This window comes from Elephas maximus, chromosome 11, assembly GCF_024166365.1.
Source record: "Elephas maximus indicus isolate mEleMax1 chromosome 11, mEleMax1 primary haplotype, whole genome shotgun sequence".
NCBI classification, from domain to species: Eukaryota; Metazoa; Chordata; class Mammalia; order Proboscidea; family Elephantidae; genus Elephas; species Elephas maximus.
Genome location: NC_064829.1, coordinates 103,638,747 through 103,696,366, shown reverse-complemented (window position 1 = coordinate 103,696,366; position 57,620 = coordinate 103,638,747). Strand labels below are relative to the sequence as shown.

The window sequence follows — 57,620 nt, the reverse complement described above, 5'->3', positions numbered from 1 at the left end:
CAGGTCCCCAAAATGGGGGGGTTAGCAGATGGCCTGGGGTGGGTGGGGTGGCTGCCCATCTGTCCCCTCCCCCCTCATTGTTCCCAGAGCTAAGGGGGATGGGAGGGGGTTGTGGTCCACTGCAGCCTGGATCCTCCCCCTCCATCTTCCTGGAGGGAGCTGAGGAGCTGGTTGCCATGGAGACAGGAAAGAGGCAAGAGGGATGCAGGGAGACACTGGGGTCAGGCCGAGAGCGGACACCTTAGACCCTCTGAATCACATACAGTGGCAGCACACAGGTACATACCCTGACATCCATGGAGTTGGGCGCCAAGTCCCCTCCCCAACATATACAGTCACAAAGGCCCCGCTGCAGACACACCTATGCCCAGACTCACAGGTGCTCAAACTCACATAGTTACTCCCAGGCACACTCTGATGTTCAAAGGCTCAGAGGGGATAGACTCATAGACTTATCCATAATATACATCCAGTCATGTGGACCCAAAGCCACACCACAGGTTCTCCTCACAAATGGATAGGTACACACCTCCTATTCAGGTAGTCACATCTAATATCCAGGTATGTCCCAGGTGTGCGTACTCAGAGCCACAACAACTCCGCGCTTGGCCACACACACCCAGAAAAGTTAGAAACACATGAGCATAACCGCAGGCATACATGGCCTATGTCAATATAAAACACACATGTAAGGGACATGTGATGTACAGATTCAATATGCCTTGCACATAGACTCAATCATGCCTTGCACACAAATAATGTTATCATACACATTTAGATACACAGCCACGCATAGTCTTACATGCACAATGCACTGGAACCTCAGAGGCCAATCACAGTGACATACACCACGCACATGGGGGGCCGTGTACTGCTCAGCCCCCACCCCTGAGTCATGCCTGTGGCCCCAGCTCCACCCCACCCAAGCCCTCCCATTTGGACACACACCACACAACAGCATGGTTGGTCATGCACTCACACTCACACACAAACACAAACCTCCTCCTAGATATTTTTAAACCCAGGCTAGTTCTGCTGCCATGGCAACCGCCCCAAACCCATCGCCATGGCAACCTAACGTCAGCTTTCCAAGCGCCAAATCCTGGGGGATTGCAAGGCCCCAATCAGAGGCCGGTGGAGGGGGCTGCCGCACCCTCTGCCTTCATCCGTGCCACCCCAGTGCCCCCACCCCAGAACTTCCAGGGGGAGGGGCTGCACTCGACTGAGCAAGGGCCGGAGCCAGGGTCACTAGAGACCCAGACTAAGGTGGGATAAACAGAGTTCCAAACCTGTTCTTCCCTCCCACCCATCATTGCTTTATGGAGGGGTTCATTGGGCCAAGGCTGGAATCTTGGCTCTGCCGTTTCCATGCTGTGTGACATGGGCATGTTCTTTCCGCCTCTGAGCTCCACTCTCCTTATTTGGACAATGTTGTAGTGGCTACTACTGATACTAGTACCCCAAAGGACTGTGGTGACTTAGAGGGTAAAAGCCCAGTCAGACCTGCATCAAATTCTGACTCCCTCTTTCCAGCTGTGTGAGTTCTGGCAAGGGCTTTACCCTCTCTGTGCCAAAGTTGGGGGGCAAATAATAGCAGAAATTCATAAGGCTATTGGAACGATTCCCCACTCAAGGGGTGTGGCCACTGTTCTAAGCATTTGCATGTATTCTAACTTAAGTCTTTTTTTTATTGTACTTTAGATGAAGGTTTACAGAACAAACTAGTTTCTCATTAAACAGTACACATATTGTTTTATGACATTGGTTTACAACACCACAACACGCCAACACTCTCCCTTCTCGACCTTGGGTTCCCTATTATCAGCTTTCCTGTCCCCTCCTGCCTTCCTGTCCTTGCCCCTGGGCTGGTGCACCCCTTTAGTCTCATTTTGTTTTATGGGACTGCGTAATCTTCGGCTAAAGGGTGAATCTCAGGAGTGACTTCATTACTGGGCTAAAAAGGGTGTTAGGGGCCATACTCTCCAGGTTTCTCCAGTCTCTGTCAGGCCAATAAGTCTGGTCTTTTTTGAGAGTTAGAATTTTGTTCTACATTTTTCTCCAGCTCCGTCCCAGCTAATTTATTTAAGTCTTAAAAACAACCTTATGGGCAGGTACTACTTTTTTTTTTTTAATGCGTTTTATTTGTTGTTGCTGTTGTTGAGAATATACACAGTAGAGTATACAGCAATTCAACAATTTCTGTATGTATAATTCAGTGACGTTGGTTATATTCTTCAAGTAGTACAACCATCCTCATCCTCCTTTTCCAAATAGTTCTTCCTGGTAAGTACTACATTTATTCATATTTTGCAGGAAAGGAAATTGAGGTCCAGAATAATTGCCTGTGGTCACAGAGCTACAAAGGTTGGAAGCATGGTGTTATGGATTGAATTGTGTCCCTCAAAAAGAGATGGTGAAGTCCTAACCCTTGGTACCTGTGCATGTGACCTTGTTGGGAAAGAAGGTCTTTGAAGATGTTATCAGTTACATTAATATGAGGTCATGCTGGAGTAGGGTGAGTCCTAATTCAATATGAGTGGTGTCCTTATAAAAAGAGAAGAGACACAGTGATGATAGCCACGTGATGATGGAGGCAGAGATTACAGTGATGTGTCTACAAGTCAAGGAATGCCAAGGATGGCCAGGAGCCATCAGAAGCTAGGGAGAGACAAAGTACCTTCCCCTAGAACCTTCAGAGGGAGGGTGGCCCTGCTGACACCTCGAATTCAGACTCTTAGCCTCCAGATGTGTGAGGCAATAAATTTCTGTCGTTTTTAAGCCCCCTGGTTTGTGGTTCTTTGGTACAGCAGGTGTAGGAAATTAATACACGTGGAATTTGAACCCAGTCAGTCAAGGGTGTCCTTAGCCATTTCTCTCTCCTGCCTCTCAAAGAGGGGAGTTTGGAGAAGGATGCTAGAACCACGGATTCTTGGGAATGCTGTCTACCTTTTGTTTTCTGAGGTGAAAGGCCTCAGTTTTCTAGCCTGCACAATGGGGGTTGAAAAAGTATTGCCAACTGGAGTACTGGGAGGATCTGTGAGGCAGCTTGCACCCTCGGGGCTCTGAGCACAGCTGGTCCACCTGAGTGCTCTGTGTATGTGGGGAGCAGATTGGGTGGGGCAAGGACGGTGGGCAGGCAGGCAGGTGTTGTGTGCTCAGGCTGAGGAGACAAGCTGGCTGGAGTGGAAGCCCTGCTCCTTCCCTCTACAGCCTGGTGACCTCAGGAATGGGCTTTCTGCAGTCTGAGCCTCAGTCCTGCCACCTGTCAAACGGGAATCACAACAGTGCTTAAAGTGTAGCAAAAAGTCCATAAACCAAAGCAGGTAAAACCATTTGGCACCGACCCCAGCAAAGAGAGAAATCTGATGTTAATATCGTCCATCCAGCCAGTACTTGAGATTTGGGAAAGGGAGGGTTACGCCATGCAGGGTTTTGCAATTTTTTTTAACCACAGTAAGGAATACACTTACATCATGACTCAATAGGTATAAAACTGAAACAAAAGCTTCATGAAACAATACTTCATCTACATCTTATTTATGAAACTCCATAACCAAACTCTTTGCTGTCGAGTCGATTCCAACTCACAGCAACCCCATGTGTTATAGAGTAGAGCTTCTCCCCAGGGTTCTCTTGGCTGTAATCTTAATGGAAGCAGATCACCACCCTTCTCTTCTGCGGTATCATTGGTGGGTTCAAACCACCAAACTTTAGGTTAGTAGTCGAGTGCTTACGCCACCCAGGGACCCTTACCTTAGTTTCTACTTGGCTGCTAACCAAAATGTTGGAGGCTCAAGTCCACCCCGAGGCACCTTGGAAGAAAGGCCTGGTGATCTACTTCTGAAAAATCAGCTGTTGAAAACCCTATGGAGCACAGTTCTACTGAGCTGGACTTGACTCAACAGCGACTGGTAAAATGCTATGTCTGTACTACGTGCACAGACTCTGATCTATCAAATAAGCCGGGTTGATTTCACAGCCCACAAATGGGCTGTGATCCACAGCTTGAAAAACCCTGGTGTGGAGGTCATGAGCTGGAGTCCTGCCGTCCTTGGAGGATTTCAAGCAAGAGAGTGACATGGGTATCAGAGGGGTGATAGAGTGGAAGGGGCCTAACTGGGGGCTGGGATGGAGGCTAGAGCAGACTCTAGGGAGGAGAGGTTTTTGCCTGGACCCTAGCAGGGGCAGGGAAGATGGAGAGATGTGGTCAGAAGCCAACACATAAAGCAGTTGTTCTTAGTTGGTGTCAAGTCAGTTCCAACTCATGGTGACCCCATGTACAACAGAACAGAACATAGCCCCGTGATGTGCCAGCTTCATGATCGTTGGCATGCTTGAGTCCATTATTGCAGCTACTGAGTACCTTCCAACCTAGAGGGCTCCTCTTCCAGCAGTCTATCAGATCAATGTTCTGTTGTGATCCATAGGGTTTTCATTGGCTAATTTTTGGAAGATCACGAAGCCTTTCTTCCTACTCTGTCTTAGTCTGGAAGCTCAACTGGAACCTGTCCACCATGGGTGACCCTGCTGGTATTTGAAATACTGGTGGCAGAGCTTCCAGTATTAATGCAACACGAAGATAACCACAGTATGACTAGCTGACAGACGGGTGGTAGATAAAGTAGTTTGCGCAGTGTACCACCCACAAAACATATAGCGGTTAAGAGCATCAACCCTGGAGGCAGCTAGTCACTTCTCCATTCAACAAGTATTTATTGAGCACTTACTGTGTGCTGAGCCCTGTTCTAGGCACTGGGGATATAGCAGTGAATGAAAGAGACACAAATTCCTGACTCCATGAGTTCACGTTCTAGAGAAACAGACAAGGAACAGGAAAAAGAAGTAAAACATGTGGCCTGTTAGACGATAAGTTTCCAGCAGAAAACATATGAAAAGGGAATGAGGAGTCGAGGTGCTGGTGGTGGCTGTAGTTTTAAATAGGGTGGTCAGGGAAGGCCTCACTGAGGTTGTGGTAAGTGCAAAGGTCCTGAGGCAGGAACACCCCTGGTACATTGGAGGAACAGCAAGGAGCCCAGGGAAGCTGGTGAAGAGTGGTGGAGGGAGCGAGTGAGAGGGATAAGGACAGAGAATTAGGCAGGGAACAAATTGTGTGAGGCCTTGTGGACCACTGCAAAGACTTGGCTTTGACTCTGAGCAAGATGGGAGCCATGGGAGGCTTTTGAGCAGAGGAGGAATGTGATCTGACTTAGGTTTCATCATGAGCTTCACCTGGCTATGTGTGAAGAACATGCTGTCAGGGGCAAGGGTAGAAGCAGGGAGACCAACGAGGAGGTGACTGCCATCCTTCAGGTGAGAGTGGCTGGGCCAGGGTGACTGCAGTGAAGGATGCGAGAAGTCCTGGGAATCCTGGTTCTCCCACGTGTTTTCTGGGTGACTCTGGCTGTGCATGGGGAGTGCTCCATCATTTCACCTCCCCAGAGCCTTGGTTGCATCATTTATAGATGTTTGCTGTTGGCTTGCTTTATTATCACCCTCTTCTCGGCACTGTGGTGTGGATTCGGCACGATCACGCCTGGACACCCCTCGGCATACAATGTGTGCTCCAAAAATATTACCTATCATTGTCACCAATGTTATCCTCCAGGCTCCAAGACCAGGGCAATTCTATTTCCTGTCCAGTGGCCCAAGGATGGGCTTTGGGGAGGAGGATGCGGAGAGAAGGGTAGGATTTTGCATAATGGTTGCGTGTTTGTCTGATCCTGGAAATATGTGAGCCAGAGAATCTTGGAACAAAAATATCTCAGCCATAAAAGGGTCTTTGGGAGTCCCTGGGTGGTACAAACAGTTAAACGCTCAACTACTAACTCAACGGTTGATGGTTCAAATCCACCTAGAGGTGCCTTGGAAGAAAGGCCTGGTGATCTACTTCCAAAAGGTCAGAGTCATTGAAAACCCTATGGAGCACAGTTCTACTCTACAACACATTGATTTGCCATGAGTTGGAATCGACTTGGCAACCGTTGGTTTGGTTTTGGTTTAAGAGTCTGGTAAGCTACCTCACGCCATACGCAAAAACTGACTCAAAATGCACCAAAGACCTAAATGTTAAAGCTCAAACTAAAAAGTTCCTGGAAGATAACATGGGGTTAAAACTAGGGGACCTTATCTTTGGCATAAACAGTCTACCAAACAAAACTAAAAACGCACAGAAGATAAATTAGATAACTGGGACCTCCTAAAAATTAAATACTTATGCTCGTCAAAAGACTTTACCAAGGGAGCAAAAAGAGAACCTACAGACTGGGAAAAATCTTGGGCAACGACACATCTGATAAAGCTGGGGCTGAGGGCTGGGGACCATAGTCTTGGGGGACATCTAGGTTGATTGGCATAACATAGTTCACAAAGAATATTCTGCATCCTACTTTGGAGAGTAGCTTCTGGGGTCTTAAAAGCTTGCTAGCAGCCATCTAAGATACAACTATTGGTCCCAACCCATTCAGAGCAAAGGGGAATGAAGAAAACCAAAGACACAAGGAAAATATTAGCCCAAAGGACTAAAGGACCACATGAACCATAGCCTCCACCAGCCTGAGCCCTGAAGAACCAGATGGTGCCTGGGTACTCCCACTGACTGCTCTGACAGGGATCACAATAGAGGATTCCGGACAGAGTGGGAGAAAAGTGTAGAACAAAATTCAAATTCACAAAAAAAAGACCAGACTTACTGATCTGACAGACAGTGGAGGAACCCCTGAGACTATGGTCCCTGGACACCCTGCTAACTCAGAATGGAACCCATTTCTGAAGTCCATCTTTCAGCCAAAGATTGTATTGTAGTTTTGTGCCATCAAGTTGATTCCGACTCATAGCGACCCTATTGGACAGAGTAGAACTGCCCCACAGCATTTCCAAGGAGCCGCTGGTAGACTTTTGGTTAGTAGCTGAGCTCTTAACCACTACGCCACCAGGGCTCAGCCAAAGATTTGACAGGCCTATAAAGCGAATAGTAACGCACGTGAAGAACGTGCTTCTTAGGTCAACCAAGTGTATGAGACCAAATGGGTGACATCTGCCCAAAAGCAAAGATGAGAAGGCAGGAAGGGACAGGAAAACTGGATGAATGGACACAGAGAACCCAGGGTGGAAAGGGGGAGAGTGCTGACATATTGCAGGGATTGAAACCAATGTCACAAAACAATATGTGTATAATTTTTTTTAAGCTACCATCTTTTTTTTAAAATTTTTGTTGTGCTTTAAGTGAAAGTTTACAAATCAAGTCAGCCTCTCATACAACCTGTGTATAAATGTTTGAATGAGAAACTAATCTGTGCTGTAAACTTTCACCTAAAGCACAATGAAAAAAACAAAAAGTCTCATAAGGAGCCTGGGTGGTAGAAGTGGTTTGAAATCAGCTGCTAACCTAAAATTTGGTGGTTCAACCCACCCAGCAGCTGTACGGAAGAAAGGCCTGGCAATCTGCTTCCGTGAAGATTACAGCCAAGAAAACCCTAAGAAGCAGTTCTACTCAGTAACACAGGGCGTCTCCATGAGTCAGAATTGACTCTATGGCAAAGTTCTTTTTTTTTTTTTCCAGGAGTCTTGTATTCCTAAACTACTAGCCTCTTTAGGATGGGGAGGTTGAGATCCAGAGGGGGGTTTTCTCTTGCCCAGGAGCCCACCGTGAGTTAGGGGCTGAGCCGGGGCTGGAATCCAGCCCAGTCTCCTGTCTCAGCCTGTGCTCCTGGTCCTGGCTGCCTACTTGGTGGCTATGACATCTGACTGCATCCTCACCAACCCCGCCCCTCACCTCAACATCTTCCTATGACTCTACTGGGATGAATTCCAAACTCTCCCAGTGGCTCAGGCCAAAAACCTTGGAGTTGCCCTTGACACTCACACCCAGATCCAATCCATCAGCAAACCGTTTCTGCTGCGCCTTGAAACTGGATTCCAAATCTGAGCCCACCTCACCACCTCCATCACCCCCACCCAGGCCTCCATCAATGGTCTTTTGCAGAAGCCTCCTCCCTGGGCTCTCTGCTTCTACCCTTGCCCACCCTTTCCAACCAGCAGCCTGAGCCATCCTTTTAAACGGGAAGTCAGATCATATCCTGTGTGATATCCAAAAAAGAAGTAAAAAGGGAATTTCTCACAGAACATCAAAAAGCAAGCTAGGTTGCTTCCCTTAGGTTTCCTGGAGGAGAAGGGAAATTTCTGTGCATCTTTTCACAGGGTTGTTGTGGTCGTGAAAGCAACTCATGGGGACCCCATGCATGACAGGATCAGATGGTTATGATCCATAGGGTTTTCATCGGCTGATTTTTTTGGAAGTACGTCTCCAGCCTTTCTTCCTAGTTCATCCTAATCTGGAAGATTCACCGAATAACATCATGTTGTTGTGTGACCTCAAGTCTGTTCCACTCATAGTGAGGCCATGTGTGACAGAGTAGAACTGCCCCATAGGATTTCCTAGGCTATAATCTTCAGGGTGGTGCAGTGGTTAAGAGCTATGGCTGCTAATCAAATGGTTCAATTTGAACCTACCAGCCACTACTTGGAAACCTTATGGGGCAGCTCTACTGAGTCCTATAGGGTTGTTATGAGTTGAAATCAACTCAATGGCACTGGCTTTTATTTCTTTCTTTCTTTTTTTTAACCTTCAGGGGAGCAGATCACCAGGTCTTTTCTTCTGCAAAGCAGTTGGTTGGGTTCGAACCAGCCACGTTTCGATTAGCCACTGAGCACTTAACCATCACACCACCAAGGCTCCTTGAAAAGCATCATAGCAACACGCAAGCCTCCACTGACAGATGGGTAGTGGCTGTGTGTGAGATGCATTGGCCTGGAATTGAACCTGGGTCTCCTGTATGGAAGTTGAGAATTCTGCCACTGACCCACCACTGGCCCTCCTTCACGGGGCGTGATTTACAAATATTATGGATGGGAAAACCAGACACAAGGAAGTTAAGTCCCTTGTCAACAAGTGGAACCATAGCAGAGCTGGGATTTGAGCCCAGGTGGCCTGGCTGCAGGGGCTACCCTCTTCATCACTTCACCACACTGCCTCTCTCAATCACCCGTGTCTTCTCTGCCAAGTTTCTCCAAGGCCCTTCCCTTTTCCCCTCAGCAAGGCCTCCTTCATGGGGCTCTTGATGTTTCCCTGGCTTAGAACAGCAAGTACGTAGAGTTGAATCAATTCCATGCTACTGTCTTTGGCTGAATTTAATTTTAGCCATTACCCCCCTTCATCTGCCCCACCTCCAGGCACCTACACTAGTGTGCTTAATTTTTGCCCTTCCAATCTGATTAATTTTTTTCTTTTTTATTGAACTTTAGATGAAGGTTTACAGAACTAGTTTCTCATCAAACAGTTAGTACACACATTGTTGTATGACATTGGTTAACAACCCCACAACATGTCAACACTCTCCCTTCTCAACTCTGGGTTCCCTATTACCAGCTTTCCTGCTCCCTCCTGCCTTCCAGTCCCTGCCCCAGGGCCGATGCACTCCTTTAGTCTTGTTTTGTTCCATGGGTCTGTTCAATCTTTGGCTGAACGGTGAACCTCAGGAGTGACCTCATTACTGAGCTGAAAGGGTGTCTGGGGGCCATACTCACAGGGTTTCTGCAGTCTCTGTCAGGCCAGCAAGTCTGGTCTTTCTTTTTGACTTAGAATTTTGTTCTACATTTTTCTTCAGCTCTGTCTGGGATCCTGTATTGTGATCCCTGTCAGAGCAGTCAGTACTGGTAGCCAGGCACGATCTAGCTGTCCTGGACTCAGTCTGGTGGAGGCTGTGGGAGATGTGGTCCATTAGTCCTCTGGACCAATCTTTCCCTCCTTAGCTTTCTTCATTCTTCCTTGCTCCTGAAGGGGTGAGACCAGTGGAGTATCCTAGATGACCACTCACAGGCTTTTAAGACCCTAGATGCTACTCGCCAAAGTAAAATGTAGAATACTTTCTTTATAAACTACGTGGTGATTAATTTTATGTGTCAGCTTGGTCAGACTATAGTTCCCAGTTATTCAGTCAAACACTTATCTAGGTGTTGTAAAGAAGGTATTTTGTAGATGTGGTTGACAGGTAAAAATCAGTTGGCTTTAAGTAAAGGAGATTACACTTGATGATGTGGGTGAGGCTTATCCATCAGTTGAAGGCTTTAGGAGCAAAAACCGAGGTTTCCCTGAGAAAAAGAAATTTGGCCTTAAGACTGCAGCACCAACTTCTGCGTTTCCAGCCTTTTGGCCTGCCCTGTGGATTTCAGGCTTGTCAGCTTCCACAGTCATGTGGACCAATTCCTTACAATGAATCTCTTACACACACACACACACACACACACGCACACATAAACCTGCTGCTGTTGAGTTGATGCCGACTCATGGTGACCTCATGTGTTTCAGAGTAGAACTGCTCCATAGGGTTTTTAACAGCTGTAGTCTTATGGAGTCCCTGGGTAGTGCTACTTTTGGTTAAGCTGTCAGCTACTAAACAAAAGGTTGGCGGTTTGAATCCACCCAGGGGCACATTGGAAGAAAGGCCTGGCGATCTGCTTCGAAAAGATCATAGCCATTGAAAACCTTACGGAGTACAGTTTTACTCTGAACCACATGGGGTCGCCATGAGTAGAAATCGACTTGATGGCAACAGGTTTTCTCTTACTGTTATGGATTGGACTGTGTCCCCCCAAAATATGTGCTGTAAATTCTAACTTCTATGTGTTTATGAACCCATTTGGGAATGGATTGTCTTTGTTATGTTAATGAGGCAGGATTAGTGAGAGTGTATTTTGAGTTAATCTCTTGAGATATAAGAGATTAAATGAGCATGCAAAAAGTAGAGATGGGGTAAGACAGATGCCAAGACACAGGGCGTTCTCCAAGCTACCAGGAAGCAGAAGCTGAAGAAACAAGGATGTTCCTCCAGAGTAGACAGAGAAATAAAGCCTTTCCCTTACTCTGAATTCGGACACCTGGGCTCCTCAACTGTAAGAAAATAAAGCCACCTACTTGTGGTATTTTTGTTTTAGCAGCACTCGATAACTAAGACAGAATTTGGTATTGGAAGAGTGGGGTGCTGCTCCAACAGATACTTAAAATGTAGAAGCAGGTTTGGAATTGGGTAATAGGTACTGGGTAGAGGCTGGAAGAGTTTTAAGGTACCTAAAAAAAAAAAAAAAGATTACCTTGAAGGAAAGGTAAGTAGAATTATAAACACTAAAGGTAATTCTGGTGAGGGCTCAGAAGGAAGTGAGGAGAGCCATAGAGAAAGTCTCTATCACCTTAGAGAATACATATGGCACCAGGAATAGAATATTGCTAGAAATGTGAATGTTAAACATGCTTCTGGTGAGGCTTTAAAAGAAAATGATGAACGTGTGATTGGGCAATGGAGGAAGGGCGATGCTTTTTATGCAACGCCAAAGAACTTGCCTGAATTATGTTCAAATGTCTGGTGGAAGGTAGAACTTATAAGTAATGAACTTGGATATCTGACTGAAGAGATTTCAAAGCAAGATCTCAAAGAGGCTGCATGGTTTCTCCTTGCTGCGTATAGTAAAATACGAGAGGAAAGAGATGGGGCTTAAAAATGAACTGTGGGAAATGAAAACAGAACTTAAAGATTTGAAAAATCTGTGTCTTAGAATGTTCACCAAGGATGTGGCTACACAACCTTTTGTTAAAGCGATTAAGTCTGTAACTGATGGATCTAACCAACTACCACAGCAGAAATACCATAGTTAGACTGAAGGGGACAGAGAAAGAATGAAAGAAAAGAACACCGTCTGCCTCTTGGAATTCTTCAGGCAGGAAACAGGCCAAAGGAGCTACATCTGTTGTCCTCCAAGAAAAGAACCATCCCTAGAGTATCTCAGGGATCAGTAGAACTGTTGGAACAAGGAAGGGAAGCAAGGTCTTCTCGGTTCCAAAATGTGGGGCAAAGGTGTCCTGGATCTCAAAGGGTGGGCCCACAGCCTCCTAGGTTTCAAAGAGTTGGATCTTCACCAACTAGGTTCTGGAGTGTGGGATTGCCACTCAGATAGACTAGGAGAATAGGGCCACCCAAAGCCAAAGAAGCAGAGTTGCTTTCCCAGCAGGCATGGAAGGTTGAGCTGAAGCCTGAGGCCAAGGGGCCTCCTCACAGAATGCAGAGGGCATGGCCAACATGCAGAGTTTGGAGGCCAAGGCCATTGCCTAGATGGTCTCAGAGAAGAGAGGATTATTTTGAAGCCTTGAGAGCTCATGTAAATTGTTCTGCTGGGTTTTGGACTTGCTTGGTACCTGTTATTCCTTCTTTTCCTCTAATTTCTCCAATTTGTAATGGAAATGTCTACCTTGTACCTGTTCCACCATCATACTTCGGAAACAGAAAACTTGTAGTTTAGATTTCACAAGTTCACAGATGAAGAGGAATTTTGCTCCAGGGTGGAGTATGCTTAAAGCCTCACCCATATTTGATTTGGATGATTCAGAAGATGAGATTTGGGACTTGGAGTGGATTTAAAACTTTTAGGGTGATGTGATGGGTGAATGTGTTTTGCATGTGGCAAGGACATGAATTTTGGAGGGCCAAAGGGTGGAATGTTAGTTAGAAAACTAAGACACATATATATGTTCACGTGTGTGTGTGTATATATCCATCCTATTGGTTCCGTTTCTCTGGAGAACCTAATACATACCCTTCTTCTATTCTTTTATTAATATACATGTGTGTCCTTAAAGTTAGTTTTACTGTGTGTCTTTTAAATTTGCAAAAAGTGTCATTTAGCTATAAACCTCATTATCTTTCTTTTTTGTGCTCTTTGAGAGCTCTGTATGTTGCTGTGTTTATTTCTAGCTCATGGTGAGTGAGTGCATAAACTCTGGAGCAAGCTGCCTGGGTTCAAGTCCCAGCCCTGCTGCTTACTAACTGAATGATCTTGGGCAGGTTACTTAACCTCTCTGATCTCAGTTTCTCTGTTTGTAAAATGGAGGGGAGTGTTAAATAATAGTACCTTTCTCACAGGATGATTGCAAGTTAGCATATGAAACCATTTAGCAGTGGCATTTAGCAAGTGCTATGTTGACATTATATATACTATTATGTTGACATTAGAAGGAGCCCTGGTGGCACAGTGGTAAAGCACTGTGCTGCTAGCTGAAAGGTCAGTGGTGTGAACCCACTAGCTGCTCCACAGGAGAAAGATATGGCACTCTGTTTTCATAAAGATTACAGCCTTGGAAGCCCTATGGGGCAGTTCTGCTCTGTCCTATAGGGACGCTATGAGTTGGAATCAACTTGATGGTATCAGGTTTCTGTTTTTTTTTTATGTTGACATTAGCTTTTCCCTCTTTTATATTTCTGTGTAAAAAAAAAAAATCAGTAGCCAAGAGCTTAACCACTGCACTACCAGGGCTCCTTATACTGCTGTGTAGTATTCCACATTGTAACCACCGCACTACCAGGGCCCCTTATACCGCTGTGTAGTATTCCACATTGTAACCACCGCACTACCAGGGCCCCTTATACCGCTGTGTACTATTCCACATTGTAACCACCGCACTACCAGGGCCCCTTATACCGCTGTGTACTATTCCACATTGTAACCACCGCGCTACCAGGGCCCCTTATACCGCTGTGTACTATTCCACATTGTAACCACCGCGCTACCAGGGCCCCTTATACCGCTGTGTACTATTCCACATTGTAACCACCGCGCTACCAGGGCCCCTTATACCGCTGTGTACTATTCCACATTGTAACCACCGCGCTACCAGGGCTCCTTATACCGCTGTGTAGTATTCCACATTGGAACCACCGCACTACCAGGGCCCCTTATACCGCTGTGTAGTATTCCACATTGTACTTCTTGAGTCCTAGGATGGGCATCTAGTTCCTTCCCGCTCTTTGCTACCTCAAACTGTACTTTAATGTGTATCCTCATATATATCCCATTAATGGGCTTGTTGGGAAACTCTGGTGGCATAGTAGTTAAGTGCTACAGCTGTGAGCCAAACGGTCAGCCGTTCAAATCCACCAGGCTGTCCTTGGAAACGCTATGGGGCAGTTCTACTCTGTCCTACAGGGTCGCTATGAGTTGGAATCGACTCGACGGCACTGGGTTTGGTTTTTGGTATGGGCTTGTTGAAGAGTGGGATAATTAGGTCGTTAGGTATCCTCATATTTAATTTAATTACTCAAAGTATTGCGCTTCAGAAAAGACGTGCCTATTTACACACCCACCATCAGTGCCAAGTGACCTATTCTTCCATATACTGCTCCAGAACTTGGTGTTATTGCTGTTGTTTTGCCAACCTGGTGGATGTGAAAGTATTGCTTTATGTATTTTCTTGTGTAGATCGGTTTAGCGTCTCTGAGTGTCTTTAGTCCTCAACTCCACCCAGAATTACCACAAGCTAACAGATGTCTGGAATCCCTGGGTGATGCAAATGGTTAATGTGCTTGGCTGCTAACTGAAAGGTTGGTGGTTCGAGTCCATCCGGAGGTGCCTCGGAAGAAAAGGTTGGTGACCTACTGCTGAAAATCAGACAAGGAAAACCCTATAGAGCTCAATGGTCCGATCCACAATCAATTACGGGGATGGCGCAGGACCAGGCAGTGTTTTGTTCCCTTGTGCATGGGATCACCATGAGTCGGGGGCCAACTCCATGGCCGCTAACAACAATGTGGTATTTGACATTCTTTCATCTAGCAAGTTCCTTAACTTCTCCTTGGTTTATTTTGTCATGCGCTCTTCCTTGGTTTATTTTGTCCCCTTGGATTTCAGGACATTCCACTCTCATCATTATCCTACCATGATTTCTAGGAGCTGCTTCTTGTCAGTCTCCTCTACTGTCTCTTCCTCACTTTTGGGGTCTCTAAATGCTGGAGGGTCTTAGGGACCAGACTTTGATCCTCTCTCCTTTCTCTCTTCACTCACTCCTTTGGTTATGGGCTCCCAATTTATACCTGTTGTCTGGACCCCATCCCTGAATCCAGATTTGTATATTCAACTGACTACTGAATATTTCCGTTTTCCATTTGGATGCCCATTGTTGTTGTTGGTGTTAGTTGCTATTGAGTTGGCTCTGACTCACAGTGGCCATAACAAAACTTTGCCCAGTCCTGCACCATCTCATGATCATTGGAATATATAAGCCCATTCTTGGGGCTATTGCTAAGGATTGAATTGTGTTCCCCAAAGATGTGTGTCAACTTGTCTGGGCCATGATTCTCAGTATTGTATATTGTCCACCATTTTGTCATCTGATGTGATTTTCCCGTGTGTTGTAAATCCTGCCTCTACGATGTTAATGAGGTAGGATTAGTGGCAGTTATGTTAATGAGGCAGGACTCAATCTACAAGATTAGGTTGTGTCTTAAGTCAATCTCTTTTGAGATATAAAAGAGAGAATTGAGCAGAGAGACATGGAGACTTCATACCACCAAGAAACAAGAGCTAGGAGAATAGGGTGTCCTTTGGACCCAGGGTCTCTGTGCGGAGAAACTCCTCAACCTGGGAAGACTGATGACACGGACCTTCCCCCAGTGCTGACAGAGACAGAAAGCCTTCCCCTGGAGTTGGCACCCAGTATTTGGATTTCTAGCCTCCTAAACTGTGAGAGAATAAATTGCTGTTTGTTAAAGCCATCCACTTGTGGTATTTTTTTTTTTATCATAACAGCACTAAATGACTAAGACATGTGTCAACCCATCTCATTGACAGTTCCCCTCAGTTTGTTTTTTTTTTTTGGTCCTCTACCTTACCAAGTAGCCCTGGTGGCACAGTGGTTACAAGCCAGCTGCTTACCAAAAGGCTAGCAATCTGAATCCACCAGCTGCTCCTTGGAAACCCCAAGGGACAGTTGTATTCTGTCCTATAGGGCCGCTAGGAGTCAGAATCCACTTGATGGCAACAGGTTTGGATTGGTTTACTTTACCAAACACGATGTCTTTTTCTAGTGATTGGCCTTTCCTGATGATGTGTCCAAAGTCTTGCCATTCTCACTTTTAGGGAGCATTCTGGTTATCCATTAGGCACTTCCAACTCTGTATGTCCAAAACCAAACCCCCAATTCCTGCTTCCCCCACCCCACACCTGCTAATCAACTAATCTCAGCAAATGGAAACTCCATCTTGGCAGCTTCTCAGATCAAAAGCTTCGGAGTCATTTTTGACTCTTCTCTCTCTCTCCCTCCCAACACTCAATCCATCAGCAAATTCTGTCAGCTCTACCTTCAGAGGGTATGCAGATGTAACCACTTCTCACCACCTCCACTGCCACCGCCCTCGCAAAAGCCCCAATCAATCTCTCACCTGAATTATTTTTTAAAAATCTTTTCTTTATTAAAAAACTTATTTTTAAAAAATTGAGGTGGCATTTACATAGCATACCATTGACCATTTAGTACATTCATGAGGTACAACCACCACTTCTATCCAAAACATCTCATCACTCCAGTATTCAAGGACCTTAGAGTGGCTGTAGCAATGTGTTCCTATAGACTGATGTTTTCACAAAATTTGGAAAAGGGAGATATTTAAAATGCAATTGGTTAAGGCTACTGTTTTTTTGCAGTCCTATTCCCCTCCCCCCCACCCCTCATGCTTCTATTTGCCTTAAGTGTTGTTGGAGTGACCCCAGCATCTCGCTGGGGGGCAGATGAGTTGAGGATAACTTGAGTGAGTTTAGTGGTATATATTTTGTGGTTCACAGATATGCCCATGTATACACAAATTACCTAACTAGTTGTCTTCGAAGGAGCCCTGGTGACACAGTGGTTAAGTGCTTGGTTGCTAACTAAGAGGTTGGTGGTTCAAACCCACCAGCTGCTCCACAGGAGAAAGATATGGCATTCTGCTTCTATAAAGATTACAGTCTTGGAAACCCTATGGGGGGCAGCTCTACTCTGTCCTACAGGTTGCTATGAGTTGGAACCAGCTGGACTGGCAACAGGTGCTTGTCCTGGTGTAGGAAATTAAGAATGGCTTCCAGGAATGCTCCCCCTGTCCACGGTGCTGAACGTATCTTCTAGTGGCGGACTCCACAGGCACGTGGGTTATGGATGTGAGACTAGAATTGAAAGGTACAGAGCCAGAAGCTAGTCTGTAGAAACATTCCTCAAAATGTATAGCTAACATATGAATGAAACGTCATGGAAGTTTCCTCTAATTCCCTAAAAATTTAGATGACATTATTAATACTGGGCTTGTGGGACGGAAACTTTTTCTACGTTATAATGAGTAAAAACATTTGAAATAATTGACTTTTTTATCACCTTTGTGGACAAGGATATGACAAGTCTATGTAGCCAAAAAAAGTAAACATATCACAGAGGTTTGTCTAGCAGTAAATTAATTAAAACATTTCGTTATCTCTTGGGATTTTGCAATATTAGTGGTATTTGTCAGCGTTTTTAAATATGTGATTTGTTATTCACATTTTAAGTAAATTTTCATGGTCGCATTTAATTTTGCGTTTGTGATTTTTGTATTCTTTTTCTTAAAGAGGACCCCCCCACATTCTATAAGTTTCCAGACCCACAAAACCTGTAACTGCTGCTGTTGACTCATTGCTTCAAAATAGGGATCACTCTCAAGCTGTGTGATCCCGAGCCAGCGGCTGTGTCTCTCCGAGCCTCTTTCCTTAGCAGCAAAATGGGGATCATAATAGTGCCTACTTTGCAGGGTTGTTGTAAACCTCAAATAAAAGCCAAGGTTTGCGAAGTGCTTAATACATACCTGGCATACACTGAGGGACGATAAATCTCAACTTGTCATTAAAAAAAATTACGCTAAGAAAATTTCCGTTGCTTTCGGACCGCCAGCTAAGACCTCCTTTTGCGCATGCGCGCCATCCCGTCTCCTTCGGCCCCCTTCACGTGGGCGCGGCCTACCACGCTGCGGGGGTGGTGGGCGGGGTCAAGAGCTACTTCCGGGTTTCTCCACACCGCCCCCCCAGGAACAACCCTCCCTGTGTGACTGGCAGAGTTATTAGCCAGTAATCATTGGAATCATTGGAGTGGGGACAGACAATAGGGTGCCTCCTTCAAACCATTTGGGAACGCCTCTTCTGAGTTAGCCAATTGCAAGTTTTGAAAGGCGGGTTCTGCTCTGCTTTGACTAATGGGAGCTTGGCTGCTGGTAAGCCAGGACCAATGAGAAGCGAGAAGGCCGGATCCTGGGGCGGGAGCTGGGGCTTCGGCAGTTGGACAGCTCGGGAGGAGGGGTGTCCGTGGAGAAGGTGAGAGGCGGCGACAGCGGCGGGTGCGCGGGCTGGGACGGCGATCTCGGGGGGAGGAGTTGCTCCGGGGAGAGTGGGCTGCAGTGGGCAGCTGACCAGGCAGTGTGGGAATGGGGAGGCGTGCCCTTTAATACGTGTAGGCGCTTTAACGAGGGACTGTGAGACGGAGGGCTGTATGGGAGTCTGGGGGGTGCTCTATATTTCGTAGGAGGGTCTTTAAAGGAAAAGTGTGTAAATCAGGGGTCATATAGAGATGTCCTTGTAATATAGGGATGCGATTTAGTGGGAGGTCTTAAGGCAGAGGGTTATTATAGCTCAGTATAGAGGGGCGGGAGTCCCTGCGATGATTTATAAGCCTTGGTTTGGGAGCGAGTATTGGGTGGAGGGCACGCGAAGAGGCAACTTGCTGATGGACTGGACTGTATGTGGGGTGAGGAGAACTCCAGGGATGTGGAGGTGAAGGCGTGTGCCAGGCTCCCAGCAAGCTTACTGGTGGCTAAGAGCGTTGGCCCTGGTAAAGAGGGTTGGCTCTGCCACTGGTCTTGCCAGTGAACAGCATGGTGGCTTTGGGCGAGTTGTTTAGCCCTCTGGGTCTCTGTTTCATCATCAGTAGAATGACCTCATCTCTTCTCTGTCTGTATTACTCCCCGGGTGGCTTCACCCAGTCCTGGGCTTCAAATGCTCTTTTTAGAATCTCCCAGATGTCTCACTCCAGCCTGGATCTCTCCCCGGAACCCCACTCTCATGTATTCAATGGTTGGCTCTCTATTCTCCAGTCCAGCTGACGTCCAGACTTAAACGTGTTCCAAACCAAACTTGAGGTTTCCATCCTTCAGCCTCCAAACCCAGTCCTCCTGGCAGTTCCATCCTTCCAGGTACTCAGGACAGAAATCTTGGAGTTGACCTTATTACTCCTCTCTCTTCTCTTAGCCCACATACAGTCCAGCTCATCAGCAAATCGCAGTGGCTCTGACTTCAAAGCACATCCTGACCCCAACCACGTCTCACCACCTCCCTTGCTACCACTCTGGGCTGAGCCATCACCTCCTCTTGCCTGGTCTGTTGCAGGGTCTCCTTGTTGCTCTCCTTGCCTCCCGCAGCCAGGGGGATCCTGTTAAAACAAAAGTCAGATTGTGCCGTTCCTCTGCTTGAGCTGTCTCCTGGCTCCCACCTCACTCAGTAAAAAGCCCTCACCTAGCCCACAAGGCCCCCACAGTCCAGCTTCCCCCTCCTCCCTGCCCTCAACTGACATTCCCTGTGGCTCACACATTGCTTCAGCCACACTGGCCTCCTCACTCTGCCTAGAACATAGCAAATACATTCCTACCTCAGGGCCTTTGTATCCACTGTTCTCTTTGGATCACAGTCCCCCTAGATGGATGTCTGTATGGCTTTTCCCTTCACCACCTTCAGGTCTCTGTTCAAATGTCAACTCCCAGTACAGGCCCTTGCTACTCAGGAAAGTCTTTCTGTCACTCCCTGACTCCTCACCTGGCTTTATTTTTTTTCATAACAATGACCAGTACTTGACATATGTTATTGTTTGTTTATATCCACTGAGCTTCTCAGCCCCCCACTATAGGGTGGGCTCCATGTGAATATAGAACTCAGCACCCAGAAGAGTTCCTCGCACATAGGTGCTTAAAAAGTGTTGCTCCTACTCTTACCACCCTTCCTGCCATTCTCAGGGGGTTCCTTGTGGCAAGGGGCAGGATGTTGAGCTGGGAGGATCTTGTGGTGGGTGGTGGGGTCAGTTTGGAAGGAATAAACTGGGCGGACCACAGTGCTCAAGAACAGAGGGTCTCAACTCTAGTTAGCATCAGGGGGAACTTTTTGAAAATGCAGATTCCTGGCCTCAGCCCCAGAGGTTCTGATTTGGTAACTTTGGGACCAGGCCCAGAAGCTTGCCTTTTCATCAGGTGCCCTTAGCCATACCCTGTACCCACCCATTGCCACTGAGTTGGTTCTGAGTCATAGTGAACGTACAGGATAGAGTAGAACTGCCCCCATAGGGTTTCCAAGGCTGTAATCTTCACGGAAGCAGACTGCCACGTCTTTCCCCCATGGAGTGGCTGGTGGGTTCCAACTGCTGACCTTTCTATTAGCAGCTGAGCGCTTAACCACTGTACAACCAGGTGCCCCTAGTGGTAATGATGTGTGTGGCTCTCACCTTGAGAAGCATTGTTAAGCGGGTTCAGAGCTTGGGCTGGAGGGAAATGGCTCTTTCATCCCCCAGCTCCTCCTCTGTGCCCCGCGCTCTGCTGGGCAATGCTGGGGACACCGGTGGTGACGTAGATAGCCCCTGATCCAGCCTGGGGGTCGGGGAGGGCTTCCTGCCAAGGGGACTTTGGAGCTGTGACCTGGAGGATAACGAGGATTCAGCTGAGGGGAGGACCTTGGCTGTATCCCCAGTGCCTGGGGCCCCATTTCCTGGCATCTCCCGTTAATTCATCAGCAACCCCTGATCTGTGCCAGGCCCAAGGCGCTGAAGATAGAAGAATGATTGAAATAGCTTGTCCTCAGGGCTCCCAGGCTGGTGGAGGAGGGAGACACTTGTCAGCCAATCTCACAGATGGTAGCAGCCAATGACCGAATGCCACTGTTTGAAGCCCTTATGTGTATTAACTAATTTAATCCCCACATTAGTCCCGAGGTGTGAACCCTCATTCCCCACTTTGCTGGTGGGGAAAAAGCCAGGAGAGGGTTAAGTACGTTGCCCCAGGTCACACCGGAGGTAATCGGTGGGTCTGAACCCAGGAGTCCCCAGCCTGCTGGATGTGCCATGCTGAGGCCGTGTTTGGATTAGTGCCAGGAGGGAAAGGAGCAGGGAGTTCTGGGACAAAACAGGGAGGGGGGTGGTCAGGGAAGGGCAGCTGGATAATGAGTAAGAGGGCAGACATTTCAGGCCCTTATTGTGGGATCCTAGACTAGACTCTATTTCATTCTGTATTCAAAGAGAGTCCCTGGGTGGTGCAAATGATAAGCATTTACTGCTGGTGGTTTGAGTCCAACCAGAGACGCCTTGGAAGAAAAAGACCTGGTGATCTACTTCTGAAAATCAGCCATTTTAACACTATGGAGCACGGTTCTACTCTGACACACATGGGGTCACTGTGAGTGGGAATGGATACTACAGCAACGGGTTTATAATACCTACCAGAGAGCAGAATGAAGGGGGAGGGATTCCTGGGATGATAGGCTTGCATGGGGATATCTAAGGAGGAAGCATTGGGGGGGGGCAGTGGGAAGGTCTGGACACCCCAGGAGGGGGTGGAGAGGGAGCTGCGGTGTGGGCCAAGGAAACCTGGATTGTAGGATGCCCTGAAGGACTTTTGTGTCCATACATTCCAGGGGGACCATATGGGACACTTTGGTCTATTCTGGGGGGGGGGGGGTGCAGGGATGAAAGGGTCCTCTCTAGCTCAAATACACGCACATGGTAGGGTGGTGAGCTCAGAGGTGAGCCATGGTGGGGAAGGAAGAAGAGGGGCGAGGAGGAGCGTGTGGCATTGGGGTTCCCAGCTAGGGCATGGTTGGGATGGAATATATGAGGGGGGCCGCCAAGGGTGGGAAAACAGCCGTGGGGTGCGGGGTGCCAGGGACGGTTGTTTAGGGATGTCTGATGTGGGACGTGGTGGTGTGGATTTGTCTTTGGGGAGCTGGGCCCTGGGCTGAGGACTGTGAAACCTGTAAAATATCCGGCGGAACGCAGTTTGGGAGGAGGAGCGAGGGGCGGTGATGTAACACTGGGAATGGGGGCTGGAAAATCTGTGTGTGTGTTTAGGTTCCTGATGCCATGAGGCTCGAGAACTGGGGTCAGGTGTGGGGGCCAGAATGGGGAGTTGGGGTGTCTGCACAGCACGCGCCCGGCTGAAGTGATGACGTCACGGCTTGGCGGGGCGGGGCCGTGGAGGCAGTGTTGGGATCGGGGGCAGGAGGCTGAGGCGGAGAGGAGGAGCTAGGAGACACTGGGGACTAGGACTAAACCAGCGACCAGGTTGGGCTACTGGTCACTGAGGGAGGACAGAGGATGCAGGTAAAGCGACGCGGCCGGCGGAGGGGGGCTGTGCAGGGCTTGGAGAATCCCAGAAATGTGTGTTTGTCGGGGGGCTTTCAGGGAGGGCTCATCGCAGGAAAGAGGGGGGGAAATGTATGTGGGAGTTTTCACAGAATTTGGGAGGGAAGCAGAATCCAGGTGAAATATGGGGGTGACAGTTACAGGCTGAAAGTAGGGGTGTGTGTGGAATAAAACCCTGAGCAGATACACGGACAGAATCCAGGTTGAATAATGTGGGGGCAGAATCCAGGTAGAATATGGTCCCGCACGAACATGGGTGACTGGTCTAAGAAGGGGACTGCGGTGCCGCCTCCTCCTCCTTCCCCCCCATCTGGGAGAGCGGATGGAAAGAAGGGACTTCAGCCGGGAGGCGGGGGGGGGGGGGTGGTGTGTGAAAGGCTCAAGGGGGCAGGGCTGAATAGGTAGGTAGGAAGGTTCTACGGAGGGGAGGGGAGGGAGAGCCCAGAACCCTGTGGCAGTCTGAGGAATGCGTGATGGGGAGCCTAGGTTGGGGAGGGAGGGTCGAGCTGGCGGGGGTGTGGGATTTTTTTCCATCAGTAATTGGTGAGCGCTTTTACGACATGCTCAGGAGAAGGGACCGGTGGGGGAGGGGAGCGGGCGAAGTTAGTGGAGGTGAGGGAGGGGCCTGAGGTGGCGGGGTGGGGGCTGATGACTTCAGGGCTAGGGTCTGCAGAAAGTCACTGTGATCTAGGGCGGGCTTGCTTTTACCTGGTGTGGAAAAGGGGCAAAAGAGAAGGGCGGGGCCGGGTTGGCGGCGGGGCGGGGCTCTTTCCACTGGCCCCCTTTTTTTCGAGTTGGGTACCAAGAGTGGGGGCAATGATGCCGTGCGCTCGGCAGGTGTTGCGGGGCGGCTCTGACGCCTTGGTAACCAGGACGGCGCGGCCGCCGATTGGCTGGTGGCGTCCGAAGGGCGGGGCCTCGAGCGAGGGGACTTCCCCGAGCGGGGCGGAGCCAGCGCAGCCTGGCACCGCAGTGGGAGTCGCGGGGCGAGGGATATGTTGAAATGTGCGACGATTCATTTCCATTTCGGTCAGCGGTTATTAATCCCGGCTCCTGAGCCCCCTGAAAATGAAAACATAATTGCGAGGGAGTGTGAATTTTCCGGGGGAAAGAGTCCCTAGATTTCTTCAGCCCTTCCAAAGCAACAGAGACCAAATAAAGTTAAGAGCGCTGGTCTAGAGACAGGTGTCTGTCAGGACGTCGGGGATGATGGGCCTTGGAGAGAGGTGGTCGGTAGATGGGCCTGGGGAATAATCTTTTTTTTTAATTTTTAATTATACTTTAGATGAAGGTTTATAGAGCAAACTAGTTTCTCATTAAATAATGCACATATTGTTTTGTGAGATTGGTTGCCAACCCCTTGGGTTCCTCATTACCACCTTTCCTGTCCCCTTCTGCCTACTCATCCGTGCTCTTAGGCTGGTGTGCTCATTTAGTCTCGTTTTGTTTTAGGGTCACTCTGAGCCAGAATAGACTTGTCGGCAATGGGTTAACGGGTAATCTTGGGCTGAAGTGTGAACCTCAGGAGTGATTTCATTACTGAGCTGTAAGGGTGTCCAGGGCCATACTCTCAGGGTTTCCCCGGTCTCTGTTAGACCCTTAAGTCTGGTCTTTTTGTGTGTCTATATGTGTGTGAGTTAGAATTTTGTTCTGTATTTTTCTCTAGCTCTGTCCAGGAACCTCTATTGTGATCCCTGTCAGGGCAGTCAGTGGTGATAGCCCGGCACCATCTAGTTGTGGTGGACTCAGTCTGGTGGAGGCTGTGGTAGTTGTGGTCCATTAGTCCTTTGGACTAATCTTTCAGCCTGGGGGGGTATTCTGAGGGCTCCTGAGGTTACAGCGAAATGTTGTGGGCCTATTCATAAATCTGGGAGGGTTCAGAGATTTTATTAGATTCTCAAAGGCTCAAGGACATCAATAAGGTTAAAAATTACTGGTGTAGAGTTTTAGAGCTCATCTCCCTCACAATATTCTATTTCCCCAAGTTAGACTCTTAGAAGGACTTACAAGGAAAAGTATGGTGACTAGAGGAGGTGATCATAGAGAAGGAGAGGGTCTCCATGATCTGGGATGAGGGCAGCCCTGGGTGACTCTGTCTTTGGAGCAGCTGTTGGACCTTGGTCAGGGTCCTTTTCCTCGCTGAGCCTCAGTTTCCCCATCTGTACACTGGAGAGAGGATGAGCCTACCTTATGTCTCTGGTCTCCTTCAAGCTCAAACAACAAAGTTGTAATAATAATGATGATACCAACATGTGTTGCGTGCTTCCTGTATGTGTCAGGCATTGCTCAATTTCTCCGAGGGCTTCAACAGGAATAACTTGTTTAATCCTTATAACAGTCCAAGGAGGTGGGTACTGTTAGCCTTCTGTGGGCTTACAAAGCCCTGCACAAACATCATCTGGCCACTGTTACACCTTCAGTCTCATCGCTTAGCCCTCTCTCCCATGCTCATTCTCTTCTAGCCACAGTTCCTTACTGTTCTTAGAACAAACCAGAAACATCCCATCTTCGAGCCTTTGCTTGGTTCTTCCCTCTGCCTGCATACCCTTCCCCCAGATAGTCACACGTCTCCCTCTCTCCCTCCCTCCCAGCCTCTGCTGAAATGCCCCCGCTCCGTGAGGCCATCCCTGGCCGTTTGAGTTGAAAGAACAACCTTTCCCCCGGCCCCCTTTTCCCCAGAACCTATCTCCACTTGACATTTTTATACATCTTTCTGTTCCCCCCTCCTGAGCAAAGGGCCATTATCTGGTTTCTCATTGAATACCCAGTCCCCAGGACAGCACACACTTTTCAGATGAGGACTCTGGCCCATAACTTGCCCGTCTACACACAGCAGAACCTGGACTTGAACCGAGACAGCCCAGAGCACCCATTCTGAACCACTCGCTGTAGACTCCAGCCTGCGGGCGGAGGGCTGACCCTCTTGACTAGCTGCTGGTGAACAGTAGCAGTGTTGGCTAAGAGAGTGTTCTTGTGCTTCCAAAACCAAACTCGCTGCCGTCGAGCCGACTCCAACTCGTTGTGACCCTATAGGATGGAGGAGAACTGCATTATACAGCTTCCAAGACTGCAGTCCTCACAGAAACAGACTGCCAACCTTTCGGTTAGCAACCAAGCGCTTTAACCAGGGCTCCTTGTCCTTATGCTTACAACAGATGAATTAATAAAATCAGTTATTAATTCACTGTAAATGATTTCAGTATATCATAGATAATATATAGCGCTGGCTGTTCTCTCGACTTAGAGCACCTTCCCCAGATAGCCACTTGGCTCACTCCCTCACCTCCTCCAGGTCTCTGTTCAAATATCACCTCCTCACTGAGGCCCCACTGTGGCCTCCCTATTTAAAATCTCTGCCCTGCCCCACCCCACCCCAATACGTCTGTCCCGCTTTCCAGCTTTATTTTTCTCCACAAATGTTCGCTGAGTGGAAGAAAAAATAGTAATGAATATATAATGCGGACAGATAGGTGGAGTGAGTACCTGGGTGGCCCAGATAGTTAAGCACTTGACTACTAGCTGGAAGGTTGGCACCCAGAGGTACCTTGGAAGACAGGCCTGGAGCTCTGCTTCCAAAAGGTCACAGCCTTGAAAGCCCTCTGGAGCAATTCTACTCTGCACATATGGGGCCACTGTGAGTTGGATATACAACGACAGCAGATAGATAGATAGACCCATAGCTGCTGTTGCGTTGACTTCGACGCACAGCGACCTTATGCACAACAGAACTAAAGAAAGGTTGCCTGGTGGGTCCTGTGCCACCCTCACGAATGCTGACATGTTTGAATACCGTGTTGCGGCTCTTGTGCCAGTCCATCTCACCGAGGGTTTCCCTTCCCCTTGCTGACCTTCTACTTCATCAAATATGATGTCCTCCAGCAGTTGATCCCTTCTGATGATGTGTCCAAAGCAAGCAAGTCAGACGTTCTGTTGTGACTCATGAGGTTGTCTGTGGCTGATTTTCGGCAGTAGATGGTCAAGGCTTTCTTCCTAGTTTGTTTTAGTCTGGAAACTCTGCTGAAACCTGTCCACCATGGGCAACCCTGCTGCTATTTGAAATACCGGTGGCATAGCTTCCAGCATCACAGCACACACGAGTCACCACAGTATGACAAACTGACAGACAGATGGTGGATAATAAGGATTAATAATACATTAATAATCAGTAGTATTAATTGTTCTCTTGTTGGTAATCACATATTCTATTAGCTACCATGTGTTGAATATGGTGGGTCCGTGGGAGAAAGACCTGGCAATCTGTTCCCATAAAGATTACAGCGAAGAAAACCCTGTGGGGCAGTTCTACTCTGTCACATTAGGTCACTGTGAGTTGGAATCGACTTGATAGCACCCAGTAACAGCACTGAGAATAGTAATATGCAGGACATAATTCTAAGTGCTTTTATGTGTATTATCCAATGTAATCCTCATGACAATGAGGTAGGTTCCATTATTATACTCATTTTCCAGATGAGGAAACTGAGGCACAGAGAGGCGAAGTCACTTTCTTAAGATGCCATGGCTGGTATATGGTGGAGCCAGAATATGAATCCTGAGAGCCTGGGCTCTCAGCCCCTCTGGGTCTCTGTCTCGTTTCCTTCTCCAGCGACCCTGGCCATGGACCAGCCGGCCAGCCTGCAGGTGGACTGTATCTTCCGGGGTGTGGAGCATGCTGTGCGGGTGGTGGTTTCCGGGCAGGTGCTGGAGCTGGAGGTGGAGGACCGGATGACTGCCGACCAGTGGCGAGGCGAGTTTGACGCCAGCTGTGAGTATGCCCACCTAGTGGGGGCTTCCCTCTCCTCCCCAGAAGATGAGGCCAGCCAGCTCTCCGGCCCACTGGCCTCTTCTACCCAACCAGCTGTCCAAGGCGGGGCGGGGTGGGGGGGGGGTCGGGCTCCTCCCTCAGGCCAGAGGCACGGGGCCAGGGAGAGTTGGAGAGCTTGAACGTGAGGCCCTGGGGCTGGGTGAGTGGTCAGATAACAGGAGAGACTTTTCTCCTCATGCAGTCATTGAAGATTTGACTCACAAGACAGGGAACTTCAAACAGTTCAACATCTTCTGTAACATGCTGCAGTCGGCCCTCACCCAGGTAGGGACTGGTGCTGGGCATTCAGGTGGGGGCGGGGAAGGAGATTCTGCCCCCTGGGTCCCGGGGGGAGGTGTCCATCTGATGTGTGTGTGACCCTGTGCACTCTTCCATTCCTGGGTCATGGCTGGGTATCTTTTTTTTTCCCTTCTTTCCCAGATGTAAACGGCTTTAGTGTTTTATTCTGCTTCTGATGAGAGTTATCCTCACGTAGAAAATTCAGGTCACAGAGAAGTGTAAAGAAGAAAGTAAAAACCATTCTACCTCCTATGACTCAACACTTGTTAACATTTTGGTTCAAATCATTCTAGGCATTTCTTTATTGGTTTGTGAGTGTGTGTGAGTGTGTGTGTATTTGTAGATCTGTGATTACATATGTATGTTAGGAGTCCCGGTGGTTAGTGCTCAGCTGCTAACTGAAAGGTTGGTGGTTTGAATCTACTCAGTGGCTCCATGGGAAAAAGACAAGTGGTCTGCTCCCAGAAAGATTAAACCAAAAACCAAACCCTTTGCTGTCAAGTCGACTCTGACTGAAGGTAACCCTACAGGACAGAGTAGAACTGCCCCACAGGATTTCCAAGGAAGGGCTGGTGGGTTCGAACTGCCGACCTTTTGGCTAGCAGCCAAGCTCTTAACCACTGCGCCACCAGGGCTCCGTAAAGATGACAGCCTGGAAAGCCCTGGGGGCAGTCTGCTCTGTCACATGGGGTTGCTGTGAGTCGAAGCTGAATCGACGACACCTAACAACAGCAGCATAGTTATATGCAGCTGATATGTTTTCCAAGGTATTCTGCAACCCGCTCTAAAAAAATACAGTAACATTTTATAAACATTTGATTGCATCAGTGAACGTCTCCACTCATTCCTTTCAGTTATTCATTTGAGATTTGATCCGTGTTTACTAATCATCTACTCGGTGCCAGACACTGTTGTAGGCACTGAGGATACAGCTGGGCACAAAAGAGACAAAAACAAAAAACAAAAAAACCTGCCCTCATGGAGCTCACATTCTAGTGGGGGAAACAGACACACACACAAAAAAGTGTAACATCAGGTTTAAAAGTATTAATCAAATAAAAAAAGCAAGGTTAGAATTTAGAGTAACAAGGATGCTATTTAGATAACTACATGTCGTCTTTGAACTTTTTTGTATGTGCGTGAAAACACTAGGTCTTTTTTTTTTTTTGTAATTATTTTGTTTGTCATCGTTGCTGAGACTGTACACAGCAGAACATATCCCGGCCCAGCGAGTTCTCCATGCACAGTTGAGTGATGCTGATGACATCCTTCACATTAGGCAGCCATTCTCGCCCTCCTTTTCTGAATCGTTCCTCCCCCATTAGTAAACTCACTGCCGTCTAAGTTTTCTAATCTTTTGTGTTGCTCTTGTCAGCTTGATCCCATAGAGATAGTTCTTTAATCTTTAAACTTTTGACGAGCTGTATTATTTTGCTGCTTACGGATAAAATTTTATATGTGCATATAAAATTGTGAAAATATTAATGTGTGACTTAGAACACAATGACTACTAGTTCCATTTGGTACCATTGGCCTGATTCTTGCCATGGCACCGGCACTTTGACCCACCATTACTTTTGCAGCATTAATGCAAATGTCAGCACAGTGAGAAAGGAAAATGATGTCTAAAATTATTAGGAAAATAATTTTTGACCTCATGGACTCCCTGAAAGGGCCTTGGGGACCCCCAGGGGCCTGGATCTGCAGACAGCACTTAGAGAGCTGCAGCTCTAAGCTACCTGCCATGGTTGAGCATGTAGGCTCTTTCCAGTTTCCCCCTCTGACCAGGTCCTTGTGGGAGGCCCTGCAGCGGGGCCATGTTTATACCCTCCAGCCGTAACGTAGGAAAGCCCACCCAGCCTGGAGATGGGACAGGGCATGGTCCGGGTGTGTGGGTTGTATGCTCAGAGTGTGTTTATGTTGGGTCCTGTGGCAGCTCCTCTTCTCTACCGACAGAGCAGTGAGTCGGTCACCCTCGACCTGCTGACCTACACGGACCTGGAGTCCCTGCGGAATCGCAAGATGGGGGGCCGCCAGGGCCCCCTGGCCCCGAGATCGGCCCAACTCAACTCCAAGCGCTACCTGATTCTCATCTACTCCGTGGAGTTTGACAGGTGGGGACAATGAGTTGGCTCTAGGCCCAGGCTAGTGGGCTGGGTGGGAGAGGACGCATTAGACCTCAGGAATCCCTGATACCCAGGGCAAGATGGGAGTGGATATGGGTTAAGCATTGCCTTTGGAATCTTGGGTGTTGAAGTTTGTATCATTTAGTATTATGTTTGACTACAAGTAGCAAAAGAGCCAATTACCAGTGCCTTCAACCTATAATGGAAACCCAGGTGGTGTCGTGATTAAGTGCTACAGCTGCTAACCAAAGGGTCGGCAGTTCGAATCTGCCAGGTGTTCCTTGGAAACTCTACGGGGCAGTACTACTCTGTCCTATAGGGTTGCTATTGGGTCGGAATTGACTCGATGACAACAGGTTTGGTTTTTTTTTTTTGGTTTCAATCTATAATAGTTTATCCTTCTCATGTAACAAGATGTGTAGGGTAGGTGGCTGCTACTCAGCAATTCCATTAGAGACACAGGCTCTTTTTTTTCTCCCTCTACCATCCTTAGCATGCTGGCATTTTTGCCTCATCTTATCTCCTTATGGTCACAAAATGGCTGCTGTGCCTCCAGGCATTGCATCGGTGTCAAGGCAGGAAAGGGGAGAGGACTGTACACATTCATTGTATTTGCCCTTTTTATCAGGAAAACAAAAGCTTTCCCAAAACCCTCCCATCAGATTTTCAGTAGTGTTTGATTGGCTAGAAGCCTTCCCTAGATGCAAGGGATGCTGGGAAAATGAATGTTTTTCTTTCTAGCCTTAGTAGTGTGAGGCATCAAGGGAGAAGGGAGCTGGGGATGGGTGTTGGATAGCCAGGGAACAGTGTTTGCCCATAGCTCCTGAACTTTCTAGTGGAAGTTATCAATCCTTTATGAATATGATCTGGTGGAACAGTTAATCAAGGTGCTCTACCTTTCCCTGGCCAAGGGGTGAGTCAGGTCAGGCCAACTAGAATCTCCCACTGTAGAATCTGAATTAGGAGTGTGCTTGGCTGCAAGTAACATGATGCCAATGCTCACTCCTACTAGCAGTGCGTGAGAGGGAAGTTTCTTCAGACTGCACCAGGAGCTTCAATCCTGATGGCTCCAGATCTGCTACATAAGAGGGCCTAAGGGGTGGCAGACTGGCAGAAGGGGCATGAGGGCAGGGAAGGGGGTTGAAGGTGCGTTTAGAATGTGGCTTCTCGGAACATGAGGCCTGGGGAACTGTGTTTTCATACTCTGAGGCTCTCAGAGTCCACTACTTACCCTCGGGTAGACTCTTGGTCTCTGAGATTCCGCGGTTCTGATCCCTTCCCTCAGGATTCACTACCCGCTGCCCCTCCCGTACCAGGGCAAGCCAGACCCTGTGGTCCTCCAGGGCATCATCCGCTCACTGAAGGAGGAGCTGGGCCGCCTTCGAGGGCTGGGTGGCCAGGAGGCTCGGGACACCCGGGAGGCTGAGATCTGGCACCTGCGGGAGCAGTGAGTCTGGGAGGGGCAGATGGCTGGAGGCGGGGGTGGAAGGGGAGACAAATCCCAGCATGCACTGTGGGGCCCCATGCTCAGCACTGTTGGGAGAGCGGTTATCTCTTATTCACCAAATACTTGCTCTGAATCTCTTCTCTGTGCCCAATCTTGTGGTGAGTGGTGCTGGGGACACAGTGGGGACTTAGATAGCCTTGTCCCTGTCTTCACGGGCTCACAGACCAGTGGGGTAGACAGACCTGGCCCCAGAGAGTGATGGTCCAGAGTAGACAGGGCTGAGAGAGCCCCGAGTGGGGGACCTGATCCTGCCTGGAGGGGAGGGGTGTTGAAGGCAGAGGGAACTGCGTAGGCAAAGACAGGGTGGGAGGTAGAGCTCTATTCAGTTGAGTTCACCTTCACTGAACACCTCTTTTGTGCTGGGCCCTCCCTGCCCTCATATAGCACCCAGCCCAGGAGCCACCCAAGTATGTCGCTGCAAATTGGAGAGGGGTCAGGCAGGAAAGGGGGGGCTGTAAGGGAAAACTGATGGGATCTTGTGGTGGCTCAGGCAATGGGGGTGGGGAAGAGTGTTCTGGGCAGAGGGGACAGCATGTGCAAAGGGCTTGTGGTGGCAGGAACATTGGTGAGAACAAGAGGACTGACAGTGAAGAAAGTGAAGGCAGTAGACTCTTGGTCTTTTGACACATTTATGGGGTGCTTGCTGTGTGTTGTACCCCACGCCACTGCCACTGAGTTGATTCTGACTCACAGCGACTCTATAGGACAGAGTAGAACTGCCCCTCATAGGGTTTTCTAGGCTGTAATCTTTATGGAAGCAGATAGCCAGGCCTTTCTTCTGCAGAGCCGCTTGGTGGGTTCGAACTGCCAGCCTTTGGTTAGTAGCCTAGTGCTTAAATGTTTGTGGAACCAGGGCTCCATCATCATCATCATCATAATATACTATAATAATATAGTAATAGGATAACAACAACTTTTATTGAGCGTTTAGCTGTGTATCAGGCACTCTGTTCATTGTTTTATGATTTAATTGACTTAACCCTCACAACCACCATATGAAGGTTAGCACTGTTATCAATTACATTTTATAGAGGAAATTGAGGCCCAGAGAGACTAAGGAATTTGTCCCAGGTTATGCAGTGAGTAATATGGCCAGACAGGCCTTGAATCCAGGCAGCCTGCTTGGCTGCTGTGTGCAGTTGGCATCTGCCAGTACAAGGCTGAATGCTAAGTGCTGACAGAAGACCAGCCCTCCGTCCAGGGCCTGGGGAGCCATGTGGGTCCTTGCTCTATACTGCAAGGCTAACGGGCAGGAAAGCAGCATTGGGAGGCAAGGGTGGGAGGCTTGACAAGTTCATCATCAAGGTTCACCTTCAGGCCTAGAGGGGTAGAAGTGGAGAAGAGAGCATGTTGTTCCGAGGGTGGCCACAAGGTGGCGTCATCTGTCTTTTGTAACTTACCAGGGAAACTAGAGAGGTTGACTTGAGATGGTACAGCTGGTCAGCTCTCACCTTCTTCCTCCCAACCTGGAGTTAGGGAGTTTGGGGAGACTCCAAGATTCATTCATTCATTAATCTGCCATTTATGGAGTTCATACTATATGCCAGGCACACTGTCTGGCACTGGGTCCCACTTACTGAGTGCTTACTATGTGTCAGGAAACCCTGGTGGCGTAGTGGTTAAGTGCTACAGCTGCTAACCGAAAGGTCAGCAGCTCTAATCCGCCAGGTGCTCCTTGGAAACCCTGTGGGGCAGTTCTGCTCTGTCCTGTAGGGTCACTATGAGTCAGAATTGACTCAATAGCAGTGGGTTGGTTTTGGTTGGCTGGTACTGTGTGCCATGGTCTAAGCACTCTTCAGAGACTCCCATATAACCTTATCAGGTATGTATTTTCATCATCCCTATTCACAGATGAGAAAACTGAGGTCCGGAGCTGTTAAGCTTAATTGCCCAAGGTCACACAGCTTGTAATAAATGCAGTAGAGTTGAATGCAGGCCACCTGGCTTCAGAGCCCAGGCTTTTGCACGGTGAGCCAGACAGATGGAGACTCCATCCTCAGGGTGTGAGGTGGGGAGCTAGATAGAAAATGATAATCTCACTGATAAATGCCAGCTCTACAGTGGTTGGTGCCAGGAAGGAAAGGTACTGGGAGCCAAGAGAGATGGAACAGAGGGACATGATCCAGGCTGGCTCAGGGTAGGAGGGCTTTCCCGTTTGAAGGATGAGTGAAGTCCCTCCCGCTAGGACAGGAGGGATCTTCCAGGAGGAGAACTGAATTTGAAAAGAGCTGGAGCCTCCTGGTAGAAGAAGGGGGAGAAGGTGAAGGGGGAAGTCAGCTGGGTAGGGGCCGAATGGGAAGCTCCTTGGAGAATGTGGGGGAACTAGGGATTTTTTAAAATAATATTTTATTGTGTTTTAGGTGAAAGTTTACATAGCAAATTAGGTTCCCCTCTAACAATTTTGTACCAACTGTTCTGTGCCATTGGTTATAATTTTTGACAATTTGTCCTCATTCTCATTATTCCATTCTGTTCTGTTTCCATTGGCTAGGGACTTTTAAAAAGGTTTTATTAAGGAAAATTCCAAGAACACATAAATGTAGGTAATGGTAAAAAATCATAGGGGAAGTGTCTGATCTCTAATTTCACAAGGGGGAAGGAGACTCAAGATCAACAGCCCAAGGCTGATTCCTATGGGGCGGAGGTCAGACATGCCTCCTCTGTCTGCCATCTTTATCAATTCTGACACCAGCCGTCCCTCCCATGACATTCTCTACTTCTCTGCTGAGTTCGATGATTTGTTGCAATGGCCACACAGGACTCACAGACCATACTCACAGTTATGAGGTTTATTAGGGAAGAACAGGTTACAGTTCAGGCTCAGGAACACTCAGGATACAGTTCTTCCATCAGGACAGCCTCTTCCTGACCATGCTGCAGGCATGCCTCTGTCTGGCCCCTTGGCCTCTGCCCTGCCCAGGCAAGTGTTACAAAGCTGTTTTAGCTCTGTAACTGATAAGTGCCCAGAGGCACCCCACTCCACCAGTAAGCCTCGGCCTGAAGGCACTCAGCTTTCTCCCTCTGTGGGCTGGAAAGCCCACTGCGCCTCCTGACACCATTTCTCTGCCACTGCTTCTCGCCGTCTTCAGTGTTACAGCTCTCCCTCTCTCTCTATCTCTCTTGGTCTCCTGGTTCTAGGAGCTTCTCAGCCCAGGGATCCTGGGTCCAAAGGACACACTCTGCTCTTGGCTCTCCTTTTTTAGTGGTGGTGGGATCTTCCCTCTGCTCTGGAATTGGCTCCCCTTCAAGCTCAGCAGGATGGCAAAACCGACCAGTCCCCTTGGTGGGCCACAGTTACCTTATTTGCACAGCCCCACCCAATCATTGTGTTTGATTCACAAAGACTGTGGCTAGAAGGGCCACATTAAGTAATTCATTGCACCGCAGTAATAGTGTAAAGCAGATGTCCCTGCCCCAACTTTAATGGTTGTCAACATTTTGTCCATGTTGTTTATCTACTCCCCTCCCCTGTCTGTAGACAGTCATTTCTATCTCATCAGCAAACACTTCAGTGTATATCTGTAACATAAAACCTGTCGCTTCGAGTTGATTCTGACTCATAGAGTAGAACTGCCCCGTAGGGTTTCCAAGGAGCTGCTGGTGGATTCAAACTGCCGACCTTTAGGTTAGTAGCCAAGCTCTTAACTGCTATGCCACCAGGGCTCCTTAATATATAAGGATATTTAAAAAAGAAAAAACCCAAAAAACCTCAGTACCATCATTACATACTGTAGATTACCCAAAGCCCCATAACATCACCTGATACCCAGTGTGTATGTGTTTACACAGCTCTGATTATCTCACAGGTGTCTTTTTTAATTGTTTTGACTTAATATCCAGACGTGGCCACACATTTCGATTTGTTGATGTGTCTCTTAGCTTCTTTTTAGTCTTTTTTTCTCATGCTGAAAAGCTTTACTTTCTTGAGATAGTAATATAATCACTTATTTGCTTTATCCCAGCAATACTAATATAAGTACTAATAACAAGAGTATTAAATGAAGTTTAAGATTTCTTTGTCCTTAGGGTATATCCCAATTGCTAAAATAATATGTTTTAGTCTCTTGACATAATTCTTCTCCATTATGCCACCAACTGCGATATCCAGGTAGGTCTCTTTGAGCCAGTTCCTTGAAAATTTTTAGGAATTGCTTTTGTTAAAATTTAATTTTGTTTTTTATTTATATTAAATATTTTCATAGTTCCAAAATCAAAACTAAAAAGAGTACATTTGGAAAAGTCTAGTTTCCATCTCTTTTCCTTCACCTGTGGGTCACCCATTTTTATTAAGTTTTTGATTTATCCATTATATATTTTTTGAAAATGAACATATATCTAATTTGCTTGGTAAAGTAGAAGATCATCGAAAAAGAGGAAGACCCTCAACGAGATGGATTGACACAGTAGCTGCAATAATGGGCTCAAGCATAGCGATGACTGTGAGGATGGCACAGGACCAGGCAGTGTTTTGTTCTGTTGTGCATAGGGTCACTATGAGGCGGAACCAACTGCACGGCACCTAACAACAACATATCTAACTTATAATTCCCCCCCCTTTTTTTTTCAAATAAAAAGGGACGTAGTAAATATACTCTTCTGCAGTATTAAGTATAAGCTTAATATATCATGGCAGTCACTAGGTGACAGGACACAGCGACTTTCTCCTTCCTTTTTAGTTGTGTGGTCTGCCACTGAGTGGCTGTATGAGATTCAGCCAGTTCTTGAGTGGTGCACGTTGTGGTTACTGCCAGTCTTTTGCTGTTACAAACAGTGCTGCAAAGAAGAGCTTCGCGCGTATGTCATTTTGTTCAGGAAAGGTTTGGAGCAATGAAATGACCTAGTCAGATTTGGATTTTAGAGAGTCCTCTGGAATGGGAGAAGATGAGACAAGGGTGGGAGACCAGGGGGAGGCCCGGGCCAGGACTTCAGGGCTGGGCTCACCAGTGTAGACTGATCAAGTATTTTGGAATTAGAACCCAGACGACCGTGCCCCCTGCCCTGCCCCATGGGGGAGATGGGTGTGTGGCGGGATGGTCTTCTCCCCTTGCGACGCCTGGGGAGGTGATGGGGCCATGTGCCCCCTTTGTGGGGGAGGTGGAGGAGAGAAAATGATGGGTCGTGCCTACCCCTGTGAAAGCTTTGAGGAGAATGATGGGACTTGGCCCCAATCCGTGGGGGTGGCCGGGAGTGGAGGTGGTGGAATGCAAGGGTGATGAGGTCGTACCTGTCCTCCTCCCCATCTCACTTCTTCCCCTTCCCCAGGGTGTCGCGCCTGTCCTCCGAGAAGCGCGAGCTGGAGGTGCAGCTGGGTCGCTCGCGCGAGGAGGCGCTGGCCGGACGGGCGGCGCGCCAGGAGGCCGAGGCGCTGCGCGGGCTCGTGCGCGGCCTGGAGCTGGAGCTGCGGCAGGAGCGCGGCCTCGGGCCCTCCGCGGGCCGCCGGAGCCAGGACTGTCGCCGCCTAGCCAAGGAGGTGAGGGGCGGGGCAGCCGTGGGGGTGGCCTGCGCGGCCCAGACCCGGCCTCATTTGGACTTCTGCGCCCCTTTCCCCTCCTGGCAGCTCGAGGAGGTGAGGGCGTCGGAGCGGAGCCTGCGCGCTCGGCTGAGAGCGCTGAACAGCGAGCTGGCCGTGTACAGGAGAGGGTGAGGGCGCGGCCGAGTAGGCGGGCCTCGGAGCGCTCCAGACCCGCAGGTGGGCTTGGGGCCGGGTGGGCGGGGCCTGGGGGCTCCGACCTGCAGGTAGGCCTTGGACCAAGTGGGCGGGGCCTGCGGTTGGGCGAAGCCTGGGAGGTGTTCTGGAACCTGTGCGTGGGCTTAGGAGGGTGGGCAGAGTCTGAGGGGGCGGGGCGGGGCGGGGCCTGGGCTCAGGTAGGCTAGAGAGGGAGGGTGAAGTCTGAAGCTGGGGGTGCTGCAAGGGTGAACGGTGCCTAATTCCCTGATGGGGTTCAGGGAAGGACTCTGAAGGGTTGGGGCAGTGGGCGGGGCCTGTGGAAAGATGGGCAGAGCTTGGGGAGGCGGGGCCTGGAGAAGGGACTTGAAAGAGGCGTGGCCCGAGAATGTAGTCTTGCTAAAGTGCGCGTCCAAGCAGGTGGGCATCAGGGTGATTGCCGCTGGCATTTATTGAGGTGGGTGGCGGAAAATTGGGAAGGGTTTCTGGGGGTCTGCGGGAGGGGCCTGGGGAAGGGCACCTGGGATGGTCACGGGCGAGGGCGTGAGCGTCTAGCAGTAACAGGTAGAAGATGGCCTGGAGGGTTCCGGAGAAGGTGCCGTTGGAGACGAGGCTTAGGGCAAGGGTTGCCCAGGCCGGCGGGAATGTGACGGTGGGTCCTGTGCCCCTAGGAGGCGGACTCCGCCGGTGGTGCCGCCCGCGGCCAGGGAGGACCGCGCCTCGTCGTCCCGGGAGCGCTCCACCTCACGTGGCCGCGGCGCCGCCCGCTCCTCATCGCGGGAGAGCGGCCGCGGGGGCCGGGGTCGCGGCCGCCCCGCCCGCCCCTCTCCCTCGCCCACAGGTCTGTGCTACCCTGCCCTGCCGGAGGAGAGGCTGGACCCGCTGGAGCTGTGGAGCCGCGATCCTGTGACTTCAGCCTTCTCTGTCTTAGGTGGTCGCGCGACCCGTTTCGACCCCACGGCCTTTGTGAAAGCCAAGGAAAAGAAGCAGAGAGAGCTCAAGATGAAGTTAGTGGTCATTAGGGCCCCTTCCCAGGGCCTCCGGATCCCTGCCTCTTTACCTGGCTCCCTCACTGGCGACCTCCCCACCTGTCACCGCCCCTTGTTTATCCTACTCCCTCGCCGTCACCTGCTCCTCATTGCCCCTCCACCCTTTTTTAACCCACCTCCTCACCTTTCCTCAGCCTCCACCTGCCTTGCTCAGTTGTCCCTCCCAACCCCCCCCACCTTGCCTGTGTTCCCGCATGCTCTTCGGGCCTAGAGACCTCAGGTGGGTTACAGACTTCCCCTGGGACTCCGGTCATGGCTGTGACCCCAGGGGTCTTTCCCCGAATTAGCAGAGCGCACAGGCGGAGTCTCCTTTTCCGCTCCCCAGGCAGCAACAGCGGAACCGATTGGGCAGCGGAGGCAGCGGGGACGGTCTGACAATCTCATGGTCTCGCCAGGCCCGGCCCCCCGCCGCCGTGACGGGCCGAGGGGACGCGGCTAACCGCTCCCGAAACCGCAGTTCCTCCGGTAACTGGGCTGGAGCCCTGGGCGGGCAGGCCTGACAGGCCTGGCGGGTGCGGGGAGCCTCACGCCCTCCTCCTCCCTCTAGTGGACAGTTTCCGCAGTCGCTGCTCGTCCGCCAGCTCCTGTAGCGAGTTCGAGGATTTCTCCGAGTCGCTCTCCAGAGGGTAAAACTTGGGCTAGGGGAAAGGACCATCTGGGATCGGGCCTCTGGGTAGCCTGGAAACAGCCTTTGCGGGGAGATAGGTGGTGGAGGGCAGGGAGGTCTTGAAGCTGCGGAGGGCGTGGTGTGCGGTGCCAAAGGCTCCTCCCCATTGGTCCTGAGTTGCTCCCTCCTCTCAGCGTTCGCCGCCGCAGGAAACCTACCAGCCCCACAACTTGGAATAGATCCCAGACGGTGAGTGTCTGTCCTCAGGCCTTGGAGGGGATAGGGGCAGCCACCAGAAGCCGGCTGGCCTCATTGCCCACGATTCCACCCTGGGGGATCAGGTCTTAGAGGCAGCTTCTGTAGACGGTATTTCTAGATCCAGTGGGTGGAGGCGGCATGGGATACAGGATGCTGCTTATGAGCGCGCCCTCCGGTCCCAAATGACCGGTCTTAAAGGCTGGTTTTCCCTTCTACCACCTGTGTTACTTAAAGCAGTTACTTAGCTTCTCAGTTTTTCATCTGTTACATAAAAAAACCCTTTGCCATCCATTCGATTCCGACTCATAGCCGACCCTATAGGACAGAGTAGAATTGCCGCATAGGGTTTCCAAGGGGCGGCTGGTGAATTGGAACCGCCGACCTTTTGGTTAGCATGCGAACGCTTTAACCACTGCACCACCAGGCTCCATCTATTCAATGGGAATGGTAATAATATCCACCTCAGGGAGTAGTTGTGAAGATACAAGGAGGTTATTTTGCGCATAGTAAGTGCCCAGTTTCTGTCAGCCCCTTTTTTCTGAGGTAGTGGGTTTTGAGGTTTGACCTTCCAGTGGAATTGGGGGCGAGGGGCAGGAGTGGGGGAGGAAGCCTGACCCCCTTTACTGCCTCCCCCAGCAGCAGCAGAAGTCCACCCCCCTGGAGCGCGGCCACCATAGACGCCTGGGCAACTCGGGGGGCTGGGTCCCCATCAAAGGTGAGCCTGGGACTCTCCTTCTCGCCTCCCCCGTTAGCCCCGGAGCCCGCTGGGATGGTCCGGAGGGCAGCGTGTCGGGCCCCTCAGAGCCCCCCACCTGCATGCCCGCCCCCACAGACTACAGCTCAGACCACCAGGCGGCCGACATGGCGGAAATAGACGCCCGCCTGAAGGCCTTGCAGGAATACATGAACCGGCTGGACACGCGGTCGTGACCGCACAGGGGATGTTCCCCCTCCACCCGCTCCACTCCCACTGGGGTACAGCGTGGGGGCAGGGCCGGAGAGCCTCCCAGCCCCGCCAGGCCCCACCCCTCCTGGTGCTGCGGTCTCCAGGTGTAAGGCCCCGCCCCTTCTGGTGCTGGGGGAGTCTCCAGGTGAGGCTCCGCCTCTCCTGGTTCTGGGGGGGTGGTGTCTCCAGGTGTGAGGCCCCGCCCCGTCCCCGTCCCTCCTCCGCAATGCATGCTGGGTGGGAGGGTGTGTGCTATTTGTAAATAAACATATTTGCCTTTGGGACCCCCTGAGGTTATGACTGAAGGGTGGGGGTGGAGTGGGGAGAAATGAAGAGGATTTGGGGCTGGGGTGTACGTAGGGCCTGTGTGTATTTCTGGATGTGTCTGGGAGGCAGACAAGCGTTCAGGCTCAGGAAGAAGCTCTGCACTCTCTAAAGCAATGAAAGGGGTGGCCTGACACGTGGTAGTGAGCAGCCCGCTCCCAAAGGGGTCCAAGCAGAGATTCTGCGCCAGGACCAGTGTGGCTGCGCGGTAGGGGAGAGGGCCTTGCAGCCTGGTGCTCCGCCCCGAGGACCCCGAGCTGCCGTCCCCGATGCCGGGCTGACTCGGTGCCGATTCCTGGGCTCTGACCTGAGACCTCTGGGTTCTGAGCTGTGATGTCGCTTCTGAGCTGGGATCTCCGGGGTCTTGGTTCAGGGTCGGGGCCTGTGGGTTCCGAGAGCACCGTGGTGGACCATGCTGGGGCAGGGGCAGGGCTGTGGTCTTGTGGGCAGGAGAGAGGGAGGGGAGGCATGTGGCGGTACCAGGAAGAACACAGTTTGAGCTGCACCTTTATTGGAGGACACAATGGGTGGGGTTTCCCGTAGTGCTGGGAGAAGAGCGGTGGAGGGGGGAGCCGGCAGGCAGGGCCTCACTCGCTGTAGTGTGGCCAAGTCTGGATGATATTGTAGAGCTGGTCGCCCGGGGAGGTCGTCGAAATCACGTCCCGGTGTCCTTTGACCTCGTATCGGGGGCTCAGGGCGCCCCGTGCCACGCCACAGGCCAGCAGATTCTGGGCTGCCCTGAGGGCCCGAGCCGGGGGCACCCGCTCTGGGGAGGCAAAGGCAGGGGTGAGGCCGGGGCTTCTGTGGAGGGTGGAGGCCTTGTGTGTGTGTGTGTGATTCCAAACAGGACCCAGATAGGGGCTCTGCCAGTCGATAACAGCGACTTAACATCTCTGTGCCTCAGTTTCCTCATCCGCACCTGGCACAGAGTAAGCCACCACCCAGCAAATATAATGGATATTGCTCATTCTCCCTCCTCTGCCCTAGACCTCTGGGTCCCACCCAAAGTAATAGCTGACATTTCACAAGCACTTCTTAGGTGCCATCACCTGGACTAATAGCTTCTCTGTACACCCCAACCCTTGGCTGGAAATGACACCCACTATCAAAAGGAGGAAAGGAGGCTCAGGAAAAGGTCACAGAGCTTGTAGGTGGCAGAGCCTCTCCACCACCACCCCCTGCTGCTGCCACCCTCCAGGCCCCATGGCAGCCCCCTGCCCTGCCACAGTCACTCACGCATGTAATTGCCCATGAAGCTGATGGCAATGGATTTGGAGTTCCAGGTGGGCCCTGAGTGGGCACCCTTGGTGTTCCAGCCCCGGCCTTCATACACCAGACCATCCTCACCAATCAGGAAGCTGTGGGGGTGGGGAGGGAACAATTAAGGCGTCAGGGAGGGGTTCCTTGGGGAGGTCTCCATCCCCTTCATCCAGCCTCCTGTTCATGCCACTCATAAAATTTCCCCAGCACCCCCCTTCTCATCCCCTAATCTTCGACCCTACTAATAATGGCAGTGGCCATTTGAGTCCCTGCACGTGCCAAGTACAGCTCTACATGCACCTTATTTCATCCCCACAGTCACTACGGCTCCCATTTATAGACAGAATCAGAGAGCTGAAGCCACCTGCCCAAGGTCACACAGCCAGGTAGGGGCAGAACCAGGACTTGACTCCCACCCACGTGGTCTTATTTCTTGCTTTTTCCTGCCTCCGAGAGGATTTGTTGAGCTCTGGTTTTGCTGAATCTTCACGCAGCTGCCCGCTAAGGTAGGTACTGTTATTATCCTCATTTTAAGCTGAGGAAGCAGAGACTCAAAGTGAGGTGACTTGCCCAAGGTCAAATCGCCCAGAATTCTCCACTGAGAAGCTCTGCACCCGCCGCAGCCTGCTTCCTGGCCTCTGGGTCCACCTGGGCGATGGGATCAGGGGCTCACAGGTTAGGGTCACAATCAGACACAGACCCTGGAGCCCCAACACCTGCCTCCTTGAAGTTTCCAGTCCTGGCCCCCAACCCTTGAGAGTTCCTCATTCCCCACATCTTTACTGAGTGAGCCTGACTGGGCACTTTGGAATTAACTAGGCCGCCAGCATCTTGGAGCTGCAGGACCTGTGGCTCCGCCCTCTGACTCGTAGGGTCACTGGGGATGCACAGAATGTTGGAACTCCTGAATCTCGGGTCCTGAATCCGCCACTTAGGAGGCTAGGTTCCCAAAATCTGGCTCAAAGGAGCCTAAAAACACCAGAGTGATGCCGGCCGCCAGGGCTGGGCTGGGAATGTCTGGTATGGGTGCTTCTAATTTAAACCTGAACCACGGCTGCCACCAGGTGGGTGCAGCCAGGAGCTCCATTTTACAGGTGAAGAAACTGAGGCTCAGAGAATGTGACATGACCAGGAAGGAAGATCCAGAACGTTAGAGTCAGACTCTGAATCCTGAAATCTAAGAAACACACCTCAGTCTGCTTTTCTGTAAAGTGATTTAGACCTGAGGCTGCGGAGCCAGGCTCTGTCCTCATTACATGATGCAAACACTTAGAATCTGACTCTTGGAAACAAAACCCTGAAACTGGAGTCTTTGCAGGATAAAATCTTGAGTGGAAAGAGCCTTGGAGGAGTCCGGACTTCTCTGAGACGGGTCTTCAGATTCCTGGGCCCAGCGTTAGCCCTGCTGTGGCAGTGTCTAGAGGTGGAGCTTGGGAACCTGCATTTCCAGTAAGCGCTCCCTGTGACCCTGATGTTCAACAACGTCTCGTACCCCGTGGTGTTCCAGCTTCCCCTCCCACTGTGCAAACCCTTGTGCAGGACCCCAGCCTATTGCATCAAAAGGGAAGTTGGTGGCCCTGGGTGCCAGAGGCAGATGTAACCACCCTCGCTCTTTTGGGCTCTCCCTTTTCCCTACAGTGTTCTCCCCACATGACCGCTAGAGGGCACGTGTGGAAACCTGTCACCCCACGCCTGTTTGCTCAAAGCTCTCTGTGGCTTCTGTTGAGTTAAAGCCAAAGTCATTGTAGCCCACCAGGTCCTGCACCATTTGGTCCCTACCGTCCTCTTCCATCTGTTTTCACACCCCCTACCACCATTCCTATAGGGTCGCTATGAGTGGAAATCAACTCAACGGCAACGGGTTTCACAGCTATTGCTATCAGCCAAAATCGATTCTTTGGCACATAACAACAACCTCCATCTGCCTCCAGCCACACCGACCTCTGCCCCTCAGAGGTGACCAGCCCACTAAGTCTCATGGCCTTTGCACCTGCTGCACCTCCGGCTTGTGACACTCTTCTCTCAGCTAGCCCATCCCAGAGCGAACTCAAAGCCACGTTCTCAGGGAGGCCTTCCCTCACCCCATTCTTCCAGAGGAGCCTGTGTGGGTCCTGTTCTAGCTCCCAAGGTCACTCTCACATCACCTTGTTCCTTTTTTCCCTCACGTCTATCACCATCTGAGTCCATCCTGTTGCCTTTGCTTATTTCTCACCTGTTTCTCCCTGCTGGTCTCTTATTGGACTAGGGCTGGATTCACACTGTTCAAGGCTGTGTCCCCACCCCAGTGTCCGGCATGTGGCCAGGTACACAGCAGGTGCCTAGTAGCAATAAGTCATGTATTTTGGGGGCTCCTACTATATGCCAGAGTGCCTGGGTGGTGCAAACTGCTAAGCACTCACCTGCTAACCAAAAAGTTAGAGGTTCAAGTCTACCTGGAGGTGCCTTGGAAGAAAGGCCTGGCGATCTGCCAAAATCAGCCATTGAAAACCCTATGGAGCACAGTTCTACTCTGACAGGATGGGTCCTCTGTCAGCTGAAGCTCACTGGATGCAGACTGACTGTCGTACTGTATGCCAGGCAGTGTCTAAGTGCTTTGCATGAACTGGCTCATTTAATGATCAGGTGGACCACCATCCTGGGAACTTTGCAGGGGAGGGAGCTGAAACTGAGAAAGGTGAGTGGGTGACCTGCCAGGACTCAGCCAGCAATTAGCTGAGGTGGGGCTGGAGCCCAGCCTACACTTAATCCACCTGATTTTCTGCCTCCTGACAAAGGCACCAGGAGACACCTTTGACCCTCTTAGGCAAAACCTGCTCCTTCCTCTGGGTGCAGAGCTGGGACTTCAGCCCCTTCCCCCTCCTCAGGTGTCTTTGTGCTGCCCACATATTCCCAGTCCTTTGTGGCCACCCTGGGGAGCAACCAAGCCCCCTGGAGGTTGAGTGAATTGCCCAGGGTGCCAGCCTGGAACCGGACCTAGAACCGGGTTCTGCTGCTCCCGGGCCTGCACACCTTCCCCCTTGCCAGCCCCCTCCCAGCCTGGGGTCGTTGCCCTGGCCAAATGGCCTCCGCACTCACTTGTAGCCCACGTCGCACCACCCTTTCTCCCGCATGTGGTAGTACTGCACGTTCCGGGCCTGCTGCTCGCACAAGGCAGGGGAGGCACAGGTGCTGCCCTCCGTGTGCGCCACTATCACGTAGCGCACGGGGAGGTTTAGGCGCTCTCTGCACTCCGACGCCATGGCCTTCCATTCTTTCCGGGGCACGATGGAGCTGCAGGAGGCCCGCTCCTGAGCTCGAGCCGCCCCCAGGGCGAGCAGGGCAAGGAGGGCGCAAGTAAGCATCGCACAGCTGCGGGACATGAGAGGCAGGGCACACGGCTGGCCTGGACGCTTTTATGGGTCCCGCGGAGGTGGGGGTAAGCTTGCTTCACACCCCAGGGTGTTACGCAGGACCCCAAACTCCGCTTCCCCCTTTAGTAGGGCAGGAGCAAGATGCAGTGCGGTCAGGTCTGGGCGTAGGGCGTAAGGGGGGGGGGGCATGAAAATGCCAGGGGGCCACTCACCCAGAGCAAAAGTAGGGTGGGGTGGGGCCTGTGAGCCTTGCCCTGTGATTTCTGGAAGACCAGGAACCTGGATTCCCGCCCTGTGTTGTCTCTCCTCTCAGTGGGGCATTGTACAATTACCAGAAACTTACTTCAGAGAGAGGCCCAGGGCCTTGGGACATCCCCTTCTCTTTCCTGCAGGGACTGAGTGACAAAGGGCTCCTTTTTAAAACACTTCTGCCAGGTCCAAGCCCGATGTCATTTAACCCTTGGAGCAAACTGGAAAGGTGAGGATTGGGAAGCCCATTTCACAGCTGAATAAACTGAGGTTGGGAGAGGAGAAGTGCTGAGATGGGGAGGCAGTAGAGTCTTGTGGTCCACAGCCAGGACTCAGAGCCAGGCTGCCTGTGTTTGAATCTGGCCAGTTTCTGCTGTATAAGCTCCCCCAAGTGAGTTAAATCTTTCTATGCCTAGGTTTCCCCATCTCCATAATAGTGGAGTACCCAACTCATAGGATTGATGTGGGATCTGAATGGGTTGACAAGGGTAGAGTCCTTAGAGGATGTCTGACTCATGGCACCACATCAGCACCAGTGGGACTAAAACTCAGGTGTGTACTTGGTATAAGCAACATGCTTTACCTGGGTGCCACTAGCAGTTCCATTCTTCAGGAAGGGAAACAGGTCTGGAGAGGGACAGCCCCTCCCTCAGGGCCACCAAGTGGGTTGGATCACCTGTTGGGGCACAGGGCTTTCCTGGGGCTTCTGCCCTGCCCAGGCCCCCTTTCCCAGTCCTTCCTGCAGCGAGCGCCACGATGAATACAGACCCTGAGTCCCAGCTCAGGGAGTACTGATTGGTTCTTCTTTCCTTTCTACATTAGTGGATTAAAGAAAATGACAAAAGTAACACATGCTAGCTGTAACAAGTGGGATTGATACAAATGTTCATCACCTGTGTCCCACCCCTCTAGCCCCGCCCACCTGAGGTAACCAATGAGAACAGTGCGGTGTCTTTGCTTCTATGGTATTTTCCATGATGCCGTAGATCATGCTCATACTCGTGTTACCATGGAATGGTGCACCAGGCATCTCTAAGCACTTTGTATAAAACTCTCATCACATGCGCTCAACAAGCTTGTGAGGTAGAGGTTATTGCACTGCAGGAAACCGAGGCCAAGAGGGGCTGTCACACCTGGGGAAGAGATGGAGGAGCCAGGATTCTTGGCTCCAGAGATTTAGCTCTAAGCCATATCCTGCTTCCTACAAATTTATATAAGGGCATTAAAAAAAAAAAATCAGAGTCAAGCTCTGCAATGTACCTTTTGTCACATAATATTTGATGGACATCGCTCTAGGTCAATGCGTCTAATTCTAATCTATTCTTCACTACAGTTGCATAGCATTTTGTGGTATAGGTTCACCATCGTTTCGTAATCTTTTCCTTTTTGCAGGCTTTTGAGTTTGGTGTCTCCCCACGCACATAAAATATTCTTGGGCATACAGCCTTACACACTGGAGCATTTATGAGTGATAGATGTAGACTTTCTGGGTCAAAAACTGGACACATTTGAAACGTTAATAGATATTTCCAGATCGCTTTCCTCCAAAAGGCTGTTAACAATACACATTGCCACCAGTAATGTATATGAGGATCCTCTGGATTTGAAATGCCGACCTTTTCGTTAGCAGCCACATAGCTCTTAAACACTGTACCACCATTGTTGTTGTTAGGTTTTTGTGGAGTTGGTTCCAACTCAAAGTGACCCTATGTAGTACAGAAAGAAACACTGCCCAGCCTTGCGCCATGCTCACAATCATTATGCTTAAGACCATTGTTGCAGCCACTGTGTCAGTCCATCTCGTTGAGGGTCTTTTTTTTTTTTTTTTTTTTGCTGACCCTCTGCTTTACCAAGCATCATGTCCTTCTCCAGGGACTGATCCCTTCTGACAACATGTCCAAAGTATATAAGATGCAGTCTCGCCATCCTTGCTTCTAAGGGGTATTCTGGTTGTACTTCTTCCAAGACAGATTTATTCATTCTTTTGGCAGTCCATGGTACATTCAGTATTCTTTGCCAGCACTACAATTCAAAGGCATCAGTTCTTCAGGCTTCCTTACTCATTGTCCAGCTTTTGCATGCATATGATGCGATCCAAAATTTTGGGTCAGGCACACCTTAGTCTCCAAGGTGACATTTTTGCTCTCCAACACTTTAAAGAGGTCCTTTGCAGCAGGTTTGCCCAATATAATGCATCCTTTGATTTCTTGACTGCTGCTTCCGTGGGTGTTGATTGTGAACCCAAGTAAAATGAAATCCTCGACAACTTCAATACTTTCTCTGTTTATTATGACGTTGGTTATTGGTCCAGTTGTGAAGATTTTTGTTTTCTGTATGTTGAGGTGCAATCCATACTGAAGGCTGTGGTCTTTGATCTTCATCAGTAGTTAGGACTCCTTAAATTTATGGGTAGATAGAGATGTGTCATTGTAATTTTAACTGTCATTTTTGTGACCACTCAGGAGATTGAATATTTTTGTCTTTTCATGTATTTATGGTTGTTTTCATTTTTTTTCTGTCTTATGCGAACTGTTCATCTCCTTTAACCATTTTCTGGTTGGGTTGTTGTATACTGGGGTATTAACTCTGTGTCTGTTAAATGTACTAAAAACCTTTTCCTTCTAATACTATTTAAAAAATCTATTTCGGTTTCTGTATTTCCTGTTTTCTCTTAAGAAGGCCTTTCCCTCCTGGAAGAATGGTGTGGTGGGGGACATTGTCTGACTTCCTCCAACTTCGCAAGTGGGAAGGAGGATCAAGAACCAAGGCTGATTCCTATGAGACGGGAGGTCAGACATGCCTCCTCTCTCCACCATGTTTACCAATTCTAACACCAACTGTCCACTCCTCTGGCACTCTACTTCTCTTTTGAATTTGATAATTCATTACAATGGTCACACAGAACTCACAGACAATATTCACAATTGCGGGGTTTATTAGGAAGTAACGGGTTATAATTCAGGTTTAGGAACACTCAAGGTACAGTTCTTCCATCAGGACAGCCTTTCTCTGGCCCCTCAGCCTCTGCCCTGCTCCGGCAAGTGTTACAAAGCTCTTTTAGCTCCGCCGATAAGTGCCCAGAGGCACCCCACTCCATCAGTAATCCTCAGCCAGAAGGCGCTCAGCTCTAGTTCCGTGGGTCACCAGACCTAGCTCCACCAAGTGCCCAGAGGCACCCTACTCCACCAGCAAGCCTCCTCCCCAAAGACACTCAGCATTCTCGCTCAGTGGCCCCCGAAGCCCAACACGCAGTCTCCTTCCTGCCTGCCACTCTCCTGGTCTGCTGCCTCTGCTGCTGCCATTTCTCTGCCACTGCTTCTTGCTGTCTTCCTGTCTTTGGTGTTACAGCTCTTTCTCCCTGTCCTGGATTCTAGATGGGTCTCAGTGCAGGGATCACAAGTCCAAAGGGCATAGTCCCACTGCTGGCTCTTCCTTGGTAGTGATGCAATCGCTTTCTGCTCTGGAATTGGCTCTCTTTTAAGCCCAGCAGATGGCAAAACTGACCAATCCACTTGGTAGGCCACAATCACCTTCTTTGCACAGTCTCATCCAATCACTTGGGTGGGAATTCCAAGACCATAGTGAGAAAGATAACACAAAAGTGATCCCTCAACACCATATCACCCCAAGATTATAAAACTTTTTTTTCTCTATTAAGAAAATGGTTTGTGTTTTACTTTTAGACCTTTAACTTGGCTAGAATTTATAGTTGCATATGGTGTGAGGTAGGGGTCTACCATTGATTGTTTTAAAATGGCTAGCCAATTGTTGCAGAACCATTTATTTAATAGTTAGATCTGGCTGTACATTTCAGCCCTGGAACTTACTAGCTGGATGTCCTTGGGCAACTGATCTGCATTCAACAGAGCTGACCACTTACTTCCTTCTCCTTGAAATGCTTACTTTCCGTAGGTCCTGTGAAATAAGAGCCTCCTGATGTTCCTTCTGCTTTTCTGGCTGGTCTTTTTTTCTCTCTTTCATACTCATTCCTCCCTCCCTGGCCAATATAGTACACTTTTTCTCCCAGGTGATCTTATCCTGTGGTGTCTTTGGCCATCACTGGAATGCAGATGACTTCCAGGTTTCTATGTCTAGCCTGGAACTCTCATCTGAGTTTGTGTATTCAGTTGCCTCCTTGAATTGCCATTTGGCTGTCCACAGGCACCTCCACCTCAAGATTTCCAAAATGACCTGTGGTTTTCTCCTCTAAAATCAGCCCTCTTTCCTCTCAAGGGTCTCTGTCTAAGAAGATGGCATTGCCATCTTTCAGTTACAAAAGTCATAAATCTGAGCACCGTCCTTGACCAATCTCTGCCCCTCTCCTCCTGTACCCAAAACAATGCCCAGCACATAACAGGTACTGAATAGTTATTGCCCTTCATCCATTGTTGGTAGGAATGTAAAATGGTACATTTTTGTGGAAAACAGTTGGTGGTTCTTCAAAAGGTTAAAGAGAATTGTGATAACCCATTGCCATTGAGTTGATTCCACCTCCTAGGAACCCTATGGGGTAGAGTAGAACTGTCGCATAATGTTTCCAAGGCTGTAATCTTTATGGAAGTAGACTGCCACATCTTTCTTCTGAAGAGTGGCTGGTTGGTTTGAACCGCCAATTTTTTCTTAGCGGCTGAGTGCTTAACCACTGCACCACCAGGGCTGCTTTAGAATTACAATATGATCCAGCAATTGCAATCTTAGGCATACACCCAAAGACTTGAAAGCAGCAATGCAAACAGAAACTTGTAAACCGATGTTCCTTGCTGCACTATTCTCAATAGGCAAAAAGGTGGAAACAGTCCAAGGGTCTATCCACAGATGAATGAATAAACAAAATGTAGTAAACACACACAATGGAATATTACTCAACCAGAAATTAATACTCCCCAATTCATTTCTCTTTGTAGAGAGATGAGTTTCTGATACAGTCTACGACATGGATGAATCTTGAAAACGTTACGCTGAGTGAAATAAGTCATTCACAAAAAGCTTGTATGATCCCACTTACATTAAACAGGCAAATGTATAGAGACCAAAGTTTATTAGTGGTTACCGTGGTACAGAGGGAGGGGGAAAGGGCAAGTCTTTGCTTAGGGGGCACTGAGTTTCTGTTAAAGGCGGTGGAATAAATTGTAAGTGCTGATGGTTGTACAACGTGACAAACATGCTGAACGTAATCAGTGTCACTGAATCGTGCCTGTAAAAAATGTTGCATTGGCAAATGTTTTGTTACATATATATTTACCACTAAAACAATTTTTAAAAAAATTATCAAATGATTGAATGGATATCCAATCCACCCCCGAGTCCTGTTGTTGTTACCTGCTAAAAATGAATCAGATCGACCAAAAAGAAGCCAAACTCATTGCCATCGAGTAGATTCCAACTCATAGCGACCCTATACGGACCCTACAGGGGAGAGTAGAACTGTCCCATAGGGTTTCCAAGGAGCAGCTGGTGGATGTGAACTGCTGACCTTTTGGATAGCAGCCATAGCTCCTAACTACTGTGCCACCAGGGCTCCATGAACCAGATCAGTCCTGTCCATTTCTACTCTCTCTACCCTGCTCCAGACACCATCTCCTCTCACCTGCACCTTGTTCCCACCTTCTCAATGACCTCCCAGCATGCATTCTGGCCCCTGTGAGGCCAAAGCTCACATCAGATCTTTCCTGAAGGTCACCGTCAAAGGTGAGCCAAATTCTTCTGCAGCTTCTCATGATTCTTAGGAAGATGCCCAAACTCCTCACCACGGCCAACAGCTCGAGTGGTCTCCACCTGTCTTAGTTATCCAGTGCTGCTGTAACAGAAATGCCAGAGTGGATGGCTTTAAGAAACAAAAGTTTATTCTCTCACAGTCTAATAGGCTAGAAATCCAAATTTAGGGTGTCAGCTCCAGGGGAAGGCTTTCTCTGTCTGTCAGCTCTGGAGGAAGTCCTTGTCCTGAATCTTCTCCTGGTCTAGAAGATTCTCAACGCACGGATCCTGGGTCCAAAGGATGCGGTCTGCTCCTGATACTACTTTCTTGGTGGTATGACGTTCTCCCCTCCCTTTGCTTCTCTCTTTTGTATCTCAAAAGAGATTGACTTAAAACAGGACCTAATCTTGTAGATTGAGTTCCACCTCATTAACAAAACTGCCTCTAATGCCTCTAATCATTAACGTCATAGAGGTAGGATTTAGAACACATAGGCAAACCACATCAGATGACAAAATGGTGGACAATCACACAATACTGGGAATCATGGCCTAGCCAAGTTAACACAATTCAATCCATGACACCACCTTGCTCACTTCTGAAGCCCCCTCTGTTTGTTAGTCCTCCAGCCACCCTGTCCTTCTTGCTGCCCTTGAAGATACCTTTCCTGCCCTGCCCCCACTGGGTCTTTGCACACTGGGTACACATTTTAAACAGATGAACCTTGAGAAATTTAGGAACTTTGAACCTTACCTTTAAGATTACAAAACACAGATCCAGCAAGCTATTTGTAAAGAGGTTGGGGGATATTTACACATCAGATTGCTTAAAGACAGTAAGAATGAAAGCTTTAGCCAGGTGAAGTCTTCTACTCTGCGTCTTGTCAGCTTAACATTGAGACAGGCCCTTGAGGGCATTTGTTGCAACTTCAGTGGGTGAATTGTTCCATCACCTTTAATCTTGAGGCAGGATTGCTTGAGAACTTTTCTTGATCGGACATTGGATTTTGTCTCTGTGTGTTTTTGGGAATTGAATTTTGTAATATTTAACTCAGTAACTTACTGATCATGTTATAACTAGTTCAGCCAGTATAAAGATTCCTCAGGTTGCCTTAGAGTTAGCAAAAAAAAACGCTTGTTCCCTTTGTTGTATCAAAGATGACAGAAGTAAAATTAAATGGCGATTATAGCATGGACGAGTTTAAAGCACAAGGCAGAATCTTGTTTTTTTTTTTTCCTTGACCTTGCCTAGTCTGGAATGCTTACCCTGCTCACCTGCCCCATCCTCACTGTCACCTTCTCTCCTCCCCATGTCATCTCCTCAGGGAAGCCCTCTCTGACACCTCTGTTAAGGAAAAAATCCCCCTTTTTGCTTTCCCCACAGTTTTCCTCTCCTTCATATCCACCCAGGTGTAGTTATTACTTTATCTGGGTAATTCTTTAACCAATTTCAGTCTCTCTTACTGTACAGTGAGGTTTGAATTTATTGTTCAGCCTGGGACACTTGGGAGTGAAGTTGGTGTTAGCCCCCGTGGAGCTGGCTCCCAACACATGGCGACCCCGTGTGTAATGGGACAAAATGCTGCCTGGTCCACAGCATCCCCATGATCACCTGCAGATAGGACTGTTGTGCTCCGTGAGGTTTTTGTTGGCTGATTCTGGAGGTGGATCACCAGGCCTTTCTTCCGAGTCCATCTTAGTCTGGAAGCTCTGCTGACACCTGTTCAGCATCCTAACACGCAAGCCTGACAGACGGGTCCTGGCTGTGTTTGAGGAGCACTGATGGGGGATCGAACCCCAGTCTTCTGCATGGAAGGTGAGAATTCTAGCACTCACCCACCAATTATACTGGGTCACTAGGTGTACATGGGGCCTGTCCCCAGTAACCCTGGCTGTATGATTCCACCATTGAAAAGTAAGAAAGGGGCTGCTGTTTTTTCCTCTCACTCACCATTATACCCCTAGTTCCTTGCACATAGTTGGTGATAAATACATATAAATTAAACATATTAAGCCACCCTCAGTGTCTCCATCTGTGAAGTGGACTCAAGAACAGTACCTCCCGCATTGACCGTTGTGAGCATCAGGGCTGTCCCTTATTTGTGGGATGCTGGGCAAGAGTCACGTGGAGGCCTACACACCATACTGCTAAATATTTAAAAGTGATACATTACGCTGAACAAAATACACTCTACTGTTCACAAAAACACCCTCAAAATGACAAAGCAGAAAAATATGTACAAAGCAGCAGTTCGCACCAAATAACTGTGGATAACACAAGTTCAAAGTTGATTTCTTGTTCTGCTAAAGATCCTGCCTCACTCTGGGAACTTGGGGCAGGAGGAGGGGAAGGGCAGCTTTCCCCCACATTTCTTGGATCACCTGGGCACCTTCTCTTAGCCTTTCCTCCAGTCACTTGGGAAACCCATATGATAAAAATTCACTTTTTTTCCTCTTTACTGGGGGAGAGGACTGCCTTCCTGTTGCTCACCCCCCTCAACCATTCAAGCACTTCCTGAAGCACCTGAGCAGACCCCACAGGTGTTTCCTATCCTTACTTGGGCTACCTCAGGCAACCTCTGCTCACAAGGTGCTCCCAATCCCCCATCCAGCAGGCAACACCTTTTTAAATTCCTCAGAGGAAATGGAGGCTGGAAGACCTGGTTGGGATTTAGAATTCTTGGACACTTTGGAATTCTGCCCAGGATTATGGAAGATCCGGAAGAACTGATCCTGGTCCCAACCCATGGTCTAAAAAAAAAAAGACCATTGCTGTTGAGTCGATTCTGACTCCTAGTGACCCTATAGGACAGAGTAGAACTGCCCCATAGAGTTCCCAAGGAGCATCTGGTAGATCTGAACTGCCAACCTTTTAGTTAGCAGTCATAGTACTTAGTACTATGCCACCAGGGTTTCCACCCATGGTCTACTCCTCTTATATTCTACATACCTCCTCCTCTGTCCCACCATGATGGTCTCAGGTGCACCCTGTCCACTTGCCCCAACTCTGTCCACAGCCCCACAGACGGTTACCCTTGGTGAGCCTTGAGTCTGGGGGTGCAGACCCAACCTCCTGGCATCACTGACTTGGGGACGAGGCCCATGCAGACTCTGGAAGGAGGCTAAGGGGTGGCTATACAGGGAATTCTGGGGTCCTGGGAAGAGAATCTCTGGGTGGTGCAAACGGTTAATGTGCTCACCTGCTAACGGAAAGGTTGGAGGTTGGAGTCCACTCAGGGCTGCATCACAAGTCCTGGAAATCTACTTTTGAAAAATCAGCCATTGAAAACCCTACGGAGAACAATTGTTCTCTGATACACATGAGGCCACCAAGAATCAGGGTCAACTTGATGGCAACTGGTGGTGGTGGTGGTGGACTCCCAGAGCATGGTCCAGAAGGGGAGACAGACACATCTCCTTGCTCCTGGGGACTCCTTGCTCTGTGGGGAGGGATGAGGGGGAAGAGGACCAGAGGAAGAGCCTTTAGCATCAGGCTCAGGCCTAAGGGCAATATTGAGGTGGACTCCATTCCACAGTTACTTCCTGAGCACCTACTGTGTGCTCACGTGCCTGTTTTAGGTGTTTGGGGTTTGTTGTTGTTTTTAGTTACCATTGAGTGGATTTCAACTCATGGTGACTCCATGTGTGCAGAGCAGAGCTGCTCCATAGAGTTTTCAAGGCTGTGATGTTTCAGAGGCAGGTCGCCAGGCCTTTCTTCCGAGACGCCTCTGGGTGGGTTCGAACAGCCAACCTTTCAGCTCTTAGTCAAGCACTTAACCGTTTGCGCCACCCAGGGATTCCTGTTAGGGGTTTATCAGTGCACAAAACAGAAAAATTTCCTTCACACACATTCTTGTGAGGAAGACAATAAATACAGAAATTAATAACTATTAAAAAACACATACTATATATATTTCATGGAGGTGACGCGCTTAGCGTGGTGCCTACCAGTAGCAGGCGCCCAAGGAGCGTTATTGCGTCGGACCCTGACACTGGTCTTGGGGCAGAGAACAGGCTGCTGCGACCCTCTCCGCGGGTCTCTCCTTCTGCCGCCAGAGGGCGCCTTGTCCCCGTTTGTCCTTCATCATCTAGGCCCAAGCTCACTCTTCCCAATCTGATAGGGCGACCTTCTTAGCCTCGTGGGGCTCCTGTTCTGTGATTCTCCTGGACACTTGCCTCTCCCAGGGAGTAGTTCGCTTCTAACAACAATAATAACACCCATAATATAAGGAACTGAGAGCTAAAGAGACATTTCAATATATTGATGTTTCAACAAACGGATGAAGCGCTGGAGGTACTCTTTCGTCTATGCCACGAAATACGGGACAGCTTCCTGGACAACTGACCGGAAGAGATCCATATTAATGCTTATTCCCAAGAAAGGTGATCCAAGGGAATGCGGAAATTATCGAACAATATCATTAATACCACAGGCAAGCAAAATTCTGCTGAAGATCATTCAAAAGCGGCTGCAGCACTATATGAACGGGGAACTGCCAGAAATTCAGGCCGATTTCAGAAGAGGAAGTAGAACCAGGGATATCATTGCTGATGTCAGATGGATCCTGGCTGAAAGCACAGAATACCAGACAGATGTTTACCTGTGTTTTATTGACTATGCAAAGGCATTCGGCTGTGTGGATCAAAAGAAATTATGGATAACATTGCGAAGAATGGGAATTCCAGAACACTTAATTGTGCTATTGAGGAACCTGTACGTAGATCAAGAAGCAGTTGTTTGAACTGAACAAGGGAATACTGAGTGGCTTAAATACTGGAAAGGTGTGGGTCAGGGTTGTGTCCCTTCACCCAGGCTATTCAATCTGTTTGCTGAGCAAATAATCCTAGAAGCTGGATTATATGAAGAAGAATAGGGCATCAGGATTGGAGGAAGACTCATTAACAACCTTCGTTATGCAGATGACACAACCTTGCTTGCTGAAGGTGAAGAGGACTTGAGGCACTTACTGATGAAGATCAAAGACCACAGCCTTCCCTATGGATTACACCTCAACATAAAGAAAACAAAAATCCTCACGACTGGACCATTGAGCAACATCATGATAAATGGAGAAAAGATTGAAGTTGTCAAGGATTTCATTTTACTTGGATCCCGAATCAACAGCCAGGGAAGCAGTAGCCAAGAAATGAAAAGACGCATTGCATTGGGTAAATCTGGTGCAAAGGACCTCTTTAAAGTGTTGAAGAGCAAAGACGTCACCTTGAAGACTAAGGTGTGCCTGACCCAAGCCATGGTGTTTTCAATCGGATCATATGCATGTGAATGCTGGACAATGAATAAGGAAGACCAAAGAAGAATTGCCACCTTTGAATTGTGGTGTTGGCGAGGAATATTGAATATACCACGGAGTGCCAAAAGAAGAAACAACCGTGTTTTGGAAGAAGTACAACCAGAATGCTCCTTTCCTTAGAAGCAAGGATGGCGAGACTGTGTCTCACATACTTTGAATACGTTGTCAGGAGGGGTCAGTCCCTGGAGAAGGACATCATGCTTGGGAAAGTACAGGGTCAGTGGAAAAGAGGAAGACCCTGAATGTGGTGGTTGACACAGTGGCTGGAGCAATGAGCTCAAGCATAACAATGATTGTAAGGATGGCGCAGGACTGGGCAGTGTTTCCTTCTGTCGTGCCTAGGGTTGCTATCAGTTGGAACCGACTTGACGGCACCTAACAACAACAATAACACCAAAATATCAGCCCAGAGATACAAGTCACGCTTGTTAACACCTGAAGATTACAACTGCACCTTCCTTTGTTTCACCGAGGAAATTGGTCCTTTTTTTTTTCTTTCAGTTTCTTTTCTTTGTACAGTCAGCCAAGCAAGATCACACAGCCTGCCTTGACCCATGGTAGCTCTCAGATGTGAAAGCATTCATTTTAACTTGCTGAATGATGTCTCACAGTTGGCCATGGAAACTGTGATGGTTAATAGAAATTGCTCAGTGGCATCCCCTTTCAAGTGGCGCCCAGGGCACAGGCTATACCTGCCATAACCTAAATAATCCTGTGATCCGTATCGACCAAATGCCCTGATCCATTTTAGTAGTAGTAAAATGTCATACAGAAGAATGAAGTATCAGCAACATGAAGTAGGAGATTCACTAAGCACATTTAACAGGTGATAAGATGAGGCTCTAAGATGCATTGCAGTTTGGTCTCGTTCACACAGATATGAGTTAGGATCCCATATCTATTTGACTCAGGAGCTGTACTCAGGGTGTCTTGCCTTTTCTGAGGCTCCTGCATATGAAAAAAATTGAAATGGTAATAACAGGCTTAGTTTAAATTCTCACATTTTAAAAATTCATGTGATTAATGCTAAAATATAGGGCAATGTTTTGGAGTAGTTTAAAAAAGGATTTGCAAAATTAAGAATTGGTAGTGCACTTCCGAGTTGCATGGTAAAGGAGCAAGCGTGAAGTTGTAGAATGGACCTTCCCTATCCTGTCGGGGTGTCTCTGTGATGGTGGCCGTTATTGCGCTTGGAGAAGGATAAACCTGAGGCCTTCTGAGATACTGAGGTCTGAGCCAGGTGATCCTCGCTGCTAGAATCACCTGTGACAGGTTCAGGTGCCACCAGGATCACCAAAGCTGACAGAAGCCTGAGAGGCTGGACCAGGAACGTGTTCTAAAATGCAGACCTTGCAGCTAGGACCTGCTGACCAGAGCTCAGAAACGTTTCTCAGCTGAGGAGATTTGATAGCCTTGGCCATTGTCAGGAACCCTGAAGGCTTCTTTTAAATCTACAACACTGCCATTTTCTAAATCCGTGCTGTCCAATAGGATAGCCACTGGACACGTGTATTATAATTAAAACTAAAAATTCACTTCCTGAGTTGTATTAGCCGCATTTCAGCTGCTCGGATAGCCCCATGTGGCTAGTGGCTACCATATTGGATAGAGCAGATACAGAACATTTCCATTATTGCAGAAAGGTCTATTAGACAGCGCTGGTTTAGATGTCTTCGGAGGCAATTTCAGGGAGTATCTCAGTGATTGCTTCAATAAAATTAGCAAAACGAAGGCATCTGTACTCAAAACATGCTCCCAGGAGTCCCTGATGAAGCCCTTCAGACACAATGGGGAATTCTTAAAATACCACTGAATAGTGGATTTTAATCTGGTGAATTTTATGATATGTAAATCATACCTCAATAAAACTATTAAAACATGCTCCGTGTAAGTTATATTAACAAAACA

At 49.1% G+C, this 57,620-nt stretch overlaps 2 protein-coding genes across 11 annotated transcripts; one reads left to right on the top strand and one right to left on the bottom strand.

The window, feature by feature from the left end:
* The first annotated feature begins 18,127 nt into the window (after window positions 1-18,127).
* Window positions 18,128-39,801, top strand: CCDC61 (coiled-coil domain containing 61). Of its 10 annotated transcripts, XM_049901462.1 has the most exons (14): window positions 18,128-18,183; window positions 26,868-27,026; window positions 27,268-27,350; window positions 29,322-29,479; window positions 30,777-30,938; window positions 36,261-36,468; window positions 36,556-36,638; window positions 37,335-37,504; window positions 37,595-37,670; window positions 38,038-38,177; window positions 38,260-38,338; window positions 38,514-38,568; window positions 39,214-39,292; window positions 39,410-39,801. In XM_049901462.1, exons 2-14 carry the CDS (start codon window positions 26,879-26,881, stop codon window positions 39,505-39,507), a joined length of 1,539 nt encoding a protein of 512 aa, XP_049757419.1. In that variant the 5' UTR covers window positions 18,128-18,183; window positions 26,868-26,878; the 3' UTR covers window positions 39,508-39,801. The 10 variants fall into 10 exon arrangements, with proteins under 10 accessions (XP_049757419.1, XP_049757413.1, XP_049757415.1 ...); XM_049901456.1 differs by having other exon boundaries at window positions 39,214-39,801; XM_049901458.1 differs by having other exon boundaries at window positions 37,335-37,670; window positions 39,217-39,292.
* Window positions 39,802-40,334: 533 nt separating this feature from the next.
* LOC126085901 (peptidoglycan recognition protein 1-like) lies at window positions 40,335-44,627 on the bottom strand. Its single transcript, XM_049901697.1, has 3 exons — window positions 44,183-44,627; window positions 41,084-41,205; window positions 40,335-40,613 (listed from the first exon to the last, which is right to left on the bottom strand). The coding sequence occupies exons 1-3, from the start codon at window positions 44,464-44,466 to the stop codon at window positions 40,435-40,437; spliced, it is 585 nt and encodes a 194-aa protein (XP_049757654.1). The 5' UTR covers window positions 44,467-44,627; the 3' UTR covers window positions 40,335-40,434.
* Window positions 44,628-57,620: the final 12,993 nt, after the last annotated feature.

What these genes read in the sequence shown, in the direction of transcription:
- CCDC61 (XM_049901453.1), top strand. Translation starts at nt 26,879, where the DNA reads ATGGACCAGCCGGCCAGCCTGCAGGTGGACTGTATCTTCCGGGGTGTG. An exon ending in TGCAGTCGGCCCTCACCCAG is followed by an intron (nt 27,351 to 29,321) that starts GTAGGGACTGGT and finishes CTCTACCGACAG; the next exon opens with AGCAGTGAGTCGGTCACCCT. An exon ending in CAGAGAGAGCTCAAGATGAA is followed by an intron (nt 37,671 to 38,037) that starts GTTAGTGGTCAT and finishes TCCGCTCCCCAG; the next exon opens with GCAGCAACAGCGGAACCGAT.
- LOC126085901 (XM_049901697.1), bottom strand. Translation starts at nt 44,466, where the DNA reads ATGTCCCGCAGCTGTGCGATGCTTACTTGCGCCCTCCTTGCCCTGCTC. An exon ending in TGGTGCGACGTGGGCTACAA is followed by an intron (nt 41,206 to 44,182) that starts GTGAGTGCGGAG and finishes CCACCCCCACAG; the next exon opens with CTTCCTGATTGGTGAGGATG. An exon ending in CTTCATGGGCAATTACATGC is followed by an intron (nt 40,614 to 41,083) that starts GTGAGTGACTGT and finishes TTGCCTCCCCAG; the next exon opens with AGCGGGTGCCCCCGGCTCGG.